The 72,089-nt window shown below is 39.5% G+C and overlaps 2 protein-coding genes, 3 non-coding genes and 1 pseudogene across 6 annotated transcripts; 3 read left to right on the plus strand and 3 right to left on the minus strand.

Annotated features, from left to right (window-relative positions):
* Positions 1–1,153: 1,153 nt before the first annotated feature.
* On the plus strand, positions 1,154–42,137 carry HAUS6 (HAUS augmin like complex subunit 6). Of its 2 annotated transcripts, XM_006094803.3 has the most exons (17): positions 1,155–1,554; positions 7,608–7,703; positions 10,707–10,785; positions 11,530–11,662; positions 12,844–12,991; positions 15,463–15,528; positions 16,410–16,458; positions 19,951–20,121; positions 23,419–23,612; positions 25,298–25,424; positions 30,561–30,663; positions 32,489–32,570; positions 35,197–35,263; positions 35,566–35,751; positions 38,313–38,448; positions 39,968–40,570; positions 42,037–42,137. In XM_006094803.3, exons 1-17 carry the CDS (start codon positions 1,427–1,429, stop codon positions 42,096–42,098), a joined length of 2,430 nt encoding a protein of 809 aa, XP_006094865.1. In that variant the 5' UTR covers positions 1,155–1,426; the 3' UTR covers positions 42,099–42,137. The 2 variants fall into 2 exon arrangements, with proteins under 2 accessions (XP_023614684.1, XP_006094865.1); XM_023758916.1 differs by lacking the exon at positions 35,566–35,751 and having other exon boundaries at positions 1,154–1,554.
* Positions 14,209–14,353, minus strand: LOC111827232 (annotated as a pseudogene).
* LOC111827231 lies at positions 22,973–23,101 on the plus strand. Its single transcript, XR_002830730.1, has one exon. It is a non-coding gene; the product is annotated as a small nucleolar RNA SNORA42/SNORA80 family (small nucleolar RNA).
* On the plus strand, positions 34,981–35,111 carry LOC111827230. Its single transcript, XR_002830729.1, has one exon.
* A 4,063-nt stretch (positions 42,138–46,200) lies between the features above and the next one.
* RRAGA (Ras related GTP binding A) lies at positions 46,201–47,832 on the minus strand. The gene has a single exon (XM_006094804.3). The coding sequence runs from the start codon at positions 47,593–47,595 to the stop codon at positions 46,654–46,656; it is 942 nt and encodes a 313-aa protein (XP_006094866.1). The 5' UTR covers positions 47,596–47,832; the 3' UTR covers positions 46,201–46,653.
* A 3,056-nt stretch (positions 47,833–50,888) lies between these two features.
* LOC111827229 lies at positions 50,889–50,995 on the minus strand. Its single transcript, XR_002830728.1, has one exon. It is a non-coding gene; the product is annotated as a U6 spliceosomal RNA (small nuclear RNA).
* Between the last annotated feature and the right edge of the window lie 21,094 nt (positions 50,996–72,089).

Here is a 72,089-nt window from a genome sequence, read left to right on the forward strand (position 1 = left end):
CCTTGGAAAGACAAAAAAAGCCAAGATGAATATAAAAAGGGCGAGACCAAATTATAGTGTGTAGGGAAGCACACTTGGACGGTAAAACTACAAGACAAGGAAAGTAAGTGATTCCTACAAAACTGACAACGGTGGTTGCTTTTTGGCAGAGGGACTGGCTGGAGTTTTACTTTGTCAACATAAGAAATGTCCAAACCTGGAGAGACTTTTTATGAGTTTGAGATACACTGATGACATTGCTGGAAAGCAAGATCTCAGATACTGAGGAGAATGACCGTGTTGCAGTTACTTTTATCTGGAATTAAGGAGGGAACCTAAAGAAGATTACATGAAGGTGGGGAAAAGTAAGGCAGGGAAATCACTATGACTGGATTACTGGATAGTTAAGATATGTGCTCTCCATGGGAATTGCATTTCTGAGGGCGTCGGAAAAAGTGGCATTTTAAAGGTGTGCTAACCTACCATAGACCTAGATTCAGAGGTTAGGTGACTTGTTCAGGGTCACACAGCCAGTGAGAATAGCTGAGGATGGAACCCAGCGCTTTTTCCACTACACGGAGCCACAGTCCAGCACCTACAGCTTTTATCTGAGGAACTAGGTCTATAGCAGCGGTTCTCAACCTGTGGGTCCCGATCCCTTTGGGGGTCGAATGACCCTTTCACAGGGGTCGCCTAAGACCATCGGACAACACATATTGAATATATAATTACACATTGTTTTTGTGATTAATCACTATGCTTTAATTATGTTCAATTTGCAACAATGAAAATACATCCTGCATGTCAGATATTTACATTACGATTCATAACAGTAGCAACATTACAGTTATGAAGTAGCAACGAAAATAACTTTATGGTTAGGGGTCACCACAACATGAGGAACTATATTAAAGGGTCGCGGCATTAGGAAGGTTGAGAACCACTGGTCTATAGGAACAAAAGGAGCCCAAAGCCTAGCATTCACAAAGCCCTAAGCGGCAAAGCCGCTTAAGCGACCTATTGCGATTGCGCAAGCGCAAAAAAGTTCGCTGGCCACGCAATGCCCTGTGGGTCTTGTAGTTTCTCCGCTGGGCCTCGCGGGAAGGGACCGAGGGAAGAGCGCATTGCATGGCGGGAGTTAGAGTCGGCGGAATTCCCTCCTCCCCCGGAAGCCAGGCAGCGCGCGCGGACCGCTCGGCTGGAAGCGCGGGAGTCTCGGTTTGCGGCGGCTTGGGCAGCTGTGCTGAGCTACAGTTAGAGAGCGTTCCGCTTCCCTGGGACTTCACGGCCCTGCGAGGCGAAATGGCCCCGGACTAGAGAGGCCCAGGCGGTGGTAATGCGGGGGCCGCCGCGACCCCAGGCTGCCTGCAGGGAAGGAGCCTGAGGGCGCTCGGAGTCGTGTGGGCCTTTGCTTTCTTCCTTGGTAGTGACAGTGCCGACTCCGAAGATGAGCTTCTCCCGCGGCCCCTCTTTCAAGAAGGAGCATCTTTGGATGTATCTGCAGACGCTCGGCTTCGAGCCAGGCCCAGCCGCCACGGCCTGCGGGAAGGTGGCATCACACGCGCACCTCGGAGTGTAAGGAGGCCGGCGGCGGGGCGGGGCGGGGCGGGCTGGGGGCCTGAGCCCGGCGGGCGGATGACCCGCCCTGGCGCGGACCCGCTGCCTGATGAGTCTAGGCTGGTAGTGTCCTGCCTTCCGGCACCGGCTCCACAGCCTCTGCCCCCGGTGGCTGCCCGCCTAGTGGCTGAGACCATCTGTCAGGCAGCCGTGCCGGGAGCTTCGTAGGGGAATAGACTCTGCGTCTGGGGCACGGCTGGAGGGGCACCTTCCTGCTGCTTTGGTGGTAAAGCTGCGCGGTCTGTGCGCTCGGAGTGGGTGTGTGTGTGTGTGTGTGTGTGTGTGCAAGCCGGTAGTGCAGGGACCTGTGAACAGTATATAACACGCCTGGAGCGCTCAAAGGAGCCTTTCGAGCGGGTTGCTGTTTAGTTTGTAATTTTTACGTTTGAATTAGCAAACAGGCATGCCACACTTAGCAAAAAAACAGAAGGGATTAAGATGAAAAGTAAAAGCCTCTTCCCTACTTTGCCACTAATGTTATGGTTATGATTATGCATCTAAATATTTTGTTTATATTTTTGTGTCTTAACTTATCAGTTTTGTTTTTTACTTTTTAAAATATGTTTTTATTAATTTCAGAGAGGAAGGGAGAGGGAAAGAGAGAGAGCGAAACAGAAATGATGAGAGAGAATCATGGATTCGCCGCTTCCTGCACGCCCTGCCCCCACGGGGATCGCTACCTGAGCATGTGCCCTTGACCAGAATCTAACAGGGACCCTTTAGTCCACAGGCGGATGCTCTGTCCACTGAGCCAAACTGGCGAGGGCTTAATTTACCAATTTTATTTTATTTTATTATTATTTTTTTTAAAAAATATATTTTATTGATTTTTTTACAGAGAGGAAGAGAGAGAGGGATAGAGAGTTAGAAACATCGATGAGAGAGAAACATCGACCAGCTGCCTCCTGCACATCTCCCACTGGGGGTGTGCCCGCAACCAACGTACATGCCCTTGACCGGAATCGAACCCGGGACCCTTCAGTCCGCAGGCCGACGCTCTATCCACTGAGCCAAACCGGTTTCGGCATAATTTACCAATTTTAGACAATATCTGATTTTCCCACTATCGGCCAAGAGAAATTTGGGGTACATTGGCCACCCCCTGTTCTCAAATCTTCCTGATTTAATTATGTTATTTCAGTTCTTCTAGTGGCAGTGTTTTAGCATGTGTTTAGACCTCTATTTCTTTTTTTAAAATAAATCTTTATTCAGATTATTACAGATGTTCCTCTCCCCCCCGCCATAGTTCTCCTCCACCTGGTTCCCACCCCACCCCATGCCCTTACCTCCTGCCACTGTCCTCATACTGCTATTTTTTGTCCAGTCTCTTCCCTCACCTCCCACACCCCCCTCTCCCCGCGAATTGTCAGTCCACTCCCTTTCTATGCCCCTACTTCTATTATATTCACCAGTTTATTCTGTTCATCAGATTTTTTATTCACTTAATTTTTAGATTCACTTGTTGATAGATATTTATTTGTTGTCACTTTGTTGTTCATAATTTTTATCTTTACCTTTTTTTTCTTCCTCTTCTTAAAGAATATCCTTCAGCATTTCATATAATCCTGGTTTGGTGGTGATGAACTCCTTTAGCTTTTTCTTATCTGTGAAGCTCTTTATCTGACCTTCAATTCTACATGATAGCTTTGCAGGGGAGAGTAATCTTGGTTGTAGGTTCTTGAATATTTCTTGCCACTCCCTTCTGGCCTGCAAAGTTCCTCTGCTCTTGTTGCTTCTGCATCTCCTACCCAGTCTCAATGCACTTTTTTCTTTTCTTCTAGTTGTAGAACTTCCACTCAACCAGCTTTCCTGTGGTTCTGGATGATAGTTGTTTTGTCTTTTAGTTGTAGTTTTAATGTGGTTGTGGGGGGCAGTACGTACAGGTTTATACCTTATGCCACCATCTTGGTTCTCTAGACCTCTGTTTCTTGATCTATCAATCTAAAAAATGTCTCTTGATTCTCCACTGTGTAATTTCACCAGGAAGGAAGCTATTATCCATAAGATAATTAGCTCACCTACACTTCCCTGCCCCGCTCTGCCTTCTCCCTTAAGGCTTAGAGATGTGATTAAGTTTTGTTTGGTAACTATTTGTTTAGAAGTTACTGCTATTTCCATGTAGAAGTGTTTTGTTTAGGAGTCTATTTTAAAAATTGATAGTAGTGGATAGCATTTATCAGGTTATGATTATGTATTAGAAAGTACTTCATTTATTTTGCATGATTTGATGCCCCACGGCACAGACTCATTTTCTCTGTACTGTCAAAGATGCTTAGAGCTTCTCCAGGCCTCCACTGAGAATGGTTCTCATTGCCACTACATCCTTCTCTCCAGTGTTTAGCAATCTTAGTTTTCTCTGCTCTGGTTTGTTCCATTGTAATCTGCTTTTGCCTTTGAAATTTAGTAAAATCTGTCAAGTCTGGTCCAGTGATGGCAGTTTTTCTTTCTTTTTCCAACACTGTCATTGATTCCTCCCCCTCCCCCAAGTCTTTAGAATAATTTCAGTGGGTTATTTGGAAATAGATGTCCCATTTGAAATGCTTTAAGCATGAATGTGGCATCAAATTATTTTGAAACATATTTTTATCTTTTTATATAAAAGGCTAATATGCTAAATATCTGTCTGACCGGTAGCTATGATGCGCACTGACCACCAGGGGGCAGACGCTCAACACAGGAGCTGCTGAGCCGCAGTAACTTGGCAGTGGTGGTTCTCGGGTGGCGCACCCCAAAACCAGAGAGGAGGGAGCCTGATTTTTCACGGGGTCAGGGGATTCCACCATCGGCTGTGGGTTATATTGTTGCTGGGGCGCTGTCTGCCCGAATCTGGTTTACTGCACACTCGTGTTTGCGTTCCACACCCTGTACGACAGCAACTTTACAGAGGGCCCTCTCCCACTCCGGGACCCCTTGGGGGATGTCTGAGAGCCGGTTTGGCCCGATCCCTGCAGGCCAGGCCGAGGGACCCCACCTGCCGGAGGGACCCCGCTCACTCCACAGACACCCTTCGAGCCACGGTGCCACCCTAGGTGGGCTCCAGGGCCTGTCTTGCCCAGGCCAGCCCCGCTGGCCACCTTCTAATTAATTTCCATTTCAATGTGCCCAAATCTGTGCACCGGGTCACTAGTTCATTTATATTCATATATGGTAAAATACATTTTTTTGGTGTGCAGTTTTGTCAGTTTCTAGTTTCTGTGAGTATGTAGTTGTGTAGCCACTTATAAAGTTAAAAATACGCTTAATATATAATACAGCCATTTCATTGCTATGTATTTGCCCAAAAGATTTGCATTTTGGAAAAATCATTCTGGTTGCATTACAGAGAATGGATTAAAGTGGGACTCAGGGCATTGGAGTTAGGTAGGCCTAAACCAAGGTAGCAGTGGGAATGGAAAGAAAAGGTGATTTATTCATTTGTTAATTCAACAAATACTACTTGAACACAGTATTGGAACTGGCTGAACAGAATACAGTAGTGAACAGAATAGACAAACTTACCTTGTAGAGTTTTAGTCTAGTGGGTGAACAAATGTCTTCAACAGATATTATTAAAAATTAAAATAAGTGTCAAAGAGAAGAAGCAGGATACTTTGTAAATAAAAATAAGTGTGAGATAATAAGGAGGTAAGATTTGTGCTGAGTACAAACATTTCAAGGACAAAGTTGTTTGACATGTAAGTATGGAAACTTAAAAAAATGTTTTCTCTTGATTTAAAAAATTAATTTACTTATAATTATAGTTGACATGTAGTATTATATTAGTTTTAGGTGTACAACATAGTGATTCAATATTAACATACCTTACAAAGAGATCAACACAATAAATCTAGTAACCATTTGTCACTGTACATGGTTATAGCATGGGAACTTTAACATTAACTCTATTTTTTAAAATCTCAAGATAATAGCTTTATGTATTCATAGAAGGAATACTCACATCTATTTGTCATTCATTCTAGTAACTCACAGCCCATTTTTTAATTGCCTAACTCCTAATCCAGTTTATTTTTAGAGTCTGAAAACAAGGAATTACCAAGTGAGATATTCCTTCAGGTCATTGTTGAAAATGTATTAAACATGAAAATATCTCGGGTTTCTATTCCAAATGTTAAAACTATTTTATAATAGCACATAGAATTCCCTTACATATATTTTATTATGTTCTAATGAGTTTCCTTCTTTATTATAATGGCTTCGGTTTCTTCTGAGACCTTTCCTTTATAGTTATTTGATTTTATTGCTTTTAACTTCTCTTGATACTGGAGTTGTATCCATGTAAATTACTTTTTTTGGGGGGGGGGGCAAATGACCTTTTCATAATAGGTTAATGGGGGAGCACTCGTAATTTTTTATCTGTAACTTCCACAGGTTCTTTCCTTCTTTGATGTAAGCATTAACTTCTATTAGGATATATGTTCCTTTTTTATCCCTTGCTTATCCAGAGATCTTAAAATGCTTTTGTTAATTTTCCATACTACTACCCACACTTCACTGGCAAGACTTTGAAAAGTGGTGGCTCTCCCTCCATGCCAATTTTGAGTTGTTTTGCCTTGGGAATTGTCAAAGTCAAGCTTAAAATCCTCCAGGCGGGCTATGCAGCAGAGCATGGTTTCCGAGGTGGGTCTTCTCTGCCCCAGAAGAAGTTCAGAAAACTCTTCCTCCTAGCCTGGGTAGTCCCCAAAGCCTGAATTTCCCACTCCTACCAGACACCTCCACAGCTGGGGTCCCCGGAGGGGTGTGAGGAGGGGACATGGACCATAGAGCAGTAGCTCATGACCCTGACCTAGAGGTTGCCTAATACCTGTGTGACATTTTTTTTTAATTGTTTTATTGCTTAAAGTATTATAAAGGGTATTACATATATCTCCTTTTTCCCCTGCCCTTGACATTCCCCGGGCCTCCCCTACCCCCCAGTGTCTTTTGTCCATTGGTTATGCTTATATGCATGCATGTAAGTCCTTCGGTTGATACTGTGTGACATTTCTTACAAGGCTTAGGTTTTGTTTTGTTTTTTACATACTGTATTTTTTTTTTTTAAGTTTTTGTCTTGATTAGTTAGGGAAATCAGTACAATAAAAACTCTTAAGGGGATTGCTAGAATTACATTATAAGGATGGTTCTAGGAATAAAATGTAATAGTAAAGACCCTAGACTCTGGGGTCAGGTAACATACTGCAAATCACTGCTTTTCCATTCCTGTCATGTAATTTTGGGCAAATTGTCTATTCTCTCTAAAGTTTACATTTCTTCATCTGTTTAATGGATATAATCCAACTACTTTTTACTATCATTAAGATTAAATAAAATAATCCATGTTAAAGCAATTGGCACAGTACTTAACCTCATATGATCGTGTTAAAAATTAGATAAGTTACTACCTATAAAAGGCTTAAGGTAATATTTGGAAATAATAAATTCAATAAATATTAGCTGTTTTTTTATTGTTATTCAGTAAATGTTGGTTGGTATCATTAGCTTCCTTGTATCATAGTCCATGCATGGTATTCTCCACCTAATTAGCCTTTCCTTTTTTTTTTTTGAGTGTTCTCACTCTAAGTTTTCTTTTATTTGATCTGTTCTTTCAGAATCAGAAATAAAACTTGTATTTTTTTTTGTTTTTTTAAAAATATATTTTATTGACTTTTTACAGAGAGGAAGGGAGAGGGATATAGAGTTAGAAACATCGATGAGAAACACTGATTAGCTGCCTCCTGCACACTCCCTACTGGGTATGTGCCAGCAACCAAGGTACATGCCCTTGACTGGAATCGAACCTGGGACCCTTGAGTCCGCAGGCCGACGCTCTATCCACTGAGCCAAACCAGTTAGGGCTGTTTTTCTTAACTTGTTGTAAAAATGTACATGAATGAGAAAAGTTAGTTTGCCTTGATCTCTTGAAGAGAATTAAAAATATTAATTGTGTCAAACTCTTATAAAGCTTTTGATGATATTTAGTTTTATTAACCATTTTTCTTTTTGTCCCCTGCTTTTATTTCTTTTTAAACAATTAGGAACATGTTCGACAAGCCAAACCGTGATGCCTTTCAAATAGTGTCTTATTTCTTGTTTCAAACGCTGGACCAGTCTCTGACCAAAGAAGTTTTCAAGTGAGTAAAACCTTAAAAAAAAAAAAAAAACTTTTTTTTTTTTTTTTTGGTAACTAGTCATTCTCAAATTTGAAAAGGGACTATGTCTTGATAAAAGCTAGGATTTCAACTTTGGCCTTTCAGTATTATTTTGAATTGATAAATCAGGTTTGAGTCGTATAAATTTGGTGCTTATCCTTTATAAACCTGAGTAATCTTTGTTTGGTACTAATCTTAAAAATCATATACTTCATAGGTAAGTTAGATTTTGTTTTATAAAATTGGTTCCTAACATTCTTTATAATCTTTTTTTTAAAAAATATATTTTTATTGACTTCAGAGAGGAAGAAAGAGGGAGAGAGAGAATCATGGATCAGCTGCCTCCCACAAGTCCCCCATTGGGGATTGAGCCCACAACCCAGGCATGTGCCCTTGACCGGAATTGAACCTGGGACTTTTCAGTTTGCAGGCTGACACTCTATCCACTGAATCAAACTGGCTAGGGCTTCATAATCTTAATTATTAGGCAAAACAATGAACTGGTACGAATTTATATACTCAGTTTTTTATTTTATTTTATTAAGTCTTTATTGTTCAGATTATTACATTGGTTCCTCTTTTTTCCCACCATACCTCCCCTCCACCCAGTTCCCACCCCACCCTCTGCCCTCACTCCCCACCCACTGTCCTAATCCATAGGTGCATGATTATTGTCCAATCTCTTCCCGCACCCCCCACACCCTTCCCCCCACCCCCAAGAATAGTCAGTCCATTCCCTTTCTATGTCCCTGATTCTATTATAATCACCAGTTCATACTGTTCATCAGATTATTTATTCACTTGATTTTTAGATTCACTTGTTGATAGATGTGTATTTGTTGTTCATAATTTTTATCTTTACCTTTTTCTTCTTCCTCTTCTTAAAGAATACCTTTCAGCATTTCATATAATACTGGTTTGGTGGTGATGAACTCCTTTAGCTTTTTCTTACCTGTGAAGCTCTTTATCTGACCTTCACTTCTGAATGATAGCTTTGCTGGATAAAGTAATCTTGGTTGTAGGTTCTTGCTATTCATCACTTTGAATATTTCTTGCCACTCTCTTCTGGCCTGCATAGTTTCTGTTGAGAAATCAGCTGACAGTCGTATGGGTACTCCCTTGTAGGTAACTGACTTTTTTTCTCTTGCTGCTTTTAAGATTCTCTCTTTGTCTTTTGCTCTTGGCATTTTAATTATGATGTGTCTTGGTGTGGTCCTCTTGGGATTCCTTTTGTTTGGGGTTCTCTGCGCTTCCTGGACTTGTAAGTCTATTTCTTTCACCAGGTAGGGGAAGTTTTCTGTCATTATTTCTTCAAATAGGTTTTCAATATCTTGCCCTCTCTATATACTCAGTTTTGCTTACTTTTTTCTTTTTGTTAATTACCCCCTGCCTTATTCCTTTTATTGTAGGCACTGTTATTTGCTTTGTCTATTTTTACTTTCCAGGTTTCTGTAAATCCTTATTATTTTTATTACTGATATATATATATATTAGAGTGTCAAGTGCTATAAGCAAAAATAATTTCTATTAAGTTTAGCCTATCTCTATATATAAAAGGCTAATATGCTAAGTGTTTGACCATTGAACTGGTAGCTATGATGCACACTGACCACCAGGGGCAGACGCTCAATGCACAGGCATGGAAACATGGAACATACTGATGAATCTCAGAAGGAAGGGTCTGGGGGGAGGGCGGGAAGAGATTAATCGAAGATCTTATATGCATACTAGAGGCCCCTTGGCCTGGTCTGTGCCCTTTTGCAATCCGGGACCCCTCAGGGAAACCACTGGTGCACAAATCCATGCACTGGGCCTCTACTTGTTATATAGTGTTGAATATTAAATAGTTTAGGAAGGAGATTAAAATGTGAATACCCACTAGCCTTGGTTCCAAGTTATTTTGCATGTGATTTAGGTTTCTTTTGTCAGAAAAAGTGTTCACGTTTGTTTCAGTGTTTATATTCTGTCATCATCCTCAACATGAAAAAGCAATAAGTAAGTATATTGTTTAGGGCATTGTTTCATTTTTGATAATTTTTTCTTAATATTTTGCCTTCAGTTAAGGTTATGAATGATCAGGAGAACAGATATATTTGAAACATTTTTTTGGAAATTTTTATCATTACGATATAGGGCTTCCTCTGTTCAAAACAGACTTTCTGATTCCTCCCTCCAATTATAAACAAAATAAAACTCATTTTAAACAATTCAGAAAATACAGAAAAATGTAATGAAGGATGTAGAAATTATTCCTAAACCCACCAACCAGAGAATACCTGTTGACATTTCAGCCTTCCAATCTTTTTTCTATGCATACTAATTTTTTCTATTAATATAGAACGTATGATATGCTATAGAAATTAAAAAAACAAACAAACATGGGGTCCTAAAATACCTCAGAATAAAAATTTAGATAAAATTGATTGTTAGGGGAAAGCAGTAGGTAAATTTAAGTCTGTTAGTTTTTAACTAAAACACTGGCAAAGCTTTTCTTTTTTTAATAATTTTATATCTTTTTTATCCACAAAACAGTAGTACCCACTGACTGTAATATAGATTATCTTTTGGAGTCAGAAACTCTCATGGCATTTCTTCTCATGTGGTCTTCACGTGTAACCATTGATATTTCTCTTTTGTTTCTAGGCTTAACATACTAACTTACTTATACCTTCTTTATGTGTTAGTCCAGTAATCCATTGAGAGTATTCTCATCTTTAGCTGATTTTTAGTAATAATAAGAGTGATTAATTCCTTCATTTAATATATATATATATTTATTGGTTATTCACACGAAACTGAACTCAACCCCATAGATATTTATAAAGAAAAAGACCCACTTTCTCACAGGTTGGTGTCTCTCCTTAGTTGAAATCTATGAATGCTAGCCTTGATTCGTTTAACATTATTGTTTTTAGTATGGGAGAGAAATTTTTGTTGAGTTGTCTTTTTGTTCGTAATTCTAATGATTTTATTTTTGTTTTTAAGAGTTTGTTGGCCTCCATTTGACCAAAAAAGTGATACTGAATTCCGGAAACTTTGCTGTGACTGGTTAAAAAAAATTTCTGTAAGTATTCTCTTTCTGGAAAATGAAAACTTTAAGAGGTTAAAAAATACATTAGTTTTTTTTCTGGCTTTCTTGAGGTATAATTGTATCTTTTTTAGAGGTGAAAAAAATATATTGTGTTTTCTTTTTTTAAAATTGATTTCAGAGAGAGGAAGGGAGAAGGAGATAGAGATAGAAATTTCAATGATGAAAAAAAAAAATAAATTGGCTGCCTCCTGCATGCCCCCTACTGGGGATGGAACTGGCAACCTAGGCATGTGACCTGTCTGGGAATCCAAACATGACCTCCTGGTTCATGGGTCGATGCTCAACCACTGAGCTACATCAGCAGGGCCTAGAGGTGAAATATTTTTAATGCTTTTATGCAAACGTATAAGCAAGATTAATTAGAATAATACTTTTTATGGTTTTTGAATGGGATTTCTGTATATTTCTAAAAAACCACTTTTGCTGGCTAGGTGCATTGGAAATAGGTTTTTGATTCCTTGGAGTCAGTTTTTATTTAAAGAAAATTTTTTTGATTATAGATTATTTTAACTTGTGTCCCCAAATAGTGTCAATAATTGTAGGGTTATATTGTAATTACCTTTTTGTGACAAGTCCACCAAAATTTTAGAATGATTCCAATATTAAACTTTGGATTCAAATGGAATAATCCTCATCAATTCTATTATGCTTCAAAAGTTTGATGTGAATATAAAGGTTATTGTTGATAAGTACTTCAAATTATTTATTTTTTCCTAGGTGGAATGTGGAAATAACTTTCCTCAAGTTGTTGGTTCACTATTTCTTTCTCCTGGTGGTCCTAAGTTTATTCACCTAATGTATCATTTTGCAAGATTTGTTGCAATAAAATATATAAAAACACATTCCAAAAGTAAGTTAAACTTATAGTAGGAATTCTTTTTGTTTTGTTTCTTACGTATTTATTCTTTGCAGTTTGCAAATCATCAATGATAAGATAAAAATATTAAGTAACCACAGAAGGCTAATAGTTAATGTTCTATTAGAATTATAGTTTGAAATAATGGATATAAGTAAAAATTCAAATTATTTTAGTATGTTCTAATACAGAGGTTGGGAAATATTTTCTATATAAGGCCAGATAGTAAATATTTTTGACTTTGTGGACCATACAGGGTCTCTGTCATATATACCTCTCTGTGTTTTATTTTTTAATTTTAATTTAATTTAAAAAATAGTTTTATTGATTTCAGAGAGGAAGGGAGAGGGAAACAGAAACATCAGTGATGAGAGAGAATCATTGATTGGCTGCCTTCTGCACGCCCCACACTGGGGATCTAGCCTGCAACCTGGACATGGGCCCCGACCGGGAATTGAGCCGTGACCTTCTGGTTCATAGGTCAGCGCTTAGTCACTGATCCACCGGGCCTACTTTTTAAAAAATTTTAATACAACCCTTTAAAAATGTGGAAAGTATTCCTTGCTTGTTGCTGACCTCAGAAAAACAGCCAGTGGACCAAATAAGACCTGCAAATTATAGCTTGCCTCTAATACACTGTATTAAATGTTGTGTTGAATGTGTGGGAGATTTATTTTGGCTACTGGTAATGTGTGGGAATTTTTTGTTACAAGTTGCAGTTTTAAAGGGATTTGATCTATTTGCAAATTCATAGAAACAAAATACATATTGGATTTTTAATCTGAGACTTAGAATGCTACTTGTAGCATATTAAATATACTCTGTTTATTTGGTTTATGCTAATAAAACATGGACAGGAAAATACAGAAAAGTTGATTCAGTAAACCGTACCCATCTTCCAATTTCTAGAGATTACCATTGTTGACGTTTTGGTTTATTTTCTTTTAGTTTTTTATTTGTAGTATACATATATATATTTCTGGGTTTTAATTATTTTGAATAGGTAATATTTGTGTATGTGGTATGCCAGCTTTTAAGGAGTTGTTATATGAGGCTGTTAATCTCTTTAAAAATAAAAAATAAATAATAAGTAAATTATAATTAATAAAAGCCAGCAGTTTTAATATTTATTAGCTTATAAGTCTAAGTTTTCTATGATCTTGTGTTCCATATAGATTCATTCAAACATGTTGCAGAGACATTTAATTTAAAGCCACAAGATTTGCACATGTGCATTGCCAGGTCCCATGTAGCACGTAACAGATTTTTACAGATTTTACAAAGACAAGATTTTGTTTTCCAGAAGTATCAAGAAAATGCACAGTAAGTAATACTTTGATAGTTAGAAATGGAAAATTCTTTTCTTTTTGTATAAATGTCATTAGTATGCCTTCAGTGGTAGTAATCCATGTTTACTTCAAAACTCTGTGCTGTTATCTTTCCATTTGAAAGCCAGATAACTTCTGAATAAAATGTTTTAAACTTTAGGTAAACTGTAAATGAAAGTTTAGAGAAAAGGAAAAGGTCACTTTAGTTTAAAATTTTAATTTCTTAGGAGTTTTTTCTTTTAACTTGGAGATATGTTTTTAAGATGTATACTGTTCATTCTATTTTGTATCCTTTTTTATCTTAATATTTCATTCTGTAAATTTTTCCATATTTCCATAGTTATTATTTTTAATGACCATTTAATAGTTTGCTGAGTATCTATTAAGTAGATATTCCTTTAAGTAGGTATTCCATAGTTTCTTTAACCATTTTATACTATTTTATGTTTAGGGTTATCTCTTCAGCAGATTTGTTTTTAGGTTTGTGTTAAACAAGATAGGCAAGGTTCTTAGTCTCAAAATAGTTTGTGTCTAAGTTTTACAATTATTAACAACTTCAGTAAGATACCTTTTTTCTTCTTCTGATAAGATACCTTTTAAAATGCTGTGTTATCATTAAAGCTACAAAATTATTATTTTTTTATTTTTATTTTTTCTGAACCCAGAAAAAGACAGATGCTCATATATTATTATTAGCTACAACTGTGCCAGGCTCCATTTTAAGTGCTTCTCATGTTTTATTTTTTTCCAACTTATATGCACTATTACTAAAACTCACTTTTTAGGCGAGAAACAGGCAGGTTAAATGCATCTAAGATCACACTGACAGTTAAATGGCAGAGACTCAGGATTTGAACATTCTGGCTCCTGAGAATACATGATTCACAGTAATTGCCCTCTGAAATAATTCCAATATTACCATACTAGATCCCCACCCAATTTTCTGAAAGCAAATAGTGACCCACTTATTATTCTCATAGCACCCAGTTTTATGTGCAGAATAACATATATCCACTAAAACTGTTAGGTGGCATGTTCACTCTTAATGGAGTTGTACTAGAACTACCTGCTTACTGTTAATCTACAGGTTACTAGAGCAATCACAGCTCCACAAACTTTAAAACTACACCCCTAAGCCTGTTAATATTAGTAATTTACTTATGAGACCAGTGTTTCTGATCTTTTCCCCTCCAAGACCTAGTAATTATCATTTTATGTGCCTCAGACTTGAAACAGCTCTAGCCACCGACAGAGGTATCAAGCTAGGATGAACTAAGGACTGTACATCTGCTTTGCCCCTGACTGATGTAAGAGCAACACCACCAATCAGGTGTCTCCTTGCCCATTGCCAGGGGCAAAATTATTTTTTTAAAATATATTTTTATTGACTTTCAGAGAGTAAGGGAGAAGGGGAGAGAGAGAAACATCAATCATGAAAGAGAATCATTGATTGGCTGCCTCCTGCACACCCCCTACTGGGGATCAAGCCTGCAACCTGGGCATGTGCCCTTGACCGGAATCAAATCTGGGATCCTTCAGTCCGCAGGCAGATGCTCTCCACTGAGCCAAATCAGTATACAAAATCTTTTGATACTATCTCAAAGCTGCAATATTGCTTGACTGTCTTAGATAATATTAAAATTTATCCCCTAGGAATGTGAGACAAGGATAAGAGGGCAGAGTAATTTTATTGACGTCCAACATTTTTACGTGAAGTCAGAGAGTACATGAGTCAAAAAGTCCTTGGTCCATCTCAATAGCAGCCTGTATGTTAAATCCTGGGACTCTAGAAGGGAGTGTAGAGTCTGTTAGCTGGTTGCGGGGTATATTTGGAAGAAGCCTTGAGCAAACATATGGAAGGGGGAAAATATTAAAGTAACTCTACTGTTTAATTATAATGGAATTATAGGTGGATCCTGACTTACAGTGGCTAGACTTAAGATATGGTGACTTTATGATGGTGTGAAAGTGATATGCACTCACTAGAAACTGTACTTGGAATTTTGAATTTTGATTGCTCCTGGGCTGATGGTATGTGGTATGATACTCTTTTGCGAGGGCAGTGGTAGCGAGCCACAGCTCTTACACAGGCACACATCACAGGGTAAATAACGGATACTCTGCACTTAACTCTGTTGCCAGCGTTTTTTGGATATTGTGTTTTAAGTTTTCACATCCCATCATGTCAACAAAATGCCCATTTGTGCCTCTTGTTTCTGGTAAGCAGAAGGGTAAGGCAATTACTCTTAAGATAAAACTCAAGAGAATTGCCCAAGTGTAGGCTAAGTAAGTGTTCTGAGCACATTTAAGGTAGACTATGCTAAGCTATAATGTTCAGTAGGTTAGGTGTATGAAATAGATTTTTGACTTACGATATTTTCAACTTGTGATGGGCTTATCAGGATGTAACCCCATCATAAGTTGAGGAGCATATGTAGAGTTGTCATTTTATACATTTTCTTACAGATTATTAGATGAAGAAGTACGAAATTTGAGATCAGAATATATAGGACTACAAAACCAAATGAAAAAGTAAGTGACTTGTAGAGCTGGAAGTTGCTTTATATATTAGTTTAGCTATTGCATTTTACAGGTGAGAAACTGAGAGTCTCAGAAACATAAATAATAGCAATAGTTAGATGATGATAGGTATAGAATATAATTCTGATTCCTAGTCCAGTTCTTCTAATAAATTATTGCTTTGAGCTAGAATTTTATTTTTGTTTTAAATGGAATGATTGTTAGTGGGTGGTTTTGCTGATCAGTTAACTCTTTGGATGGTAAATTAACGTGATTTTTTTTTTTTAAATCTTCATCTGAGGATATTTTTCCATTGATTTTTAGAGAGAGTGGAAGGGAGGGGGAGAGAGAGACAGAGAGAGAAAAATTGATATGAGAGAGATACATCAATTGGTTTTTCTCCCGCATGTACCCTGACGAGGGCTGGAGGCAGCCTGCAACTGAAGTACGTGCCCTTGACTGGTATCGAACCCAGGACCTGTTAGTCTGCAGGCTGATGCTCTATCCACTCAGCCAAACCAGCTAGGGCTACCATGTGATTTTTAAAATGACTAATGGGCCTGGAGATTGTTATGCTGAGTGAAATAAGCCAGTCAGAGAGACAAATACCATATGATCTCACTTACATGTGAAATTTACTGAACAAAATAGAAACAGAAGCATGGATACTGGAACAGACTGACAGCTGTCAGGGAAGCGGGGAGGGGAGGACTGGATGAAAGAAGCCAAAGAACATATATGCATAACCCATAGACACAGACAACAGTGTGATTGATGACCAGAGGGAAGGGGAAGCAGGGGAAAAATTACGGGGGAAATGGGGACATCTGTAATAGTGTCAACAATAAAAATAAAGTTTAAAAATATGACTAATGAGATTAATTTTTAACTAGCATGGAACCTTATGATGACCAAAGTGATATACAAGAAAAAATTCAAAAGGTGAGACAGCTTTTGAAGAGAGAAATGTAATCTTTCTTACTTTTGTGATAGTATTTTTTGTGATAGTATTTATTCTTATTATAAGTGTTATATATGTAAAGGTATCAACAAGGGTGCCTCTAAAATGTTTGAATATGTTGGGAAAAAACAGAAGCAGCTTTAAATATGGTTAAAGTCATGCCAGCAAGAAAAGTTTGGTTTGATTGTAACTTAATCAGTAGTAGTTATCAAAATAAAATATATTAACGGAAAGGAGATGTTAAGTATGGAAGAAAAATGAGAAGCAAAATTGAAGCTGGTTGGTAATAGAGAGTAATCTGGCAGACATAAATGGTCGAAGGCTTTAGAGCAAGCATGTCAAGCTCATGGCCCTCGGGTTGCATGCGTCCCACAATGAATATTTTTGCCGTCCAGCCAATATAACGGTATGTAAGAAACATTTTAATAAAAATTTTGTAACTTAATTTTTACAATATCTTGTTATACATAATTATTATTATTTTTTTTAAAATATATTTTATTGATTTTTTACAGAGAGGAAGGGAGAGAGATAGAGAGTCAGAAACATCGATGAGAGAGAAACATCAGCTGCCTCCTGCACACCCCCCACTGGGGATGTGCCCGCAACCCAGGTACATGCCCTTGACCGGAATCGAACCCGGGACCCTTCAGTCCGCAGGCCGACGCTCTATCCACTGAGCCAAACCGGCTTCGGCTATACATAATTATTAATAACGAATGACAATATTCGCTGATGACTGATTACTATAATCGTGTTGCATTCCTTTCCCTTATGCGCCCTACATTCGGGCTCACCATTTCTCTCCACTAATACTAGCAGCAAATATTTTAGCAGCCGATTGCCTCGTCATTACTCTTTTTTTTAAAATATATATATATATATTTTAAAATATATTTTATTGATTTTTTACAGAGAGGAAGGGAGAGGGATAGAGAGTTAGAAACATTGATCAGCTGCCTCCTGCACACTCCCCACTGGGTATGTGCCTGCAACCAAGTTACATGCCCTTGATCAGAATCGAACCCGGGACCCTTGACTCCGCAGGCCGACGCTCTATCCACTGAGCCAAACCGGTCAGGGCTCGTCATTACTCTTGTACTGACTTGTTTGGTGTAAGCAACAGGAAATATTTTGCTTTCAGAGAACAAGAAAAATAGGTTTATTTGCGTTACGCTTATTTGTGCAGTTGTTCAGTGTCTGGTAAGTTAATGTTCAAGAAAAAATTATTAATTTTTATTAAAATGTTCTATTTTATGTTAACGATTACTCATTTATTTCAGCCCTTTGTATTCAGCATGTCTCTATTGAAATAAACCTACGTTTTTATGAAAATTGGAGCTTTTGTTTTTTTGCGGCCCACATAAACTTAAACCTTGTTTATTTGGCCCGTGTTAGCCTTTGAGTTTGACGTGCTTGCTTTAGAGGTTGACTTTGATGTGGGGTAGGAGTGTTTTCTTAGGCTTCTGTGTTCAGATGACATCTGTCTTCAAGATCGTTGTTCTGATTCTGTGGCCATCATGCTTCTTTGGGTATTAATTTGGCTGCTCAGGCACTTTGTCCCTGGAAAAGGTGAGTGCCATCCTCAGGAAATAATTGTTCATTTAGTGAGTAATTGATCATCTGCCATTTGCTATGCTTTCTTCTAGATATTACAGCTGCTATAGGAATGACAAAAACAGGCAAAGTCACTTTTCTCATGGAGCTTCCAGTTTAGTGCATGTGAATATTCTTATTGAACGCAGCATCTTTTTAAAAAACACACACATATATTTTTTATTGATTTCAGAGAGGAAGGGAGAGGGAGAGAAATAGAAACATCAATGATGAGAGATAGTCATTGATTGGCTGCCTCCTGCATGCCCCCTACTGGGGATCAAGCCAGCAACCTGGGCATGTGCCCTTAACTGGAATCGAACCTGGGACCCTTGAGTCCGCAGGCCTATGCTCTATCCACTGAGCCAAAGCGGTCAGGGCAATGTGTAGTATTCTTGTTTTTAAAGAAGCATGGTTGCTCTAGCCAATTTGGCTCAGAGGATAGAGCGTCTGGCTGCGGACTGAAGGGTCCCAGGTTCGATTTTGGTCAAGGGCACATGCTCGGGTTGCGGGTTCGATCCCCAGTGCGGGGCGTGCAGGAGGCAGCCGATCAATGATTCTCTCATCATTGATGTTTCTACCTGTCTTTCCCTCTCCGTTCCTCTCTGAAAATCAATAAAAATATATTTTAAAAAAAGCATGGTTTTCAAACCTTTTAACTTTTTGAAACTTGAATGACTTATGATTAATGTGTAGTATTCTTTTTTTTTTTAAAATATTTTATTGATTTTTTACAGAGAGGAAGGGAGAGGGATAGAGAGTCAGACCGATGAGAGAGAAACATCAATCAGCTGCCTCCCGCACATCTCCTACTGGGGATGTGCCTGCAACCAAGGTACATGCCCTTGACCGGAATCGAACCTGGGACCCTTGAGTCCGCAGGCCTATGCTCTATCCACTGAGCCAAAGCGGTCAGGGCAATGTGTAGTATTCTTGTTTTTGTTTTCTCATGAAAATATTTTATTATTTCTTCCTGAAAAATCTTCCTTAGATTGCTAGCATGTCAGAGTACAGGAAATACTACTTGCATCTTGGTAGTATAAGGCTTCTTAGATTTGTTTTGAAAATCATAGTGGGCTAGATTCTCCTGAGAAATTCTTTAGTTTTAAAGCCCTGCTGGAGATTATTATTATTATTAAACTTTATTAGTTTGCCAAAATACTTGAATTTACCTCAAGAAAAGATACCAGCTACATGCTGTATTGCATGCATCTTGGGATTTTAGGATTGTAATAAAACAAGTAAACCATTAAAACAGCTTCAGAGATATTTAGAGTGTTTATTGACAACCCTTTGAGAATGTTAAAAAGAATAAATAGAAGAAACTAATTTAATTAGGGGATCAGATTTTTAAATAATTTTATTAATTTTACTTTGTTGAATTTTTGGGGCATTTTGCCTGAAATATGTCCATGTTGAATTCCCTCTTCCTCTTCTTTGAGATGCTTGGCGATAATGGTTAGTAAACATTTTCTGGTTTACAATTTATAAGAGTCTTAAACCTCTTGTTCTTGAAAAACGATGACAATTTAAGGGTCAGCATAAAAAAATACAACTCCAAGATATCTAAATATATATTCATTACAAAATGCAATCTTTTCTAAAAGCTGTGTGCACATAACTTATTAAAGTTCTATAAGTATTTTCCTATGTAAATAAAAAAATCCCCATTGGAAATACTACCAGTGATTTTAGACTATTAAAAATACAGTTTTTTTAAAAAAGTAAAATATAGTTAGCTAATTTCCTCACCAGAAGCCATTCCAGGAATACTTCATTTGTTCTTAGGAGTAAGCGTAAAGTTGTGTTTTACATTTCTTTCATGTATGTACAGATTACATGTAGACTTTATATGTTTTGTTTGTCTGTTTTCAAAGGTTCGGTCTTTGTGGGCTTCAGTGAATGAAACTCTCCTGTTTTTGGAAGAAGAGAGAGAAATTGTTAGTTCAGTCCTCAGTCTCGCTGACCAGTATACTTTAGATGGAACTAACGTTGCTATTGATGTTCCAAGGCTCTTACTTGACAAAATTGAGAAACAAATGTGTCAGGTAAGCATTTGATATTAAAGAAGCTTTTGAGATGACTCCCTTCATGCAGTTATTTTATATAGTACATGTTTTCCTTACAGTGTTTTCCAAATTTATTTTTGAGTATATCTAGTAAAACTTTTATACACAGGGGTTCTGATAAAGCTGTGTATCTTTTTATTGATTATTTTTTATTTTATTTATTTTTTGTTAATCCTCACTTGAGGATATTTTTCCATTGATTTTTTAGGGAGTGGAAGAAAGGGGGAGAGACAGAGAGAAACATTGATGTGAGAGACACATTGATTGGTTGCTCCCCACCTGCACTCTGACCAGGGCCAAGGATTGAGCCTGTAACCTAAGTATGTGCTCTTGACCTGAATTGAACCTGGGACCCTGCAATCCACAGGCCAACACTCTATCCACTGAGCCAAACCAATTAAGGCAAGGCTGTGTGTCTTTATATCCATCAACTTTTATTAATTGTCCCTACCTTGTATGGTGTTATATCATATATAGTGTAGAGAGTAGGAAGTTATTTAGGAAGATGATATGGTACTTTTAGTTCTTCATAAATTCTCTAATAGAACAACAATGATCTCCTGATTGCTAAATTAAAAAGGCTCTATCTTAAAAAGTCTTCTTAAAAAGGCTCTATCCTCTCTGCTTTCTCTTTCATCTTGATGCTATTAATATTTCAGAGTGTTTTCTTCCTTTAGCTTTTGTGACTTCAATTTCTCTGCTCTCCTCTGATTTTTCAGTTTGCTGTTCTCAGTATTTTCACTGATTCCTTTTTCTCTGCTTGACTTTTACATGAAAGTGCTCCCATGGTTCCTTTAATGTCCTTCTTTCTTTCCCACATTATAAATTCATGTATATTTTCTTAACCAATTCTATGGCTTTATCAGCTTCCTATATATTAATACTAGTGGCCTGGTGCATAAAATTCTTGCATGGGGGTGTGTGTCCCTTAGCCTGGCCTCCATCTCCAATCTGGGACTCCTCAGGGGATGTCCAACTGCCGGCAGTTGGACATTCCTCTCGCAATCCAGGACCGCTGGCTCCTAACCACTCACCTACCTGCCTGCCTGATCACCCCTAACCACTCTGCCTGCCGGCCTGATCAACTCCAACTGCCCCCCTCCCCTTCTGGCCTGAGCACCCCTAGCTGCCCACCCCTGCTGGACTGATTGCCCCCAACTGCCCTCCCCTGCTGGCCTGATTGCCTCTAATCGCCTCTGACTCGGCCCTGCCACCATGGCTTTGTCTGGAAGGACGTCCAGAAGATTTCCAGAACGTCTCCCAGTCTAATTAGCATATTATTCTTTTATAGAGGCCTGGTGCATGGGTGGGGGCTGGCTGGTCTGCCCTGAAGGGGGTCCTGGATCAGGTTGGGGTCCCCTTGGGGTGTGGGGCCAGCCTGGGCGAGGGGCCTGGGGTGGTTTGCAGGCCAGCCACGCCCCCATCGGGGTGAGGATCCCTGCTGGGGGGCATGGCTGGCCTGGATGAGGGGCTGAGGGCTGTTTGGGGGCAGTTTGCAGGCTGGCCAAGCCCCAGGCTTTGTCCGGAAGGATGTCCGGAAGGTCTCCAGCAGGTCTGGTCTAATTAGCATATTACTCTTTTATTAGTATAGATTCTCAAATTGGTATTTCCAGCCTCTCTCCTTTAACCCAGGCTACATCAAATTATTTCCACTTGCTCTTTGGCTGAGTGGCTCGGTTGGAGCATAGTCCATCCCGTACACCAAAAGGTGGCAGATTCAATTTATGGTCAGGCTGCATATCTAGGTTGTGGGTTTGATCCCTGGTGGGTGGGTACAGGAGGCAACCAATTGATGTTTCCCCCCTTCTCCTCTCTCTCAAATCAATGAACATAATCCTTGGGTGAGGATTTAAAAAAGTTAAAAGAAATTATTTCCACTTGCTTATGAGACACTTCCATCTACTTTAAAAAAAATTAAACTTACAATTTATAATAATTTACTATATGCCAGGTATTGATTATAGTACAGGGGATACAAAGATAAAATATTGTGACCCTGAAGAGCTTTCATAGGTAACATGACAGGCACTTCACATTCAGAGCACATAAAAATGAGGATCTGAGAGTCCTAGAGGGACTAGGCAGGTAATGTGTATAAATGAAGTACACTAATTGTGTGTAATAGGATAAAGTGGGAAGTGATGAGGTCTTTGGAGAAGTAATTTTTATAAATCTTGTTAAATATATTTTTTATTGTTGATAGTATTACAGTATTTCCCACCCCCATCCCCACCCCTTAACCTCCTCCTCCCAGCCAGTACCCCCCCCCAACCCCCCCGTAGGTCTTCACTACCCTATTGCCCATGTCCATGGGCTATGTATATAAGTTTTTTGGTTTCTCTCTTCTCATCCCCCCAACCCTACATTGAGAATGTCAGTCTGTTCTATGCCTCCGTGCTTTGGGTAGAGAAATAGTAATTTTTATGTGAAATCTATGATTAAAAATATTGGCAACTAATTAAAATGATTTTTTTCTTGTTAATTCTCCCCCAAGGATATTTTTCCATTGATTTTTAGGGAGAGTGGAAAAGAGAGGGAATGACAGAGAGAAACATGGAAGTGAGAGAAACACATCGATTGGTTGCCTCTTGCACAAGCCCTGAACAGAGCCAGGGAGAAAGGAGCCTGCAACCAAGGTACATGCCCTTGACTGAAATAAAACCTGGGACCCTTTGGCCCGCAGGCCGATGCTCTATCCACTGAGCCATACAGGCTAGGGCCAAATGATTTTAAAACACTGGAACTATGTAGGTCAAAAATCATGTCTAAGTTTGGATTTAGCCTGTAGGTACCATCAATTTGCAGCTTTTGTTAAAACATGATTTATCATACATGGGTTTGGATTTATGGCAGGCCCATCCCCTTGGGTCTTTCATAGTGCCCCATGCCAGAGCAAACTGGCTTGAACCATTGCCTGGCCTCAGCCGATAGGCTGCAGGAACAAAACAAGACATGAATTCATAATCTTTCTCCAATTCTGCTCTTTTTTCCTTAATCTTTATTTTGCTTTCATTTATTTGCATTTCTTTTATTCCAGTTTTCAACTTTTTACATAACAAAACTGTAGTATGGCATGTTAATTGTTCCACAACAGTTTTCTTTGGACCAAAATTATTTACATAGTGTTATTTTGGGGTAGACATTTAACTTTTTTTTTTTTATTCTTTAAGGTAACCTTTTATTATAATAGTAAAACATATAAGTATGTTTATATAGTAGTTTATTATGTTAAGAACTTATAGTTTACTACTTTTTTCCCCCCCTTTGAACCCTTAGTTGCACATAGGAAATGTTTATGAGGCTGGGAAATTGAACCTGTTGACAGTTATTCAGTTATTAAATGAAGTCTTGAAAATAATGAAATATGAATGTTGTCAGGCTGACCAAGCAAAACTGACAATAGACCTTCGCTTCCTTGAAAAAGAGGCCAAATTACAGAGAGAAAGATTATTGGATCTGCAGCATATGAGGTACACTAGTAAGATTCTCTGTTATTTTATTGGGTGAGGAGTAGAATGGTTTTAATAAATTCTCAGCACAACTCATGTAGTTTAACAACTCTTTAGCTTTGGCAAACAAGTGTGAACATTTTACTACTACTCAAAAACCTGTCATTAGCTTTCAGAGAGACACATGAAGTAGAAAGGAAAATTAATGTAATTTTTTTTATGTCTGGAATATATTATTTGCTGTGAGTGATAATTCTTTATGAAATAATTTTAACTTTTCTATTGCTTTTCTTTTGTGGGATCTACTAATAAAACTAGGCTTCAGGCCCTAGCTGGTTTGGCTCAGTGGATAGGCCTGCGGACTGAAGGGTCCCAGGTTCGATTCCAGTCCAGGGCACATGCCCAGGTTGCGGGCTCGATCCCCAGTAAGGTGTGTGTAGGAGGCAGCCAGTCGGTGATTCTCTCTCATCATTGATGTTTCTATCTCTCCGTCTCCCTTCCTTCCTGAAATCAATTTTTTAAAAAAAGGATCTAGAGAAATTAAATTAAAAAACAAAACAAAACTAGGGCTCAGAAAAGTTTTTTATTTGAGCAGAGTGACTGAGAGGTATGGGCTGTCTTTAGGCATGGACAGGACAGATAAGGGGAGTAGAATTTTGATTTGAGTTCAGAACCAGGAAATAAATTGTATTTTATTTTTTTATTGATATGTTTTTGCCTGGCCATTGTGGCTCAATGGTTGAGTGCTGACCTATGAACCAGGAGGTCATCTTTCAATTCCTGGTCAGGGCACATGCCCAGATTGCGGGTTCAATCCCTAGTAGGGGGTGTGTGGGAGACAGCTGATCAATGATTCTCTCTCTTCATTGATGTTTCTCTCTCCTCTCTTTCTCTCTCTCTGAAATGAAGGGAGAAGGAGAGGGAGAGGGAGAGAGAGAGAGAAACATGGGTGTGAGAGAGAAACATCGATCAGTTGCCTTCTGTACACACCCAGACTGGGGATTGATCCCACAACCTCTGCATGTGTCCTGACCAGGAATGGAACCAGTGACCTTTCAGTGCATGGGACTATGCTCAACCAACTGAGCCACACTACCCAAGGCTGAAAAAAATTGTATTTTAAAGATAAATGGAGTAATAGGTGTATTATTGCTTTCTTTTTTATTTATTTGTTTTGTTTTTATTTTATTTTTTAAAATCTTTATTTTTGAAAGTATTACATAGGTCCTCCTCCCCTGCCCCTTCAATAACTTCTTTTGGCCTGCTCCTGCCCTCCTCCCATCCCAGGCCCTCACCACCCCATTGTCTGTGTCCATATTTATTTTTAGATAGAGAGGGAGAGGAAAAGAGAGATAGAAACATTGATGAGAGATAGAAACATCGATCGGCTGCCCCTAACAGTTACTCAGTTATTAAATGGAGTCTTCAATGGATCCTACAACCCAGGCATGTGCCCTGACTGGAAATCGAACTCAGAACCTCTTCGTCCATGGGATGATGCTCTATCCACTGAGCCACTCCAGTTGTTTTCTAGTCTTAAAAGGAATAAAGGTATTTTAGGTTCTGAGAGTTTATTATGAGAGTTTATTCAACTTATATGTGCTGTATTGACTTTATTTCTTTCCTTTTTCTACAAACTTCTTAAATTTTACTCAATAATTTTATTATATATTCGTGTTTTGAATAATTATTTTATGCTATTATAGGCATAAATTAGAAGAAGATCTTACAACTATAACACATTCTATTGTTGAAAAACAAGGAAAATGGCATAAAAAGTGGAAAGAATTTCTTGGATTGTCTCCTTTTAATCTAATTAAAGGTTGGACTCCAGTAAGTAATATTGACTTGCCTTTTGCCTTTTTCAGTTTTTTTTGTTTTTTTGTTTTTGTTTTCTTTTTTTTTTTTATTCTTTTTAAAAAAATATTATAATAAGTATTACAAAGGGTATTACATATGTGTCCTTCCCCCACCCCCCGCCCTTGACAATCCCCTGCCCTCCCTTACCCCCCAGTGTCTTATGTCCATTAGTTATGCTTATATGCATGCATACAAGTCCTTCGGTTGATCTCTTACTCCCCTCCCTTCTGCCCCCCAACCCTCTCTGGCCTTCCCACTGCAGTTTGACAATCAGTTTGAGGCAGCTCTGCCTCTGTATCTATTATTGTTCAAAAGTTTGTGATGGTCTTTATTATCCATGAATGAGTGAGATCATGTGGTATTATTCCTTCATTGACTGGCTTATTTCACTTAGCATAATGCTCTCCAGTTCCATCCATGCTGTTGCAAATGGTAAGAGTTCCTTCTTTTTTACAGCAGCATAGTATTCCATCGTGTAGATGTACCACAGTTTTCTAATCCATTCATCTACTGATGGGCACTTAGGCTGTTTCCAGATCTTAGCTATGGTGAATTGTGCTGCTATGAACATATGGGTGCACATATCCTTTCTGATTGGTGTTTCTGGTTTCTTGGGATATATTCCTAGAAGTGGGATCACAGGGTCAAATGGGAGTTCCATTTCCAGCTTTTTGAGGAAACTCCATACTGTCTTCCATAGTGGCTGCACCAGTCTGCATTCCCACCAGCAGTGCACAAGTGTTCCTTTTTCTCCACATCCTCTCCAGCACTTGTCGTTTGTTGATTTGTTGATGATAGCCATTCTGACAGGTGTGAGATGGTACCTCATTGTTGTTTGGATTTGCATCTCTCGGATGATTAGCGACTTTGAGCATGTTTTCATATGTCTCTTGGCTTTCTGAATGTCCTCTTTTGAAAGGTGTCTATTTAGATCCTTTGCCCATTTTTTGATTGGATTGTTTATCTTCTTTTTGTTAAGTTGTATGAGTTCCCTATAAATTTTGGAGATTAGGCCCTTATCAGATATGACGTTGGTAAATATGTTTTCCCACGCAGTGGGTTTTCTTGTTGTTTTGTTGATGGTTTCTTTTGCTGTGCAGAAGCTTTTTATTTTGATGTAGTCCCATTTGTTCATTTTCTCTTTAGTTTCAACTGCCCTAGGAGCTGTATCAGTGAAGAAATTGCTTTGGCATATGTCTGAGATTTTGTTGCCTTTGTATTCTTCTAGAATTTTTATGGTTTCCTGTCGTACATTTAAGTCCTTTATCCATTTTGAGTTTATTCTTGTGTATGGTGTAAGTTGGTGGTCTAGTTTCATTTTCTTGCATATATCTGTCCAATTTTCCCAACACCATTTATTGAAGAGACTATCTTGGCTCCATTGTATGTTCTTGCCTCCTTTGTCAAATATTAATTGAGCATATTGGTTCGGGCTAATTTCTGGACTCTCTATTCTATTCCACTGATCTATATGTCTGTTCTTGTGCCAGTACCAGGCAGTTTTGAGAACAGTGGCTTTGTAATACAGCTTGATATCTGGCATTGAGATCCCACCTACTTTGTTCTTTCTCAGGATCGCTGCAGCTATTCGGGGTCTTTTTTTATTCCAGATGAATTTTTGGAGAGTTCGTTCTAGATCTTTGAAGTAGGCCATTGGTATTTTAATGGGACGTGCGTTGAATTTATAGATTGCTTTGGGTAGTATGGACATTTTGATGATGCTGATTCTACCAATCCAAGAACATGGTATGTTCTTCCATCTCTTTATGTCTTCCTCTATCTCTTTTTTCAACGTCCTGTAGTTTTCTGAGTAGAGGTCTTTTACCTCTTTAGTTAAGTTTATTCCTAGGTATATTAATTTTTTTGGTGCGATGGTAAATGGGATTGTTTTTATAATCAGTTTTTGTTATTTGTTTGTTTGTTTTCTTTATTGATTAAGGTATTACATATGTGTCCTTACCCCCTTATTGCCCCCCCACCCATCCCACTCATGCCCTCACCCCCCTGGTGTCTGTGTCCATTGGTTAGGCTTATATGCATGCATACAAGTCCTTTGGTTGATCTCTCCCCCTTCCTCCCACCCTCCCCTACCTTCCATCTGAGGTTTGATGGTCTGATAGATGCTTCTCTATCTCTGGATCTGTTTTTGTTCATCAGTTTATGTTGTTCATTATATTCCACAAATGAATGAGATCATGTGATATTTATCTTTCTCTGACTGGCTTATTTCGCTTAGCATAATGCTCTCCAGTTCCATCCATGCTGTTGTAAATGGTAAGAATTCCTTCTCTTTTATAGCGGCGTAGTACTCCATTGTGTAGATGTACCACCGTTTTTTAATCGACTCATCTGTTGATGGGCACTTAGGCTGTTTCCTAATCTTAGCTGTGGTAAATTGTGCTGCTATGAACATAGGGGTGCATATATTCTTTCTGATTGGTGTTTCTAGTTTCTTGGGATATATTCCTAGAAGTGGGATCACTGGGTCAAATGGGAGTTCCATTTTTAGTTTTTTGAGGAAACTCCGTACTGTTCTCCACAGTGACTGCACCAGTCTGCATTCCCACCAGCAGTGCATGAGGGTCCCTTTTTCTCTGCATCCTTGCCAGCACTTGTTGTTTGTTGATTTGTTGATGATAGCCATTCTGACAGGTGTGAGATGGTACTGCATTGTTGTTTTGATTTGCATCTCTTGGATGGTTACTGACTTTGAGCATGTTTTCATATGTCTCTTGGCCTTCCTTATGTCCTCTTTCGAAAAGTATCTAAGTCCATTGCCCATTTTTTGATTGGGTTGTTTATCTTCCTTTTGTTAAGTTGTATGAGTTCCCTGTAAATGTTGGAGATTAAACTCTTATTAGTGATAACATTGGCAAATATGTTCTTCCATGCATTGGGCTTTCTTGTTGTTTTGTTGATGTTTTCTTTTGCTGTGTTTTGTTTTGTTTTTAATTTTTCTGTTATAGTTGGCATACAGTATATTAGTTTCAGGTATACACATAGTGTTTATACATTTATATGACCTATGAGGTGATCACCTTGATAAATCTCGTACCTATCTGACACTGCACATAGTTATTATAATATTATTGACTGTATTCTCTATGATGTCTTTTATATCCCCATGACAATTTTGTAACTACCAATTTGTAATTCTTAATTTCTTCCCCTTTTTCACCCATCCCTCCAACTCCCCCTCCCATCTGGTTACCATCAAACTGTTCTCTGTATCTATGAGTTTGTTTCTGTTTTGTTTGTTCATTTGGTTTTTAGATACCACATGTAAGTGAAATCATATGGCATTTATCTTTTTCTATCTGACTTACTTCACTTAGCACAGTACCCTTTAGGTCCATCCATGTTGTTACAGATGTCAAGATTTCATTCTTTTTTATGGCTGAGTCATATATGCACTACTTTTTTTTTTAAATTGATTTCAGAAAGGAAGGGAGAGGGAGAGAGATAGATAGAAACATCAATGATGAGAATCATTGATCAGCATCATCCTGCACGCCCCCTATTGGGGATTTAGCCCACAACCAGGGCATGTGCCCTTGACCAGAATCGAACCTGGGACTTTTCAGTCTACAAGCTGGCGCTCTATCCACTAAGCCAGCGGTTCTCAACCTGTGGGTCGCGACCCCTTTGGCGGTCGAACGACCCTTTCACAGGGGTCGCCTAAGACCATCCTGCATATCAGATATTTACATTACGATTCATAACAGTAGCAACATTACAGTTATGAAGTAGCAACGAAAATAATTTTATGGTTGGGTCACAACCTGAGGAACTGTATTTAAAGGGCCAGAAGGTTGAGAACCACTGCACTAAGCCAAACTGGCTAGTGCTGCTCTACTTTCCATTCACCTATTGATGGACACTTAAGTTGCTTCCGTATCTTGGCTATTGTAAGTAAAGCTGCAGTGAACATATGGATACATCTGTCTTTTTGAATTAGTGTTTTGGGCTTCTTTGGACAAATACCCAGATGTGTTTTGTTATGGACTTTCTTTTATTTTTTATTTATTTATTTTTTAAATATATTTTTATTAGTTTCAGAGAGGAAGGAAGAGGGAGAGAGAGAGAGAGAAACATCAGGGATGAGAGAGTCATTGATTGGCTGCCTCCTGCATGCCCCCCACTGGGGATCAAGCCCGCAACCTGGGCATGTGCCCTTGAGCGGAATCGAATCTGGGACCCTTTAGTCCGCAGGTCGACGCTCTATCCACTGAGCAAAACCGGCTAGGGCTATAGCCTTTGTTTTAAAGTCTATTTTGTCTTGTATAAGTATTGATACCTCAGCTGTTTTGTTTTTGTTTTTATTTTCATGAAGTATCTTTTCCATCCCTTTACTTTCAGTCTGTGTGTGTCTTTCTATCTGAAGTGAGTCTCTTGTAGGCAGCATAGGTAAGGGTCTTTTTTTTCTTATCCATTCAACTGCCCTATGTCTTTTGATTGGAGTATTTAACCCATTTACGTTTAAAGTACTTATTGATAGATATGTAGTTATTGTCATTTTATTATTCATAGTCTTTTTTTTTTCTCTCAAAAAAAACTCTTAAACATTTCTTGTAATACTGGTTTGGAAGTGATGAACTCCTTTATCCTTTTCTTGTCTGGGATTGACTTGCCTTTTGGAGAGTAGTTTAATATAAGGCAATCTCTTGATTTATCATGTTACAGAATGACTTAGAAATGCTGTGTGTGTTTATGTTTGTCATTTTGCATTTGCTCCTAAAGATCAAATGTTTTGTTTTTGTAATTCTTCTAAATACATATTAGAGTATTAATAAAGTGGCTTTTGTGATTTATAGTTACTATTTTTAGAATTAGAGAATTGTATTAAAAAATGAGATGTTCCTCTTGATGTTACAAGTACTATTACATTTGAGATATAGCTGAAGGCAAAGTAGTGTCCTTGTTCCTAATATAGTACTCCTTGTTTTTTTATTTTTTTAGTACTCCTTGTTTTAAAAATAATTATAGGATAATTTATATGCATAGTAATTCTGTCTTTGTTGGAATCAACCAGTCATAGATTAACTTAATATTGTTGTGTGGTAGTGAGTAAAATGTGTATATTTCAAATTATGAATTCTCTGTTTTAAGGCTGTGGATCTTTTACCACCTATGTCTCCTCTTTCATTTGATCCTGCCTCAGAAGAAGTATATGCAAGAAGTATTCTTTTGCAGTATCCTGCTTCGCTTCCAGGTTGGTTATTTTTTCTCTTTTAAATTTCCCTCTCAATATTTCTCACTATGATAACTGTTCCAAGCTGAAGTGACAACACAATGCCTATAATTGTGTTCTAACTACTCAGCCTCCAGTGTTCTATCTATTCCATATTACAAATGGCTCTCAGTGGTCTTTCTGTGGTGTAAATATGATCCTTTTCATCTCCTGGTGTAATACACATCAGTAGCTTCCTATCATCCATCACCTTTAGGAAAAAAATAAAGAACAAAGTTCCAGATGCTTTTTATAAAAAAAAAATATTTTTATTGATTTCAGAGAGGAAGGGAGAGGGAGAGAGAGATAGAAACATCAATGATGAGAGAGAATCAGTGATCGTTGCCTCCTGCATTCCCTCTACTGGGAATTGAGCGTGCAACCAGGGCATGTGCCCTTGACTGGAAATGAACCTGGGACCCTTCAGTCTGCAGGCCAATGCTCTATCCACTGAGCCAAACCAGCTAGGGCAAGCATGTCAAACTCAAAGGCTAACACGGGCCAAATAAATGAGGCATGTGGCCCATGGGCCACAAGTTTGACATGCTTGGGCTAGGGCTCTAGATGCTTTTTTACTTAGCAACTTTTACCTTACAAACTTTGTTATATACCACAACAAATGTATTTCAACAGTGTCTACCTCCATCAGATGTTGTTTATAGTTGTGCATAATCATTTTAGTTTATGGTTGTCTGGTAAGTTTGTGGTATATTTGTATTTGTGCTCATTTTTGGAATAATATATAAATCTCAGTAATTTCATTATAATTAGCTGCAAAAGCATAGAGATTGAAAGTGTTATAAGTTGGTATACTATTATGATGAATTAAAAGGAAAACTTTACATAGTGTACATTGGTTTCTTATATAGTAACTAGAAGCCTGGTGCATGAAATTCGTGCACTGGGGGGGGGGGGGGGGCGCGCTCTCAGCCCAGTCTGCACCCTGTCTAATCTGGAACCCCTCGAGGGATCGGGTTTAAACAGGCAGTCAGACATCCCTCTCACAATCCAGGACTGCTGGCTCCCAACTGCTTGCATGGCTGATTGCCCCTAACCGCTTCTGCCTGCCAGCCTGATTACCCCTAACCACTCCCCTACCGTCCCAGTCGCCCCCAACTGCCCTCCCCTACTGGTTCAGTTGCCCCCAACAGCCCTCCCCTGCTGGCCTGGTCACCCACAACTGCCTTCCCCTACTGGCCTGATCGCCCACAACTGCCCTCCCCTGCAGGCCATCTTGTGGCCACATGGGGGCGGCCATCTTGTGTGTTGGAGTGATGGTCAATTTGCATATTACCTCTTTATTATATACTAGAAGCCCGTTGCACGAAGATTCGCACAATAGGCCTTCCTTCCCCTGGCTGCTGGCACCGGTTTTCCTCCGGCACCTGGGACCCAGGCCTTTGGTCTGGCCGCAGCGAGGCTTGGCTTCTCCACTGTGGTTACAGTGGAGAAGCCAAGCCTCTTCAGTCTTCAGTCTTCAGTCTTTGGTCTTCACTCCAGCCAAAGCCTTCAGTCTTCGCTCCGCGCCTGCGTATGCAAATTAACTACCATCTTTGTTGGGTTAATTTGCATAGTCACTCTGATTGGCTGGCGGGCGTAGTGGAGTGACACCAATTTGCATGTTTCTCTTATTAGTGTACATGATACTTGGGATACGTGTATAATAGTCTTTCAGAATCTAACGTGTTGAAAGAAGAGGAGCCCCTGGAATATCATCCTCTGTCATCTAGCAATGGCTTTCCTTAAAATTTAAAAACATATTAGAATGGAAAAATCTAAAGAGTAATTAATTTTTCTGTTCTTTTAGATACACCTAAACAGCATAACCGGGAAAATGATTGTAGAAGAGCTAGTGATGTACTGGGAACTGTATATGATCTAACCAACAGGTAAAACAAAATTGATTTTCATATTGATTTTCTTCCCCCTTTGTTAATAATAGTCCCATCTTTAGCCAGTTTCCAAGCTTTTTTAATGTGGGAGAGTCCATAATTTTCTTCTCTTAGACAGTATTTTTCCACTGCGAGTCTATATTTTCAGGAAAGATTCAACATTTCTGATACATGGGCATATTTTTTTCTTTTTTATAAAAATGTTGGGATTCATGGGAATCTTCTCATTTTTTATGAAAAACACATATATGGAGATAATCTAATGCAAGTTTGGGAATTTGAATTCTTGTTGTTTCTGTCTGTGAACTTCTTTGAAATCACCATAGCTTTTGACTAAACCCAAGAGTTTAGGAACCTTTGAGATCATCCACTTTGTAGTTTTCAGCCTGTATTCTGCAGCATCCTCTGGTTCTGTGAATTGAATCTAATTCAGCCTCTTGGCAGTCCCACCTTTCCCACTTAAACCTGAGCAGTTTGCTCTTTTATCTCTATTATATGTTGGGGTTTTTATATGCCATTTGATAAAAAGTTCATTCTTTTAAACAAAGAAAGGCTTCTGGTTCATTTAAATCCCATAATTTAATATATGAAAAACTGAACCTACTTAATTTGTTGTAATTTAAGGCGTATTCTTATATTTTTATTGCCTGTTTTTTTCTGTTACCCCTTTTTGGCCCATAAAACTGATGCCAGATTATATGAGAAAAGAATTTTTTTTTTTTTAAATCCTCACCTGAGGATATTTTTCCATTATTTTTAGAGAGAGTGAAAGGGATGGGGAGAGACAGAGAGAGATACATTGATTGGTTGCCCCCTGCACGTGTCCCAACCAGGGCCAGGGATTGAGCCTGCAACTGAGGTACGTGCCCTTGACCTGAATTGAACCCAGAACCCTTCAATCCACAGGCCACCTCTCTATCTACTGAGCCAAACCAGCTAGGGTTATAAGCAAAATCTTTAAACTAAATGTATGTAATATACTTGGGGAATATATTTGTTTTTTTATTAAAATTAAGCATTATTAAGTAGCAATCAAATACTCCCTTGGGAATAGCCTTTGGAAAGAAATAGTCTTTTTCTTCAAGGAGCTCACCATCTTGTGATGGCATCTTAGTGGCCTTGGTGCATAGATTATTGGCTCTCCATCAGAGCTTTTGGTCATTTTAATGTTGAGTTTTTGGAATAATTAAGATAAAATTGCAGTAGATAGTTAATTTTTTGCCTTTGATATGTAGATTATATTCGGTTTAGGAGAAGCTGAAATGAACAATTTCAGTGATTTTGAATTGTTTGGAAGGAGCATATTTGCTATTTTATAAAATATTGGCAAAGTGTTAATTTTATATTTTTGGCTCTGAACAGAAAGTAAAGCACTGACATTTAAAAAATATATATGTGTGTGTGTATTGATTTCAGAGAGGAAGGGAGAGGAGGAGAGAGAGAGAGAAACATCAATGATAGAGAATCATTGTTTGGCTACCTTCTGCATGCCCCACACTGGGGATCGAGCCTGCAACCTGAGCATATGCCCTGACTGGGAATTGAACCCTGACCTCCTGGTTTATAGGTCTCTGCTCAACCATTGAGCCATGCCAGCCGGGTGCACTGACATGGTTGATGTTGAAAAGTGGTCTCTGGTAATCCTGCCTTTCATATAACCTAGAATAGAAAAGCTTTTGGCCACAAGAAGACCCAGTACATGATTGAATTTGAAAGTTCTTTCAAGATGAAGATAAAGTTGTCAATGCTTAATTAAAGGCTTTAGAAATTTAATAATTTATTTTATAATTATAATGAAAATGTATATAAGGTTTTTAAAAAAAATATGTTTATTGATTTTTTTTTTTAAAGAGAGAGGGAGGGAAAGAGATAGAGAGATAGAAACATCAACAAGAGAGCAACATCATCTATCAGCTCCCTCCTATGCGCCCTACCAGGGATTGAGCCCGCAACCTGGGCTTATGCCCTGACTGGGAATTGAACCAGCGACCTTTTCATGGGTCAACATTCAATCACTGAGCCACACTGGCTGGGCAAGATACATAAGGTTTTTATGTTTATTCAAAGGAGCAAGGGAATGTAAGAGATTAAGGAATACTATGTGTAGAATGCAACAAACAAAGTGAATAACCTTAGGACTATTGTTAGTATAACATATTTCTATAGAGCAAAATTCAGCATAAGAGATATTGATTTTGGTCATGAAATATCAAAAGAATCTGAAAGTCTCTGTTACAATGAAATTCTGTGATCTAAAGATTTAGGATGTTGTAATAATGCCAGTCTAATTAATTGAATTTCTTCTTACCCTTTATTCAAGCTTTTGAGTGTTCATCAAATCATTTAACCCTTGTAAAAAATGCTGATGACTTAAAATATATAGCAGGTAAGGCAAATATTTATAATTTGGGAGGCAGATACACAAATTGAGCTGCAGTACTGCTCTAATTGTCACCATACCTCCGTAGAATAAACTGCCTTTTGATGACCGGGACGAATTGAGAGAAATCGTAACGGACAGATACGGGGCAGACAGTTTTTTAAGAATATTCAGATATATAAAGTGTATGGGATTCTTTCCTCCTCATAACTTGGATTTGTTTTGTTTTATTTTTCCTTTTAGCCCTGCTTCTTCCCTGTTTCAGCCAGTTTCATCATCAGATGGAAATAGTGTTACAATATTTGAAAAGGTACATTTTAAAACAATTTTTAATTCTGATTATATTTAGTATAAAATATTTATTTTTGTTGATACCCCAATTAAATTAAAATTTTATTTTCACATTTCCCAGTATTTGCACATTATGTACCATTTCGATTTACAATTCCCTGTTGCTTCTACAGGGGAATATTGGAATTATTTAATTGTGCCAGTGAACATATAATTTTACAATAATGTTAATAAACTTTTATAGGTTCATGATAACTCAAGAACCTCTAATGGAAATCAGGCACAATTATTAAGATTTTAACTTATGTCTGTCATCTTCAGGACATGAAGTTTGGAACATCTAGAGAAGAAACTGAAACAATTTCTAAGAAAACACCAGAGTATGAAGGGGAAGACTTTCCATCATCATATATTGCAAAGAATACAAAGAGTAGTGCATTAGGAGGCCCTCTGCCAGTTAAAAAAATTGATCCATTCCAGAAAGAGCAAGATCACCTGGCAGAAGAGGTTAGAAAAAGATTGTAAAAAGTATACTGAAATATCTGTTATTTTCTCTATAGTGTTGTGATTGAAAATGAAGTACAGTTAATTATTGATTTACTGGGGGAAATTTGGGGAAGGAGGTCACAGATAATATATAAAAGTCATGGTTAAAGCAAAATTGCTCCTCCCCAAAGTAGAAATAGATTTCATATAAACTTAGTTAAGATTATTTCCATGCTTTAGAACTCATGTCCCATCCTATAAATATCCAAAAGTATAAAAATAATAACATGTATGCTATTTTTTGGAGTTAACCATTACATATCAGTTGTTGGGTAAATATACCCAATGGTTATGCTCTATTAAAATACGTCATGAATGATGTCTGTTGCTTAGCTGAGCTTCCTCTCTTTTTGAATATTAGAACAAAATATTATCACTGAGCAAAGTTTTTGTCCTGCTTTCTAAGTATTTCAAAATAATTAGGTGCATCATTGTTCATGATCTAGGTTTTCCTAACTTAATGCTGTTCTACTTTTTATTGACAAGTGTCTACAATATTACTATTGCTCAGTAGTATTACAGAACTCAGTTTACACAAATGCTCAAGCATTTCTAATGTTATTTTTATTACAGTTTCCCACAACATCCCTTAGCATTGTTTGAATTTAGATAAGCATTCAGAGAATAAATCAGCTCCTGAGAGACTAAAAGAAAAATTTGGCTTAGTACTCTTTAAAAAAAATAATAATAAATATATATATATATATATAGTTTATTTTTCCATTGATTTTTAGAGAGAGTGGAAGGGAAGGGGAGAGACAGAGAGAGAGAAACATCGATGTGAGAGAAACACATCAATTGGTTGCCTCCTGCATCACCCCCCCCTCCTCCCCCTCCTAGGGCTAGGGAACCTGCAACCCAGGTACATGCCTTTGGCCAGAATCGAACCCGGGGCCCTTCAGTCCATGGCCAATGCTCCATCCACTGAGCCAAACCAGCTAGGGCTAGTTTAGTACCTATTGATTTAGGTATTGGAGTTCTCTCTTTTATCTCAATTTTGATATAAGTAAATGAATATTGTCCAAATAAGAGAGCTGGATGTCAGGCATTTTTCTTGTTTGTAACATGAGGAGGTTGGGCCAGTTTTATGGTCTCTAAATATTGTTCTTAAAAATATTTTTATTGATTTTTAGAGAGAGAGGAAGGGAAAGGGAGAGAGAGAAGCATCAATTTGAGAATGATTTGGGGTGCTTCCTGCATGCACCCTACTGGGTAATCCAGCTGAAACCTGGGTTTGTGCCCCAAACTGGGAATCGAACTGTGGCCACATGTTGGTGCACGGGACAATGCCCACCCACCTGACCCATAGCAGCTAGGGCTCTAAGTATTTTTAAATTTCTAAAGTCCTATTGTTTTCTTTGTTAGGTGATTACACTAAAGAAAAGATGGTCAGTCTTTTTTCTTTCCCGATGGAAGGAAAGGCACATTCTCTGGTTAAAAGTATTTATAGTAGCAGTGGAATGGATGTGATGGAAAAGGAGAGCCCTCAAAACCTCAAAAAGCTCTGAAAATAAAGTGAAATGAATCTTATTTAATAGTGTTGGTGACAGGAATATTTAGTATTTGAATTCTAAAAAGCCCTGTTTTCACAAGGGAGGGTAAGTGCAGGCCAATTTGATTATGGTTGTTGGAAATTTATTCTTTATGGATTTCAAGGGTCAGGTGTTTTTTTTGGATTTATTCACTTTTAATTAATACAGAGTGCTATTTTCATTTTGTATACTTTTTTTTATTTTAGAAAGTATCTATGCCTTGTTCACTAATTTATATTTGATAATGAGATTTCTGGCAAAGAAATATGTTGTCAGAATGTATTCTATTTATTAATAGAAGTGTTACTGTGCAAATGGTTTATAATTAAGAATCTGCTTGCTTTAAAACTATCATTTTAGCAGATATAGAGTTGTCAAGCTCAATGATGTAGCAGATGGTAGTTTAGTTTTAGGTCACTGTGTAGTCAGAACTACCTCCAAATCTTCCTAAGTATAAAGAGTCTTATCTGTTCTCTCCTTTATAATGGGACATCCATTTAAAATAAGGGAGGAAACTGTTTTGTGTTACCTTATAGCAGCAATTTTCAACCGGTGCCGCAAGAATTTTTAAAGCATGCAATACCTGACTATTTAGTCAGGGCCACTGACCTCTTTTCTCTTAGATTGTCAATAAAAAAATGACAACAGCTAGTACAATAATAGCCATCTGGTGTGAACTAATAAAAATTATATTTATTATTTTTGTCATATCGGCATAAAATATATTTTTTGATGTGCGCAGAATTTTAGTAATTAGTTTATGTGTGCCATTAAATGAAAAAGATTGAAAATGGCTGCCTTGTAGGATTGTGCCTAGATAGTCTGTAGGGAGTATCTGGGAGCTACACTGTTGAGTATACTTTTATGCCATCTGCAGTGGAAGGGCTGCTGACTAAAGTGCTTTCTGTTATTATCAGGGCTTTTTTTGCATTCTATCAATGGGCTTAATTTGGAGGTAATTTTTGCTTTACCTTTTCTTTTCTGTTTTAGGTTGTGAGGACAGTATTATCTGATTCACCACAGCTCTCTACGGGAAAAGAAGTAAAATTAGAGGAACTGATTGACTCTCTAGTTTCTAACCCATTCTTAACTAGGAAACAAATTCCCCGAACTCCAGAAAACTTGAGTAAGTTAATAATGTTTTCTCTATCACTTATTTTCTTTTTTATACATTACCATTATTAGAACTATGGTCTGACAAATCTTTTGGAAGCTCACTTTAAAACTCTTTTACTGCCCTAGCTGGTTTGGCTCAGTGGATAGAGCATTGGCCTTCGGACTGAAGGGTCCCGTGTTCAATTCCAGTCAAGGGCACATGCCCAGGTTGTGGACTCAATCCCAGTAGGGGGTGTGCAGGAGGCAGCCGATTAATGATTCTCTCTCATCATTGATGTTTCTGTCTCCTTCTCCCTTCCTCTCTGAAATCAACAAAAATATATTAAAAAACAAAAACTCTTTTACTTAAGTTTAGTGGCAATGGGTTTTTGTTTTGACGTAAGGGATTTTTATCGAAGTATTACATGTGGGCACTCTCACTTATATGGCAGTCCTCTTTAGTAAAATTATTTTGCCCTGATACTGTACAATTTTGTTTTTTGTTTTACTTGACTTTTTCCTGGAAAATATTTTAGTTGATCACTTAAAAAAAATCCTCTGCCTTCACATCTGATCTGTGATCAATATTTATAGAGTATAGAGGTTTGATCTCCCAGGCAGTAACCAGCAGCATCAGCCAAAAACTGTGTGCTCAGAGATCTTTCCTACCTCTCCTAAGCCAGCCAGAATGCCCAATACATTTTTTAAAAATATGTTTTTATTTATGTCAGAGAGGAAGGGAGAGGGAGAGAGATATAGAAACATCAATGATGAGAGAGAATCATTGATCGGCTGCCTCCTGCACACCCTCCAGTGGGGATCGAGCCCACAACCCAGGCATGTACGCTTGACTGGAATTGAACCTGGGACCCTTCAGTCCGCAGGCCAACACTCTATCCACTGAGCCAAACCGGCTAGGGGCCAATAAATTTTTTTAAATAACTTATAATTTGTGTAGATAAAGTTCTGATACTGTCCTTATGTAGGCACATCATCCTGGTTGAGTGGTTAAATATTTCCATTTTGCTGCTAGAAATAATATATTCAAATTTAAATTGATCACTTCAGGTTGAATTGAATCACAAAGCCTAACGCACTGTTTTTGCAAAGTTATATTGAACACACCCTTGCTCATTTGTCAACATATTGTTTATGGATGCTTTCATGCTACAGTGGCAGAGTTAAATAGTTGACATAGACCAGATGGCCTGCAAAGCCTAAAATATTACTTACTCTCTGGCCTTTTACAGAAAAGGTTTGCTGAACTCTGTCCAAAATAGCTTTTTGATACATACAATTTGTATGTGCTGTACAAAAGTATATGTACATTTCAGGAATAGGTTTTGTTATTTGTGTGTGATTAGTTGGAGATAAGTTCTTTGATCTTGTTGGGCTTTGGTATATTGTGGAGCCTTATCATTCAACTAGCATATCTGTGGAACATATACTCAGTAGCTTTATCTTGAGCACTAGAAATGAAATGTTTATTTGCATGCTGTGTTTGGGAATATTGGTAAATTGTGTTTGTTTTTTTCTCCCCCTTTAATTAGTCAGTGATATTAGGAGCTCATGGAGAAAAGCTATTAAAATAGAAGATAACAGAAGTACAGAATCAATTCAAATGGATACTGAACTTAGAGAAGGTTTTAAGGATATTGATTTTGGCATATTACATGAAACTCTTCCAGAAGATGTTGGTCATTTAAGTCTTAATAGCTCCAATAGTACAGAGGCCAATTTTAAACTGGAACCAAATAGTCCTATGAACAGTAGCATTTTTCCAGAAGATGTTGTGGGAGAAAGACAGACTACTCCAAAATCAGACTCCCATGTACAGGCTATTTACAGTAGATATGAGGCTCTGAAAAAATCTCTTATCAAGAAAAAGGAAGAAACTTACCTCTTTAATTCTGAAATACCTAAAAGACACAAACAAGAATTGAGCCCTGCTCCTCAAGCCATGCAAACAGATGATATGCTTAACCTGCTGGACACTCAAGATTTGCATACTGACTATACAAAACCATCTTTACGAATGCCCCTTGGTGAAAGAAAACGGTCTCTTTCACCACTAATCAAGTTTTCTCCAGTGGAACAAAGATTGGGGACCACGAGGCCATGTAGTCTTGGAGAACTTTCACCTTATTTAAAAGGTAAGATTAAATAAACCTGTGCATGTTAACGTGCTAAAGTTTTCTCTCAACTTCTCATAAAAATAGTACACAATGAATGCTACATGATCTTTGTTAATGTGACAAAATATGCTCATTCTTTTGGCTAGGATGAGAAAAGTGTACCCATCACTATTATGGGTACTTTCAGAATCTCTAGTGATGTGTATGTAGTTTACAATTAGTCTGGGATGGTTTGAAAACAAACCAAAAACTTGAAACCTATTGCTTTTGTAATACAAACTAATAAAGGTAAATTTCATCAAAATCTTCTTGGCTACTGGAAGATGGTTCTAAAAAAGTTGAGAAACACTGTTATGTGGGACGCGGTTACGGTGTTTTGGCCAGGTTTAAGCCTCGGACTAATGAAAGGACAGGGTCCTCTCATTGCCACGTGCAAGTCCCAGCTGGAGGGCAGGGCCCTCCCAGCACAATCATAGCCAACGGCTGTGGTTGTAAGCTTGAACCTATGGTCCAAACACGTAGCCCCACGTGGCTTGTGATAAGAGTTCGGGTGCATGTAGTTGAGTGAGGTTGAAACTCACGAGAATGCTGTAAACAACTCTGTTAAATATCATTTTTGTAATATAATATCTGTGATTTGCTTTAAAATAAATTTGGTGTGGGTGGGATGATAAAACAAGGTCAGTGTATTAGTTTTCTAGGTCTGCCAAAGCAAAATGAGTGGCTTAAATTGAAATTTATTGTCTCTGCAGACAATAAGTTTTGGAGGCTAGAAACCAGCCTCAAGGTGTTGGCAAGAACCATGTTCCTTGAAGCCACCAGACTAGAGGAAGATCCTTCTTGCCTCTTCTGGTAGCCTCAGGTGTTCTTTGGCTTGTGGCAACAAAACTCTATACTTGCTCTGCCTTCCTCTTCACATGGCGTTCTCCCCCATGTGTCTCTGCACTTTCTTATAAGGGCCCGTCCTACTCTACAATGACCTCATCTTAACTGATCATATCTGCAATGACCTTATTGGAAACTTCAACATATCTGTGTGGGGGACACAATTTAACTCATTAATAGTTAGTATTAAATAATTATTGAATTATTGAAGCAAACTATGTTAGGTTAATCATAATTCTTTTATATATGTTTGAAAATTTTAAACATAGAGTTAAAAAAACTGCTCTTAAAGCATGTTAGAACAGATATGGGTCTGGTGATAATTCATTATATGTCACTCTGATTTGCCCATGATAATTAAAAATTGGTATATTGAAAAGTATTCTAAGAGGGTTAAAAAAATATTCTAAGAGGGATATATTGATATTCTCTGGAGAATACCTCAGTGAGAATGATGGTAATTTAATCATAGTTAAATATCTATATGTGAACGTTATCCTTAAGAAGACTGAAATTTGCTACTACTTGGAGTCTGTGCTATTTGATTTTTTTGGTAATGTTTGCGTATCCTTTTCTCTTTTTTAAAATCAATTTTGCAGAAGCAGAAATCTTGAATAAGAGCCTTGATGCAAAAGAATCGCCGTCTGAATTGAAGAGATAATTTACTTACGTTGCACACTTCAGTTGAAGCAAGTTGATTAAAAAATAGACTTATAGCCCTAGCTGATGTGGCTCAGTAGGTTGAGCATCCTCCCATGAAATGAGAAGTCACCGGTTCGATTCCTGGTCAGGGCACATGCCCCGGTTGCTGGCTTGTAGGAATTGTGCAGGAGGCAGCTGGTTGATGTTTCACACATTGGTGTTTCTCTCCCTCTCCTTTTCTCTCGCTAAAATAAATAAAAACAACACAAAAACAAACAAAAACACCCCAGACTTATAGGGGTGGGTGGAGGTGGAGGAGTTATAGGGGGGATAAATGGTGATGAAAAAAAAACAAAGCCAAAAAAATTTAAAAGCCCCCCAAAACTGATATTTTTCAAGGTCTAAAAAGTCTTAAATAATTCCCTTTAGCCTCTTCTAATGTTTTTAGGTAAGTGGAGTTGAAATGTGAAGTATTTGGAAAGCAAACATCAAGTTATGTGAAGCCATTTTGATTTCTTGAATAATCTTATAAGCATTAAGAAAATGGCAAAGTAGTAGTTAAATTTACTATAATTTCAGTTAACTAACATAAGGATGAGTAGTTTTTGATATTACATGGTTAAGATAATAGCCATTGAATACATTGATCTTTCATTTTAGGGAAATATAGAACTTTTATTATTTCTTAATGAAACATTCTGGTACTAACAAAAAATAAAAGAGAAAAATAGTGCTTTGAGCTGTGTAGTCAAAAGGACAAAGTTTGGAAAGCTCTAAATAGGTTTCATGATTGATTATTCAAGTAGGTTGATGCTGAAAAATGATATTTTATGGAATAAAGTGCATGTGGTATGTGAAGACTGGAGCAGAATGAATTTAGTAAAAAAGGAAAAAGATGGAAGAAGATGACACTTTTAAGGAATCCTATCAAACTGAATCCATTCATTGGGTTGTATAGCAGATTTATATTTAGTCTAATTTAGACTATGAAAATTTAACTTAACCCTACTTTTATATTTTAACAGAAAAAAATGCAAATTAAAAAATGTCTGTGTGTTTTCTTTTATTGGGGAGGGGGGACGGTGAGGGCACTGTTTTGTGGGAAAGGAGCTAATTTTGATTATATTGCTTTCTTCCTCAGTTCCCCAAAGCCTACAGAACAGTCTCAAAATAACTTGAGAAAACTGAATTTGGGGTTAAATAACTTGCTCAGTGTCACACAGCTAAGTCAGTGGTAAAGCTAGGATTTGACCCTATTTTCTTTCCTTAATAAACCACAAGTAACTAAAGGCCAGGACAGTAGGATATGGCTCAGAAATGGGAGTCAGATGTAAGGCCTCTTGTACAAAACCCTGCCCCACTCAGTCATGGTCTCTGGCCAAGAAAAGGGCTTGTCTCTAGAATCAAGTGAGTACATCCCATAGCTCTCCATGGATCAGGAGGAATGAATACACACTGGAAGGCATAGCACCAACAGTACCCCTCTATCTTGTCCCAACTCTTAACCATTAAAATCATGTCCACTTGCCAAGAAACTGACAGGGAGAGGAGAAAAGGGGAAGGGAGAGTTCTGGAAGTAGGTGGGCTTAATTATCTTTCACTCATTTTGGGCTTCTCTAAGTTGTTTGTTCAATCCCAGTTTGAGGCCAGTGAGAAAGACAGAAAAAAGCACATATTTTCAGTGGAAAAAAAAAAAAGCTCCTAAGGTGCTATATTCCTTTATTAGTTAATACAACAAATAAGGGACTTTATAGGTATACTGGGAAACTAAGTTCTCTATCTTAAGAAAACTCAGTATCTGTAAATCCAAAATTTAATGTTAGGAAGGATAGGGCATCATCTAAGTACCAGAGCCATTACTAGTCAATATATATGATTTCATCTAATTCTTATACTGTTAAGATAGTGATTATTATACCTGTTTTGCAGATGGGCTGAAGCCAGGGAGCTTACATGACTTGTCTTAACCTCTAGAGTGCCGGGGAGCGTGATCGCGCTCCTGTCTTTCCCCAAAAGTGCCGCTCCTCTTGCAGTGTCACTATTAGATGCTAGTAGTTCACTCTTTGTTGACAGATGGCACCTAAGTGCAGATTACTTATGATGCCGAATGTTTGTAGTTCTAAAATTAACCACTGGCATTTATCTGCCTTATTTTCATAATTTTTTCCCTAAACTGCTGTAAAATCAGCAAAAATGCCTTGGCAATTTTGGCATAGTTCCTAGGATATTGGTTGGCACTCAAAGGGTTAAATGGACTCAGGGAATCATCTGCAATACATAGATTCTATAGGTCTAAAATGGGGATTAGGAATCTGCATTTTAAATATGCTTCCTTGGTAATTATCAGACTAAAAAGCTTAAGAGCTAACCCTAGCCAAGTTAGCTCAGTTGGTTAGAGCATCATCCTGATATGCTAAAGTTGAGGGCTCAATCCCCAGTCTAACCAACAGAGCCACCCCACCAGGGCAAAGTCAATTTTATCTAAAGGAAAAACAGGAATTCTTGAGACCTGTATAAAAGGAAACCCTATTTTTTCCTACTCTGAATAAACTAAAATATGTTTAAGGACATTTTCCTCAATGCAAGGAAAGTGTATGCTAAAGTAAAATTCTCTTTTACATGTTACATATGCATAGTTCTCCCTAGTGAATGCCAAGTCTACATCCTAAATTTAAAATATTTGTGGGTCCCCTATGAGACTTTGTAAATATGTTCTACATGCTCTAGTTCACTTGGCTATGAAACTTGCTAGATATAAAAAAGAACCATGCCCTTCAAACCACAAAATGATCACATATAGTTAACCAGTAACTTGATCAACAAAAATTTGTGAGATTCAGATACAAGCATTTTGTTACTGCCATTTTAATTTTTAGAGTCACTAATGTGGTACTTTAAAAAGTACATTTATACCTTCAGAGTTTTTTTCATCTGGAGCCTTTATAGTAACTTATTGCCAAAGGCTCCAAGTAGATGAGTGTAATTACTTGCATCTGGTTAGCTTCTTGCTCTTCACAGGTAGGGGACCTTGTCATTCACATACAGCTGTAAAGTTGTATTGCTTATATTTAATCTGTATACAGAGCTAATTCTCATTTGTAAAAAGAGAGGTGAGAGGAGTTGATCAGAGGTTTCTTGGCTCTAAAATATGTAGATTGCTTTAATCTTTAAGGTAGCTGGAAAGGGACATTTTAGATCTGTTTTCTGATTTCACCACACCCCATTGCCAGTCCAAATTAGGAATCTTATCCGTCCCTCAAAGTAGTTAATCTAAGAATCTGATTCAGTATTATCCAATTTCCAGACAAATGCAGATGGGAAAGTGATCTTGCCCAAAAGTGACCTAACCACTATTGAAATTATTTAACTTACTGGACTTCAGTTTCCTCCATCTATAAAGGGAATTATATGAAGTAATGTACACTTCAAAAGCTAGGATTTTTATGATTAACCACTTATCAGTGGGATAGTAGTGGGATGTAATAGGAAAGGGGGAGGATCTGTAATCTTATTGCCTAGGTTCAGCTCTATTAGGCCATACCAGTTTTCTCATTTATTAAAGTAGAGATAAAAGTAATTTACTTCATAGGTTGTGAGGAGTAATAAGAAAATGCACATCAAGTGTTTAAGAATACCTGGCATTTAGTAAGGGTTCAATATGTTGCTAGGCTTCATGTCCAGTAATTTTGGAGTATGTGTGTGGGGTTGGGGCAAAAAGAATGGCTTAGTAGGTGGTATTGCTAGCTGACACAGTACTGAGTATGTGCCAAGCACCATTCTAAATGCATTCTAGGTTTTAATTTAATCCTTTTAACAATCCTATTTTGTAGTGCTATTCTTACCCACATTTTATAAATGAGAAAACCCAACAGCAAAATTAAATACCTTGCCCAGTTTACAGAGCTAGTAAGTGAAGGCACTAGAAAGAATACTAACTCAGCTCAGGTGGTCTAGCTCCAGATTCAATGTTCAATCACTGTTACAGTTGCTATGAAACATCCCTCAGGTGATGGGGAGCTAAGATCACAAAATCAAATTTACCAGTAAAGCAATGCTTGTGGGCAGGCAGAAGCTTTAGATTTACATATTAACCCCTTCAAATTATTTCAAATAAGACCATATTTTAAATTGCTAACAGCAAATGTTTATTTATGACTGAAGCCAAGAAGAATTTATAAATGCATTTTAATATCTTGCTGATAAAATAGTAACATTCCACCTTTGCAATCTTGCAAGGAATACAGGAAGATATTGTAAAGGCTTTGATGTGTATATCTATTACAACCAGGTAATCGGAACACACACACACACACCAACACCACACACACCACCTACTTTAGTGTTACACCATACCAACTTTTCAGAAAGGCCATCTTAAAGCTCTACTGGATAGCTGAGGAAAGAGCGTCCGAGATTTAAAGAATGGGGAGCAGGGAAGAGATGGAAGTAGTAAGCAGCACACAATTCAAAGCCCACTTTGAAGCACACGACATTATGAATACTAAAAGGATGCGGGGGAGGGAGGGAGGGAGGGAAGGCAATTCAGCATCTTCAGAGAGAGCATTTGCCAACATTCAACGCATGAGGAGGCTGTGCTTGGGCCCATCCACTCTCTCCAGCTTCTCAAAGTGTTTCCTGGCATTGCGAATGTTGATCAGCGTGGCTGCAGACGGGATCGACGGATCCGACATCACCACCATCACGTACGTGTTTGAGGTGAAGATGTCGATGAAAGCGGCGAAGTTGGAATTTCTAACTTCCATGCTCTGGAAAGAAGCGGCCAATTTACTGCAGCTCAGCTTGAACTGCTTAATGATGTTGCTGATCTTCTCAAACCGGTGCACGTCGCGCTGCTCTTTGCACTGGTAATGGGAAATGACCAGGAACGTCGCTCTCTCGAACAGCAGAACTTCGTCGGCCTCGATAATTTGGGCAAAATTCCTCAGGTTCATCTCCAGCTGCTGGACGTTGGGAATCAGCTGATAGACAATGCTGGACCAGGCTTTGTAGAGCGTCTCGTCCCAGATGGAGGTTCGGAAACAAGCGCACTCCAGGGGGCGAGACAAGCGCCTGAGGTCTTCCTCTCGCTCCTTGAAAATCAGGTCACGCTGATCCTCCTGAACCAGATCCATTTTGTGCACCAGGCAGAAGATTTTGGCATCAGGGGAGTTCTGGAGGATGGCCTCCAGACACGACTGGTAGTAATGCATGTCCTTCTCCAGTTCGCGGCTCTCCACGTCGAACACGTAAATCAGCACCTCGACGTTACGGAAGATGTTGTCTCGCTGGCTGGTGAAGTAGTTTTCCATGAAGGTGTCCTGCCCGCCACAGTCCCACAGGTTCAGCACCAGGTTGCCCAGAAACCGGACGTGGGAGTGCTCCACATCGATGGTGGCACCCAGGCGCCGGGTGTCGCGAGCAATGTAATTTGCAAAGATAATCGACCTCATGCTGGTCTTTCCCGACCCGCTCTTCCCCATCAACAGCACCTTTTTCTTCATGGCTGTATTGGGCATCACCCGCCGGGAGCCGCCGCGGACTGGGCCTCAGGGCGCGGCCTAACTGCAGCGCGGAGGGAGGGAGCGGCCGGGCGTCGCGGGGGCTCCGCAGGCTGGGCCGCGCGGCTGGGCAGGCGGGGAGGCCGGGAGAGCGAGCTGGGGGCGGCGAGGCCCGGCGGGGTGAGCTCTGCGCGGGAGAGAGGAGCAAACGGCTGCAACAGCTCCGGCGACCGCTCGCCTTCCGGTGAGGAAAGCCGCTGCGTCTCCGCGGCCGCCCACTTCCGGCGGCGATCTCGCGAGAACTGCCGCGCTCGGCCGTCCGGGCCTCAGGAGCTTTGATCAACTGCTCTTTTAATGAAACCGAGCAGAGGCCCCGGAGCGAGAAAATGGAAGGGGAGCCCGGGATTCTAGTGTTCGGTTCCTCTATTTCAGCTGGGTTTAGGGTGTGCAAAGGTGTGCGCGTGCGGTCCTTTGGGAGAGTGCTGCCACCTCGCGGCCAGCCCACCCTGAGCCGTGACGCGGGGCTGGAAGAGGGCGGTATTCTGGGTGGTTTAGGCCGGGGAGCGAGGCCGGTGACGCCGCGGGGGGCGGAGCTCTCGGCCCGGTCAGGCCTCCCCGGAGTCCCCGGTTTACTGAGGACCGGGGCGGGGCTAGCGACCACTGCACCGAAGAGGAAAGTGAGCCTTCGAGAAGTTCAGTGACGGCCCAGGGCTCCCCCGCCGCACCGGGCGACATCCCGACTCCCCCTTAGTGCCTTTTCCACTCGGAAGTTCCTTCCTCACACCTGTCTGTCGGGTCAGCTCAGACTTTAGCATTTACCGTCAGCCTCCCAGAGCTCGAGGAACTAATATGGAACCTGTGCATTAGCCCAAGCCTCACAATGACCCTGTGAATAAATAACCCGATTTCCAGTGAGTAAATCCAAGCTTGGAGGGGGGTTAAGTAACATTGGCAAGTTATACACCTATTAAGTGGTGAAATGCAATTTTACTTAACAAATATATCTTTAAGGTGCACAACATGATTTGATAATATACAGCGAAATGATTACGACAGTCAAGCTAATGAACATACCTTTGTGGTGAGAGTATCTGAAATCCACTCGTAGAAAATTTACAGTATGCAATACAGTATTAACCACAGTCATCATGCTTTCGGTTAGCTCTCCATCCTACATCGTGCAACCCCCATTCTCCCCACCTCCCTTCCCCCGTTAACCAGTCTACTCTCTGCTACTATATATATAAGATTCTGCCTTAAGTGAGGCCATGCAAGCTTCTTTTTCTTGCTGTGTCTGGTTTATTTCACTGAGCATAATGGCCTCCAGTTTCATCCATATTGTTGCAAATGGCAGGATCTCCTTTATTTATTTAATTTTTTTTTATTGATTAATTGATTAAGGTATTACATGTGTGTCCTTATCCCCCCACTGACCCCCCACCCCCCTGGTGTCTGTGTCCATTGGTTAGGCTTATGTGCATGCATACAAGTCCTTCGGTTGATCTCTCCTCCTTACCCCCACCCTCCCCTACCTTCCCTTAAAGGCTGAATAATATTAATATTACATTTATTCATATAAAGCGTCATTTCTCTTTTAATGTAAAAAGCTTACTTTCTGTTTAAAAGTTAATACACTTGTAGTCTAAGTCACCTAGAATATTCTTTAACACCATATTCTAAAAATAGATCAGATATTAACAGATTTTAGCTAAAATATATCAATAGCAGAATTCCTGCTGTCCCATGGATAGGTTGAACATTTTTTATTTTTAGCATTTGAGCTATTTAAATTCTCTAGTATTTATGTTGGATTATAGTGATGTTTCCCCCCAGTTTTATTGAGATACAGTTGACATTTAACATTGCATTTATTTTAGGTGTACAACATAATGATTTTATATATAGCCAAATAACTACTACAATAAGTTTAGTTAACACCCCTGACCTCAACATATTTAAAATTTTTCTTATGATGAGAATTTTTTAGGTCTACTCTTAGCAAATTTCAAATGTACAATGCAGTATTGTTAACTATAACCACCAAGTAGTACATTACATTCTTAGAACTTATCTTTAAGTGGAAGTTCATACCTTTTCTTTTAATATTATTATTATTTTTTAATTCTCACCCAAGTATATTTTTCCATTGATTTTTAGAGAGAGTGGGAGAGAGAGGGAAAGACAGAGAGAAACACTGATATGAGAGAAACACATGGATTGGTTGCCTCCTGCACATGGCCTGGCAGGGCCCAGGCTGTGGAGGAGCCTGCAACCGAGGTACGTGCCCTTGACCGGAATTGAATTCAAGACCCTTTGGTCTGCAGGCCGACACTACCCACTGAGTCAAACTGGCCAGGGTGGAAGTTTGTACCTTTTGACCATCTCCACTCATTTTACTCACTCCCCAACCTCTACCTCTGGCAATCACCAATCTTTTTTCTGTGCTAATGAGTTTTTTATTTTATTTCTTAGGTTCCACTATTAGTGAGATCATACAGTATTTGTCTTTCTCTGTCTGACTTATTTCCTTAGCATAATGCCTTCTAGATTCGTCCCTATTGTTACTAATGGCAGGATTTCTTTCCTTTTTATGACTGAAAAATTATCTGGCACATTTTCTTCTCCATTCATCTATGAACATTTGCATTGTTTCCATATCTTGACTGTCTCTCTATATAAAAGCCTAATATGCAAAGTGTCTCCTCGGGAGTTCAACCAGCCAGGAGTTCGATCGCTCGCTATGACGTGCACTGACCACCAGGGGGAGGCGCAGAATGAAGAAAGGCCCTGGCAGCCAGGGAAGGGAGGCCCCGGCCAGCAGTCAGCAGCTGCTAGGGACCCTACCCATGCACGAATTTTGTGCACTGGGCCTCTAGTTATAAATAATCCTGCAGTGATGCAGTGATTATGGGGGGGCGGGGAGGGTGTTACACATATCTTTTTAAGATAGTGATTTTGTTTTCTTTGAATATATGCCCAGAAGTGGGATTGCTGAGTCATATGGTAGTTCTATTTTGAATTTTTTAAAAAAGTTGTTTTTATTGTCGAAAGTATTTCAGATGTCCTGTTTTATTCCCCATTGACTCTCTTCACCCCACACTAGACCCTTCACCCCCAGACCTTCACTGCACTATATTTTTAATTTTTTAAGGAAACACCATATTGTTTGTCACAGAGGCTGCACCAGTTTACATTCCTACCAACAGTGCACAAGGATTAGCTTTTATCCACATCCTCACCAACATGTTTTCTCTTGTCTTTTTGATGATAGGCATTCTAACAGGTGATATATCATTGTAGTTTTTTTTTCTATAAATATGGAACGCTTCACGAATTTGCATGTCATCCTTCTGCAGGAGCCATGCTAATCTTCTCTGTGTCATTCTAATTTTAGTATATGTGTTGCTGAAGTGAGCACTATCATTGTAGTTTTGATTTGCCTTTCCCTGATAGTGATGTTGAACATCTTTTCATGTATCTGTTGGCCATTTGTGTGTCTCCATTGTAAAAATGTCTATTCAGTTTCTCTGCCCATATTTTAATCTGATTTTTTCTAGTGAGTTATGTATTTTGGATATTAGTCCTTATCACATAAATGACTTGCAAACATTTTCCCCCATTCAGTAGGTTGCTTTTTCATTTTGTTGATGGTTTCCTTTGCTGTGAGAAGCTTTTTAGGTTGATGTAGTCCCACTTGTTTATTTTTCATTTTGTACTTTTAGTGTCATATCCAGAAAACATTTCCCAATATTGAGGAGCTTTATTTCTTATGCTTTCTTCCAGAAGTTTTATGGTTTTAGGTCTTATGTTCAAGTCTTTAATTCTTCTTGAGTTGATTTTGTGTATAGTGTAATGCAGAGGTTCAATTTCATTCTTTTGCATGTGGCTGTCCAGTTTTCTCAACATTATTTATTAAAGAGACTACTCTTTCTCCATTGTGTATTCTTGGCCTCTGTTGAAAATTAGTTGATCATATACACTTGGTTTTATTTTTGGACTGTCTATACTGTCCCATATGTCTGTTTTTATGCCAGTACCATACTTTTTTGATTACTATAGCTTTGCAGTATAATTTGAGATAAGAAACTATGATGCCTTCGACTCTGTTCTTAAGATTGCTTTGGCTATTCAGGGACTTTTGAGGTCCCATACAGATTTTAGAGTTTTTTTTTTCTATTTCTGTGAAAAATGTCATTAGCATTATGATAGGGATTGCATTTAATTGGTAAATGGTTTTGGGTAATATGGACATTTAGACAATATTAATTCTTCTAATCCGTGAACATAGGATATCTTTCCATTCATTTGTTTTGTCTTCAGTTTCTTTCATCATTAATTTATAGCTTTCAGTGTACAGATCTTTCACCTCCTTGCTTAAATTTATTCCTAAGTATTTTATTCTTTTTTATAAGATCGTGAATGGGATTGTGTTCTTGAGTTCCTTTTCAGATAGATTGTTGTTGGCACATAGAAGCACACTGATTTTTGTAGGTTGATTTTTTGTATCCTGAAATATTACTGATTTTGTTTTTTAATTCTAACAGTATTATTTTAGGGGGATGGCTTAAAGTTTTCTACATATAGGAGCATGTAATCTGTAAACAGTGATAATTTTACTTTTCCTTTCTAATTAGGATGCTTTTTATTCTTTTTGTCTCATTGCTTTTGCTAGTACTTCCAGTACTATGTTGAATAGGAGTGACAAGAATGGGCAACCTTCATTCTACTGGATCTTAGAGCAAAAGCTTTCAGTTTTTACCCATTGATGTTAGCTGTGGTTTTTCATAAATGGCTTATATTGTTTTGAGGAAATTTTCTTTTATACCTATTTTGCTGAGAGTTTTATCATGAGTGGATATTAACTTTGTCAAATGTTTTTTTCTGTATCTATTGAGATGATCCTGTGGTTTTTATTTTTCAGTCTGTTAATGTGGTAAATCACATTGATTTGAATACATTAAAACAACATTGCACTCTAGGGATAAATTGCAGTTGGTCGTGGTGTATAATCTTTTTGGTGTGTTGTTAAGTTTGGTTTGTTACTATTTTATTATGGACTTTTGTATCTGTTACTTTCCTTTTTTCTTTTCTTTTTGTGGTACCTATCTGGCTTTGCTATCAAGGTGATGCTGGCCTCATAAAATCAGTTTGAAACAATCCTTCAAACAATCTTTATGCCACTGATGTTGCCAATTCATAAATATTCTGGAGGTTCTGTAGCAAAAATAATGCTTCTTTCTGGCTTTCCTACTGCTGGCTCAGGATTCAGCTTTCTTATGTCAGCTAAGTGAATAGCATTCTTTCTTGTGCTCTTCTGCTTCCCCAAATTTGATGTTATTATCTCATATCCTGACTTTGTCCTTACACTCTCATCCCATTACTCTCATTTTAATGGAATTTTGGAGAAAGATAAATTCATGTGTTCAATCTACCACCTTTTTTGGAAATGAGAGAAATCTTGACTTAAATTATTCCAAACTAAATGATATTTTGATAATGATACCGAGGGGTACTATTTGCAAGGAATTTTAACTTAAAAATGTTTTATTGAGGCATAATTTGCACACTATAAAATCCATCTATGTATATAAGTGTATATTCCATTACTACAGCTCAGTTTTACACTATTTCTGCCACCCCCAAAAGTTCCTGCCCTAGCTGGTTTGGCTCAGTGGATAGAGCATTGGCCTGCAAACTGAAGGGTCCCAGCTTCAATGCTGGTCAGGGGCACATACCTGGGTTGCCGGCTGGATTCCCAGTATGGGGCATGTAGGCAGCCGATCACTGATTCTGTTTCCTATCTCTCTGTCCCTCTCCCTTCCTGTCTGAAATCAATAAAAATATATTAAAAAATAAAAAAAGTTCCCTTGTCTTTGTTTGCCACCAGTCTCTGCTCCCACTCTGAGACCTAGGCAGTCACTGTTCTACTTTCTGTCTCTATCAATTGCCTTCTTTAGAAATTTCATGTAAGTGGAATCATACAATATATAGTTAAAAAAATTTTGCTTCTTTCTCTTAGCATAAAGTTTTTGAGGTTCATCCATATTGTAGCATGTATTAAAATTCCAATTATTTTTGCTGAATAGTATTCCATACACTACTGTATTTCGTTTGTTCATTCACCAGCTAATGGAAATTGGGATTATTTCCAGTTTTTATGCTCTTAGGACTAATGCTTCTATGAATGTTCATGTTAAAGTTTTTGTGTGGACATATGTTTCATATCTTTTGGGTAAATACCTATGAGTGGAATTGCTGGGTAATCTGGTAAGTATATGTTTAACTTTTTAAGAAATTGTCAAACTATTTTCTAAAGCAGCTGTACCAATTTACACTCTTATCAGGAATGTATGAGAGTTCCACTTTATTCACATCCTTGGCAACAATGTTGACTGATAGCATTCTAATGAATATGAAGGGGAGTCTCATTATGGTTGTGATTTACAGATCCTTTAATGATTATTAATGTCATGCATTTTGTTGGGGGTCCTGAAGACCACCCCCAGGCTCAATGATTTTTTAGGAGGATTCAGAGGACTCAGTATGTTGTCATACTAATGGCTTTGATTTATTACAGTGAAAGGACTCATAGCAAAAGCAGCAAAGGGAAAAGGCAAATGGGGTGAAGTCTGGAGGAAATCAGGCACAGGTTTCCAAAAGTTCTTTCCCAGTGAAATCACACAGGATGTGCTTAATTCTTCCAAGCAATGAGTTGTGACAACACGTGTGAAATGTCTACAAGGAAATCTCATTAGGGACTCATGACCCAGGGTTTTTATTGGGGGCTGGCCATACCAGCACCATTTACCTAGCATGCACCAGAATTCCAGGTTCCCAGAAGGAAAGTAGGTGGTCAGTATAAACCACATTGCTTGTGAACAGTTTAGGCACAGTGAGCCATTATTATCAGGGAATGGCGAGAACTCTCCCCAAATCCAAGTTCTTAGCCAAGGGCAATCCTTGCAAGCAGGACTTTCCAAGGATAGCAGTTTCAGGCTTGCTATGTTAACTCTTTTCTGCACAAGCATCTTTTCATGTGCTTATTGGCATTCATATATTTTCTTTGGTGAAATCTCTTAAAACCTCTTTCTCTTTTTTAATTGGATTGTGTTATTACGAGCTGTAAGAGTTCTTTGTATATTCTGGATACAAGTTCTTTATCAGGTAAGTGATTTGCAAGTATTTCTCCCAGTCTGTACTTATCTTTTCATTCTCTTAACAGGGTCTTTTGAAGAGTAAATTATTATTAGTTTTATGGATTATGTCTAATTGAAGGTCACAAAGATTTAGTTATTTGCTTTTATCTAAATATTTTATAATTTTAGGTTTTATACTTAAGTGTGTGAAACATTTAAAAAATGTTTTTGCTTCTTTCAGAGAGAGAGATAAAAACATCAATGATGAGAATCATTGATCATCTGCCTCCTGCATATCCCTTACTGGGGATTGAACTCTCAACCTGGGCACATGCCCTGACTAGGAATGGAACTGTGAAATCCTGGTTCATAGGTTGATGCTCAACCACTGAGCCACACCCACTGGGCAGTGTGTGATGAATTTTTTAGTTAATTTTTGTCTGAAGTGATGTCATGGTGTAAGTTTTCTTTTTTTCCTGTATATGGATGTCTAATCATCTCAGCATCATCGAAAGAACATCCTTTCCTCATTGAATGGCCTTGTCACCTTTTTTTGAAATTAATAGACCATAACTGTAAGAATTTAATTATGAACTCTCCATTCTGTTCCTTGATTTATATGTCTTTCCTTAGTCAATATCATACCATCTTGATTAACTTAGTTATAATTTTGATAATGTGCAGAAATTGGGGGGTTTAAGTCCTCTTTGTTCTTTTTCAGAATTATCTGGCTATTCTAGGTCCTTTGACTTTCTATATAAAATTTTAGAATAAGCATGCCAATTTCTATTTAAAACGTTTGCTGGGATTTTGATAGGTATCACATTGAATCTAAAAATCAATTTGGGGAGAATCACCTTCTTAACAATATTGCATATTTTGATCTATGCACATGATATCTCTCTCAATTCACTTAGATCTGAATTTACCTCAACAATGGTTTGTAGCTTTCACAATAAAAGTCTTGTACTTATAGGGTTAAATTTATTTCCACATGTTTTAGTCATTTTGATGCTATTATGAATCAAATTGTTTTATTAATTTAACTTTTGGATTGTTTATTGCTAGTATATAGAAATTCCATTGATCTTTTGTAATTGATCTTATCTCCTGCAGCCTTGCTTAACTTGTTTCTTGTAGTTTTTTTAAAATAGAATTTTTAGGATTTTCTACATATAAGATCATGTCATCTGCAAATACAGTTTAGTATTTTCTACATAGAGGGTTATGTTATCTGTAAATGCAGTTTTATTTTTTCTTTTTCAATCTGGATGACTTTAATTTTTGTTTTTTTACTCCACTGGTGATAATCTCCAGTAGGGTGCTGAATAGAAGTGGTGAGAACAGACATCTGGTCTAGTTAATTACATCAGGGGAGAAGCCTTCAGTCTTATTACTAAGCATGATGGCAATTGTAGTTTTTTTGTAAATGCCTTTTTCAGGTTGAGGAAATTCCCTTCTTTTATTAATTTCTTGAGGATTTTTATCAAGAATGAGCACTGGATAGTGTCAAATGCCTTTTCTATATCTATTGAGAAGATGAAATATCTGTTGTCCTTTATTCTTCATTGATTTTCCAATGTCAAAACAACCTTGTATTCCTGGGATAAACTTCTCTTGGTCATGGCATATAATCCTTCTTATATGTTACTGGTTTCAGTTTGCTAGTATTTAAAAAGGATTTTTATATTTATATTCATGAGAGATATTGATCTGTAGTTTTTGTGTGACAATTTTGTCTGGTTTTGGAATTTATTCTGGCCTCATAGGATGAACTGAGAAGTTTTCCTTCTCTATTTTCTAAAAGAGTATGCATAGGATTGGTGTTATTTATTCCTCAAATATTTGATAGGATTCACTTATTCCTTATTTTTCCTTCTTGATACAATAGTTTATAATGATACACTTTGGCAATATTTTGGTCATCTGCTTCTCTCTCTAGATTAAGTTGCATGAGGGTACTGTCCTTGTCTCCATCCTTCAGTACCCTGGCTCATCTGAGGGTAAGTGTTTGTGGAATAAATGAATGGTCAAATGGTAGAGGTCCAGTTTGTGTATTATGATGGGCTAGTCTTAGGTTGGTGCCAATGAAGGTTGGCAATCTAAAATAGTTAAGGATGCTAAAAAGACAGTGTTTTGCTAAAGTGCTTTATGCTGAGAGGAGTAACTATAGATTTTCAACAATTTTCTACAAAGAGTAGATTTTCAGATAGTATATAGCAATGAGTTTGGGGTTGGGTAGGTTATAAGGCCACAGAATAAAATTTGTGTAGTTTCACAGAGTATAAATATTATGAAAAGACTTTGGGGAAAATATTAAATAATATAGAGAAGTAAATGTAAAATTTTAAGATCAAATACCATTTGTAGTGGTCTCTAAGATCTCCAGCTTACCTTATTCATTCTTTCTCTTTTTCTTGGGTGGAACAGTTTGAAAAGAAAGACCTGGGAAAGTCTGAATCCCAGCTTTCATACTTAATAGCTATATCATCTTTTTTTCTGTTTTGCTTTTTTAATTCTCATCCAAGAATATTTTTTCCCATTGATTTTTTAAGAGACAGTGGAAAGGAGTGTGTGTGTGTGTGGGGGGGGGGGGAGGGCAGAAAGAGAGAGAAAGAAACATTGATGTGAGAGAGACACATCAATTGGTTGCCTCCTGCACAAGCCCCAACTGGGGCTGGGGATCGAACCTGAAACTCAGGTATGTGCCCTTGACTGGGAATTGAACCCAAGACCTTCGGTGCATGGGCCAACACTCTAACCCACTCTAACCACTGAGAACACTGGGCAGGGCTAGATATGTCATCTTGAGTGAGTTTACCTCCTAGGTTCAGTGTTCTTATTTGTAATATGGGTCTGATAGATTTATGTTAATTTTAAGAGAGCTTATGGGAAAGTAGCAGAGTATATAATACATAGCAATGACAGTAAATTTTTTATAGGGAAGGATATTTTGGAACAGAGAGAGGTGCTTAAATGAGTTAGAGTTGGCTGGAACTAAAAAAAACATGGGCAGTAAGTGTAACAAGGGTGGCAGGGGAAGTTGTCCTGCCTAGCACCAGCTCTCCAGAAATGCCCATGGTAAATTAGTGTTGAGGCTTATTTGTCCGCACCACCTTTGTCTTTCAAAATCTCCACCCTCTGTGAGGGCAGGGATGGGAGAAATTGGGAGTGCCATGGGTTGTTGACAAGGCTGCTATCCACAAGAGCAGTTTGCTTGGGGGTGGTTCTCATCAAAGTCCAGGGGCATGAATAGGACATCCTTCTGGAAGATTCCTGGAGAATGTTTAGTCAGCTGCCAAGAGAAGGCTGGTGTTCAGTGCTGTAGTTCCTCTGTAAGAGCCATGTGATTGATGTTCCCTGTCAGTGGTAGGGATTGCATTCATGCTTTGCCTTGCCGTCCACTAGCTCCCACCTCGCCATCTTGTCCACCAGGTTTCCATCCTCCCCTTTAGGACCCTGACCTCCTACCAGGAAGGCAAGGAGCAGCTTCACTCTCCACTGTTCTTCTTTTCTTTTTTTAAAATCCTCATCCGAGGATATTTTTTCATTGATTTTTAGAGAGAGTGGGAGAGGGAAGACAGAGAGAAATATCGATGTGAGAGAAACACATTGATTGGTTGCCTCCTGTGCCTGCCCCAACCAGGGCCTGCAGGGGAGGATCCTGCAACTGAGGTACGTGCCCTTCACTGGAATCGAACCTGGGACCTTTCAGTCCGCAGGCCGACACTGAGCCAAACCGGCCAGGGCCCCTCCACTGTTCTTAAGAACAATCAGCTCGCTCCCCCTCTGATCCACTTTTTTTACTTTCTACAGTTGGGGTTGGTAAACGTTCTCTGTAAAAAGTCATATAGTAAACATTTTAGCTTTTGAGGGCCAGGAAGCAAATTCAGGAATACTTTCACAAATTCTTGACAAAATTCTATTTATGGGTACTGAAATTTGAATTTTATTATTTCATTTGTCATGTTATATTCTTTTAATGCTTTCCAACCACTAAAAAACATAAAAACCATTATTAGCTTGCTGGCCAAACAAAAAACAGGTGGCCAGCTGAATTTGGCCGGCAGGCAATAGTTTGCTGACCTCTGTTCTGCAGCCTACCATGGCAGACTCCCCCCCACCCCCCCAAATAACCTCTGAATATTAAGTATCCTCAAGTCTAATAATCCTCTGACTGACTGACACACCTTTTCACTAAACGAAGGGGGAGAGTTAGGAAGTGTGGGAAAGAAAAATAAGCATGCGGATGATCAATACTTTAAGCTCCCATTTCCTATAACCAGGAAGTCAATGTTTAATTCCACACAACCTACCAGAGCCATGTAAACTAGGGTCCCAGACTAGAGATCTGGGCAGGATCTGTGGTGGTTCTCAGGACCAGGTAAGCTGACATACTATACCAGGGGAAGGCTCCTTAGAGAAGGCAAAAGAATCTTGAAAGCGGTGTTTCTAAAAGTGTGGTTTTCCACGCGGCAGCATCAATAGCCCTTGTTAGCTTGTTAGATACAAAATTCTCCTCCCACCCCAGACCTACTGAATCAGAGGCTCTGGGGTGAGCCCTGGCAATCTTATTTGTATCAAGCCAGCTGATTCTAATGCACAAAACTTAACGACGGTCCCTCTGCCCCAGCATTGTTAGCACCTGGAGAAGTGATTGAACATCCTACCCAAGGAGCAAAGGCCAGGTGCCCTGAGACGCTTTGTTCTCAAGCGTGCGAGGTCTACGGGTGGAGCCAAAGGGATTGATTTCCGCAAGAAAGACCTGGAAACGGTATTTAAGGCCAGCCTTCCGGAAGTCAAGAGATGCCTTTCTATCAGAAAGGGCGCTATGGTCCTTAGAGCTAGAAAATGCCACCCGATGTGGTGACAGCCCTTTTGCACAAGTGACCACGGCATTTGCTGACCTGCTCACCCACGAGCTTTCCAAAGTCGGCTCGCCTTTCATTTCAGGTTTCTCCAAGTTCCAATGAGCCTTTGTCCTGGGCCTGCCAGGTGAGGCGCCGGGAGCTTTCTGACCTCACAGACGGCCCCTGTGACATCATGGCCACCAGAGGCGAGCCTCCTGGCCCCGGTGACGTCACAGAGGCCCCGCGGGTCCGGTGCTGCGGCTTCCAGGGCCGGGCCAGCTGCTCCGGGCGCAGTTGGGCCTGCAGAGGCCGGCGGCTAGGTGCATGCACGGAGCTCGCGGGGCTGGCGCTGCCCACGCTCCCTGCTTCTCTCGCGTGAGGCCAGCTCAGGAAGGGGAACAGACAACCGGATTTTGCAAAAAGGCCATTTAAGTTGTCTTTGGCGTAAATATTCAGAACAGTTGCCAAGGCCCTCGAGACCTTGTGCACCCTCCGTCGAGGCGGTTGGGGTCTCCGAGGCGGCGACGGCGGGGCATGCCTCCCGATGGCCCCGATGAAGAGGAAGTGCATCTGCGACCTGTGCTCCTGCGGGTAAGGGGACCGCGTCCCTCCGGGCCAAGCACCCTGGAGCCTGGGTTTTCTGACACCGAAGCCAGGCTGAGCTCTAACCCTGTGCCGCTGCACCAGGCAGCATCGCGGTGGATTCATCCACTTGTCAACCTTTTCTAGGCTGCGGTGCTGTCAGCCAGCGTTCTGCACCGCGTTCAGCAGGCTGGTGAAGGTGCAGTCAGGCCTTGCCCACTCTTCCTCTCTCCAGAGCTGTGCGCAGATTGCAAATGGTCCCAGCCCCTTCCCGCAGCCCAGGAAGTAGCGGAGGAGGCTAGGAACCCCCTGGCCAGCGGGGGATGAGTCTTGCTACTTTTGTTGGGCTTTTGGAAGGGGATGGGATGGGGAAGAGGACTCCTTGACTGCAACAGAGTTTCTTACTCAGAAATGATTGCCCCGTTGTCAGAGAGGTGTAAGGTGTTTGTAAAACTTGTTACCACAGTGGCGCAGCGTGGAAGGAGAGTAAGGAAAAGAAATTATTTTTGCACTTCCTTGTCCTGGCCCTGCTAGGTGTGTCTCCTGGTCAGCTGTCCTTGAGGACCATGCCTGGCTGAAGCTGGGCAAAGGCAGGTGGTCCCAGGGACAAGGCCTCGGTTTTGTCACTGTTCTGTAGCTGGCTCCCCACCTGTAGCTCAGTGTCTGAGATGCCCCCCCACCTGCTTTTCAGGACATCTGGGAGCTGCTGGTCTGGGAACAGATCAGAGAGTGGGCGCTGGGGTCAGCTCCCCTGGCTGTTACCAACTGTGGGGTTTTGGGCAGGCAACTGAACTTCTCCAGGATTCTCTAGGCATTAAATGAGTTAACGTATGTGGGACTCCTGCTAATGGATTGTGTTTAATATATGCCAGCATCTTGAAATCTGCAAACATTGCTTGTTAACTGTAGTGTGTTACATGAACATAAAAATTCGCACCAGCCATTAGGAGAACGAAAGGGCACTCAATACTGGGCTAGAAACCTCGCCCATTTCTGGAAGGTTCTCAACCCTGGCTGCTCATGAGAGTCACCTGGGGGCTTTAAATTGCTCCCTGTTGCCCAGGTGGTTAAATCATCCTCTCTGAGGGTGGGGCCAAGCACCAGTCTTTAGCTGATTCTGACCGCTTCCCAGGACTGGGACCCACTGAACCAGCTCACATTACAAACACGGGTCTTGCTTTTAAGTTTTGTGAGGTGGGACCAGTGTTTTTAGTCTAATTTTCCAAATTAGCAAAACCTCGAAGGCTCACCCTCCTCTGGGGCCCCTTGCATCATCTCCTGCCTCCTTGAGGTATTCAGACTGGGTTTACCTTGCACTGTTGTAGGCATTGAGATGGAAGTACATGGCATCGTCTCCATTTCTGCACAGCTGACAATCTAGTGAGGAAGGCAGCGACGCGTGTTTAAGGGGTGCAGGCATATGCAGTGAGGCGACGCCCTCCCGCCCCTTAGAAAGGTGTACTTCTCTGGATGTTCCCCCCAACTCTGCCCCTCTTTCCTCCCTGGAAAGGGGCTGTTTGCCATCAGAGGCAGAGCCTGTCCTCAGGCCTCTTCTCCTTTCCTACCTCCTCCTCCTGTGTCTACCCCTCTGCTCCGTGGTTTCAGTCAACAGTTGGGTTTGACTCTCACATCCACCAGCCTCTCTTTTTATTTTTCACTCTCATTTCACTTCTGAAAGTGCTTGTTGATCCATCTGATTATCTCATTAACCTCAACACCAACAACCTTCATTCACCTGTCCCACTCCCCCAGTTATCTGCCTCTTCATTGGTGCCAACAATCTTCCACTTACCCAGGGTTTAAAGATTCGAGTCATCTCTTATCTTTTCCCATCTCCAGCATTTACTCTTTTCCAAAGTCTGGTCCCCTCCTCCTTTGAAATCTTTCAATTGGTCCCTTCCCCCCCCTCCACTCCCCATCTCCATTGGTCCCTTCTTGGGTCTCTCAGTTTTATGTTCGGAAACTGGTTCTAACGTGCCTTTCTGACTTTCCCGTGAGTCCCTTACATACAACTACCCCTCAAGTCAGACTGGGCTTCCCGGGATCCCCTGAGCAAACCTTATGACCTCCCAGCTCTGTTCCTTGTCCTTGCTGCCCTTTCTCTAAAATGGCCGTGTTCCTTCCTTCTGCTGCTTCATGTCCTTTTAAGGCCCCATTTCAGTCACAAATCTCCCACTGGCCCAGCCCTGTAGCTCCCCATCAGAGGGCTCCCCACTCCCTGTGTTCTTGGCTCTAGTTCCATGTCTACGTGCTCTCTCGCCCCCATTTGATTGTACACTACTGGAAAGCAGAGGCTGTGTTTTCTGCTTTTGTGTGTGTGCTGCAGAATACACACCGGTCTCCATATAGTAGTCAAAACGCATCTCTTTGAATGAATAGGTTTTTGTTTGTGAAGGTGATAATATCAGGATGGATTAGGGAGGCAAGATCTGTAACTGTTCTGTCCCGTAGGGTAGCCACTAGTCTCAGGTGGTAAATTTATCTAAATTAATTAAAATTAAAAAAATTGAAATGCTACTTCCTTGGTCACACTGGCCACGTTTCAAGTGTTCAGTGTGTGTGGTGGTTACTCTACTGGACAGTACAGACAGGGAACATTTCCATCATTGCAGAAAGTCACACTCATGGAGAGTCTCATTATTTGGAAGTCTTCGTTGTCCTCACCCCCCAATCAGATCTGCTCTGAGGTGGGTTGGGATGGAATGAAAGGAATTTTATTGGTGTTTTCTAAGTTCCAGAAGTCGATGATTTTTGACGTTTTCAGCCTGAGGGAAAGCATGTGAAGGAAGTCTGCTTGTCAGAAGAGAGAGCCCTGCAGTGGGAGAGGGGAGACTTGGGGTTTCTGAGTGAGTCTGTTGATCTCTGGGCTTCAGTTCCTGCAATGAACTGAAAACTAATGGAGGCTCCTGGGCTGTCAGGGAGAGAGGGAGGGAGGGAGAGAGGGAGGAAGGGAGAGAGGGAGGGAGGGAGGGAGGGAAGGAAGGAAGGAAGCAGGGAAGCCCACATCTCTTTCTCTTATCATCCACTTTATCTTTCTCCTAAAGCAGGGGTGGGCAACCCCTGGCAACGTCAGTAACTTTTGCTGGCACGCGAAACCCTCTCTTATAATCTTCCATTTACAATTTTTTTCTTAATGTCGACTTTTTTATTTTTCAGATAAAGTCAGTGTAGGTGCATCTTAGATAAATAAATAATTTTACATAACAAGTTATCTTAAAGACCATAGACATGGATTGACGAGAGAGGGGAAGAGCAATTTCTATGCCTCTGCCTTAACTCTCCCTGCCTTCCTAGATCTGACCAGTGCTTTGGTTTCATCCACATATGCTTGTGAATCTTTGTTCTCAGTGATGAATTTTGTTAAGTCTCATAATAGGAGTAGCCTGACAGATGAAAGTAGTAGCTCGTGCATATCTCTGAAGGTTACAAAATATAAACCTGATGTAAAATCTCTGTCATCAGTGATGCAGCAGCAAAAAGTCCCACTGATAATATCAAACGGAGTCATAAAGTTTTCTGTCGGACTATCAGTGTACATGTATACATTAAAAAATAAATGTATTTTCATCATCATATACTGTGTTTTTGTCGCTCGAATGAATTTTATTTCTTCAAGGTTCTTCACATAAGTACACCTTAAGAGATATCAAGTAGGCGTAACATGTTCTTAAAAATTTAGGGTTGGCACGCAGAAGAATTTTGAGTCAGATTTTGCTGGTTTTGGCACGTACTCACAAAAAGGTTGCCCACCCCGTCCTAAAGCTTTGTTTGAGCAAAGAGTTCTTTAATGTCTTTTCAACTTTAATTTTGAAGACTTTGTTGTTAGTGGGGACGCTGGGGATGCACAGAGAGCTTGGATAGGAAGGCTTCCTTCTTTCTGTAGGAGCAGTTGTCACTCTGGGAACCCTTAGTGCTCCTGGGGCAAGTTTTTACTTTTGGCCACAAGATGGCAGCCTTTCCCCAACCAATTCTCTTAAACCCGCCCAGCCTAAAATGGAAAAAACAACACAAAACACCCTTGGAGTTCTGTATTTTCCTTTAGTTTAATCCTTTATAGATTTACCTTATTAAGTTTTCGAAAATGAGCAATTAGTCAGTATTTAAGGCCCAGAAGAACTCAGGAAGTGGTATACCTTGAGGAGTAGATCACAGATTACAAAGTGAAGGTGTTTCAAGTATCTGAACCTAAAGATTCCAACCACTCATAAAACTTTTTAATGAGCTTTGCTGGCTTTAAAAAACCAGACATTTTTTACTGTATCAAGTTCAAGGCTCTCCCTCCACAACAACACTCCACTTGACAATCAAAATCTGGCACTTGAAATTATTACCAAAAATGTTATCTCCTTTTCAATACAATCGGTGCCAATGAGCAAAAATATTCATGAGTTGTAGAAATAGGGTAAAATGAGCAGTTTAAAAAAAAAATCAAACTCTACCACTTAGTTATCTTGACAGAAGAGCTACGTTGGTGGTTTGGAGTGACCCTACTTTTGTATGAGAGGATAATATTTCCAATTATATCTGAATACCCCCAGCATTTCCTATTACTGAAAAATGCCACCCATCACAGTGTTCAGTATTATACCACTGTACATTTCTGTAGTGTCTTGAAAAATTTAAAAGCACTTTCTCACATATTATTATCTTACTGGGGGGTCCCTCAACATGGGAAGCATTACTTAGTTTGGAAATTTGATTCCTTAATCTTAGCCTCCATTTTTCCCTGGGGATGTTTTCTGTTTACTGAGCTGTTCTTGTCCCAAATTACTAAATTGGAAATGAGGAGAGGTTTTTGGGGGAGCTGTAGATAAGTGAAATGTTAATCAGCTTTTAAAGCTGAAAGGGATCTTAGTGGCCTTTAGTGCTTTTATTTTACAGATAAGGAAATTAAAGTATTGAGATTCATTTTAATGTACAGGAACACATTTTGTTAAGATTCAGGCACGATCTAGGTCAATCAATTAAATTTCATTTTTCTCCTGTGTATCAGACACTGGGCTGGATCTTACAATTTATAGTCAGTGGTCTGTTTTCTAGTCACACGGGGCCATTTTTGACTACAGATTACAATATGAAGGCTCTCGTCCAATCGATCAATAGTATCTGATGTAAAAAAAAAGTATGACTCTAAAAGCCTTTTAATAAGGTAATATAAGTGGCAAATCTCTCTCCTGAGATTAAAATGTAGCAACAACCCCCCCCCTCTTTTTGAAATTCTTGTGGAAAAAAAAAAGCAGTTAATCAAGGGATTGATATAGCTTACTTTTATATCTGATTATTTTACGGCTAGCAGTGCACTATTTTAAAGACTTTGTGCAATCTTGCAGGAAATTCCAGGACTGGCTAATGTATCATGAAATATTTATGTAGCGTTGGTAGTATGCACAGCATTTCATAAAAAGGTAGTCCCATAGAGGACTTGCAAATTGCTGAAAAGGATGTGGATTTGGCCCCTTCACCGTGCTTGGGGAGGAAGGTGATCTCAGGGGCAGCCATGTATCTGCAACTTAAATCAGTTATGTTAACCAGGGAGGAACTTGTTATTTTAATTTTGGAAAATATTTTCTTCACATTGATGGAAATTTCCTTAACCTTCGATTTTATTTTCTTAGAGTCTCTGTTACAAATTAAGAGGAAGGAAAAAAAATCGAGGAATTGGTTTGATATTACATGTTTCAAGAAGAATTCTTGTTTTTAATTTAAATAAAATTGACTTCATAAATTCTGATTAAGAAAAAAAAAAAGCACAGCTTTTAATAGATGCTTGCTGGTGACTTTTTATCTTTAGCAGATTCCAGAGAGAGAAGCCAAGGGAAAGAAAGAATCCCTTTCACTTTAACATTGAATATAGTTGTAGAATTTGTGCACTTTTTGTGTTGTTACATCTCCTTAAAAATGATTGCATTTTTGTGATATACGAATCAATGTTCAATTGTTCATATATGCCTTTCATCTAATAAAATGAGTATGGTAGTGTGTATAATTAAATTTCGGATATTATAAAACTACAGAGAACTTAGCAGTGATTGAAATTACTGTAGTTAAAATGATCTACCAAATCTTATAGTCTGCAAATTGATCAGTTTAGAGTACCCCCGCTCTAATTGTATCTTGCTTGGGAAGGTTCAACATCATTCCCTCCACTGGTACTAAAATATTTTCGACGGGCCTTCAGGTGATTTATTTTACTTGGATAGGGGACATGTCTCATGGGGGAAAGGTACTAAGCTTCAAATGAATGAGACCAATAAAATAAGTGATGTTGGATTTCAGAGGTGGAAGAGATCACTGTGGGAGTGGGGAGCAGGGAGAACTGTAGGAGGGGACATGGCATGCTTGGGGTGATCAGGAAAGTGAGGGCTAGAGTCAGACTGCCCCGTTTCAGATCCTGGCTCGGCCACATTTTAACTGTGTGAACTTGTGCAAGTCATTGAGTCTTTCTGTGAAACAGATAGTAACAGTACCTTGTTCTTAGGGTAGGCGTGAGGATTAGGTGGGAGAGGAGCAGAGACCTGGCATTTTACGTGAACTCCGAAGGGAAAGCTTATGCTGGGGGCAGGGTTGTCAATACCTGCTGCAGGGGCCCATACCAGCTGCCAGTGGTCTTAGAGACATGGAGACAGCACATCCACATGAGTGCTTGAGCCAGAAGCCCCATGGAGGCACATTGCATGGGGACCCTTAAATATCTCCGAATGTGAACTCTGAATTTGAGCAGGCAAATAAGATAATAAAACAGACTTCTTCCCAAAAGAAGTAGCATTTCTCTTTTTTTCTGTTAAAATAAATATACAATATCCGAATTAGGCCAACTTAAGTCTGTTAGTCAATTAGAACTTCTGAATGGATGTGTAGTTTGTTAATGTTTCCTTAAAAGTATCTCATTTTTATTCCATTCTTAACATTTTTCTTTTTAAAAAAATATACTTTAAAAAATATGTTTTATTGATTTCAGAGAGGAAGAAAGAGGGAGAGAGAGAAAAACATCAGTGATGAGAGAGAATCATTGATCAGCTGCCTCCTGCACGCCCCCTACTGGGGATCGAGCCCACAACCCAGGCATGTGTCCTTGCCCAGAATCAAACCTGTGTGCCTCAGTGTACTTATCTGTAAAATGGAGATAATAGAGCCCAGCTCACAGGGTTGTTGTGAGGATTGAGTCAGTATTAAGTAAACCAATAGAACAGTCCGTGGTAAGGCTAGGTAAGTGTTACTGAATAAGTAAAATACAAAGATGCCAGTCTGTTCTAGGCAGTGAGGCCTTAAAAGGGCTGAACAAGATCTCTGCTCTCATGAGGAGCTTGCAGTGTTGGCGAGAGTCCTAATTTAGTTTACTAGCTGGCAGATAATCATAAATGCTCTGCAGATAATTAAAACAGGGTGACATGAATAAGTGCTTGGGGACTTAGTTAAGTGGAGGATAGGGATGACCCCTAAAGACTTACTCTGCTCTTCACACAGCTGGGAGGCCCTCGGCTCTCCCAGAGCCTCTACACTTGAGTCCAGCAATGATTATACTTCTCAAGTTCAGACGGACACAAACAAACATGAGGTTATGTTTCTGTTCAGTTTAGAGCAGTGGTTCTCAACCTTCCTAATGCCGTGGCCCTTTAATACAGTTCCTCATGTTGTGGTGACCCCCAACCATAAAATTATTTTCGTTGCTACTTCATAACTGTAATTTTGCTACTGTTATGAATCGTAATGTAAATATCTGATACGCAGGATGTATTTTCATTGTTACAAATTGAACATAATTAAAGCATAGTGATTAATCACAAAAACAATATGTAATTATATATGTGTTTTCCGATGGTCTTAGGCGACCCCTGTGAAAGGGTCGTTTGACCCCCAAAGGGGTCGTGATCCACAGGTTGAGAACCACTGGTTTAGAGCTTTCCAAGTCTTAATGACCTGGGATTAAAGGCATTCTTACTACCTAGCATACTCTACCATCTGTTCAATTGTCAAATTTACTGGCTCATTCAAAGTAACCATGAAGCACCTATGATTGTTTCTCTAAAAGGAAAGGGCAGTTTCTAAATAGCTGTCAAATTAACCACTTAGCCAAATATGTCCATATATTTTGGATATTGAGAATATATAAAAGTTTCTCATTTCTAATGTTAACAAACTGAGTTTATAATGTCGGGGATAAGTTAATTTCTGCCTGTGCTGGTCAGTTACTTACTTTTAGGAACACTATCCTTTATGTGATGATTATTTTGAAAAGTCAAAACTTTTCCCCTTAACTGGTCATTTTCTCTTTCAAGTATGATGTATTTCAACTCTGTTCTCCAAATAAAAGAGTACATAATATCTGTGAACATGAGCTCAAAATGAAAAGCAAAGAATTAGTTGAATACCTTGTTCTTCTGTCCTGCTTCAAATGGGGATACCAGGGAAAGAGCATGGGGCAGTGAGTTAGTGTGTTTGAATTGAGTCCTGGTTTTGATTCATTATAAGCTTTGTGAACTTGTACAGGTTCTTTAACATCTCTAAACTTAAAAAAACCAGTAATCATGACCCATCTATTTTTTGTTTTGTTTTTTGATAATAGCCATCCTGACAGGTATGAGGTGGTATCTCATTATGGTGGTGTTTTGTGTTTCCCTGATGATTAGTGACATTGAATATTTTTTCACTTACCTGTGTCTGTTCAAGTCCTTGGCCCATTTAAAAAATCGTTTTTTTAAAAAATATTTATTATTGATTTCAGAGAGGAAGGGAGAGGGAGATAGAAACATTCATTATGGGAGAGAATCATTGATTGGCTACCTCTTGCACACCCCCTATTGGGGATTGAGCCTGCAACCTGGGCATATGCCCTGACCGGGAGTTGAACTCTTACTTCCGGATTCATGGGTCAACACTCAACCACTGAGCTACACTGGTCAGGTTAAAATCAGGTCATTCTTTTTGCTATGGAGCTATAGGAGTTCCTTATATATTTTGGAGAGTAACCCCTTATCAGATATATGATTTGGAAATATTTCCTCCCAATCTGTAGGTTGCCTTTTTACACACACACTCACACACACACACATATACTAGAGGCGCGGTGAACAAAAATTTGTGCGCTGGCGGGGGAGGGGAGGTTGGGGGGGTGTCCCTCAGCCCCACTTGTGCCCTCTCACAGTCTGGGACCCCTTGGGAGATAACCACCTGTTGGCTTAGGCCTGCTCCCTGGGTGGCAGATGGCAGGCCCGATCCCTCGGTGCCTGCCCTGCCTTCCTGGGTCGCGCACACGGCAGGGCCGATCAGGGGTTGGGGTGCCACCCCGGGTCGGGTCGCACATGGGATGCCCCGGGCGGGTCGCACACGGGAGGCCCGGGTGGGCTGGCCGATCGCTGCTGCCCTGCCTGGCTTCCCCGGGTCGGGTCGCACATGGACACCCGCTGCCCCGGGTCGCAGATAGCAGGCCCAGATGGCGGCGGGGCAGGCAGGATGGCGCTGTCCCACCCTGCCTGCAGTATGCAAATTAGCTGCCATCTTTGTTGGTGGGTAATTTGCATATCATGCTGATTAGCCAATATAGGCGTAGCAAAGGGGTACGGTCAATTACCATCTTTGTCTATTATTAGATAGGATATATATATATATATATATATATATATATATATATGTATATAAATTTCAGAGAGGAAGGGAGAGGGGGAGAGATAGAAATATCAATGATGAGAGAGAATCACCGATCGGTGCCTGCCCTTCCCCCCCTCCTGCTTTTAGTGGGAATGCAAAATGATTCAGTCACTGTGGAAAACAGTATGGTGGTTCCTCAAAAAATTAAAAATAGAACTACCATATGATCCAACAACCCCAGTTCTGAGTATTTATAAGAAGAATTGATGTCAGAATCTTAGACATATTAGCATTCCCATGTTTACTGTAGCATTATTCACAATAGCCAACATGTAGAAACAGCCTAAATGTCTATTAATGGATGAACAGGTAAAGGAAATGTGGTATATGCATACAATGGAATACTGTCTTAAAAGAAGGAATTTCTGCAACATGTGACAACTTGGATGAACCTTAAGTAAAATAAGCTAGTCACAGAAACAAATACTGCATGATTCTATTCAGCTGAGTTACTTAAAATAGTCCAATCCATAGAATCAGAGAGTGGAATGGTGGTCTGTTGGAGGCTGAAGGCAGGAGGAATGGGGAGTTACTGATCAATAAGCATCAAGTTTCAGTTGTACAAGATGAATAATCTCTAGAGATCTGTAGTACAATGTTGCACCTACAGTCAGTAATACTGTATTGTTCATTGAAACTTTTAAGAGGGTAGCTCTCACGTTGTATTCTTACAACAATGAAATAAAAAGAAATTAATGATCATCAGACAATGAGGTTGCCCCTGAACTCTATAATGGTGTTTTCCTAGGCCCAAAAAGTTTCCACCTTAGGGTTCTGACAGTGTCTGCAGAGTTCTTCTGGAGCCTCTGCTGGTGGCCTCAGAAGTGAGGGAGAAGTGGAGAAGTGGAGAAGTGTCCCAGAGCTGAATTTTCTAAAAATTATTGAATGGCCACTTGGAATGAATGGATGTCCTTTTTGGGCCCCATGGATTCTTGGGGGCGTGCCTGATCCAGTTTCCTCTCAGCACTCTGACTTCCTCTGCACATTGGCCGTGTATGGCTGCCCAGCCCTAGCTTTACACCACTTCTCGTTTCAGGTAACCAAGGAGATTAATTAGAGTTAAGTCACCATTTCCACACTTCAAGGAGAAGAGGGTCTGGTTGGGACGGCTTATTATGTGATTCCTAAGGCTTCCAGGGTTCTGTCCTATGATCCAATCAACCAAGTTCGGGGGCCGTGGGGTTACACAAACTGGGCATCTGGGGGAGGGGGCTGCTTTATGTAATAGGGGTACAGGTAGGAAAAAATGACTAGAAGAGGAAATGATTGGCCTCTTCAGGACTCTTGCCAAAACATCCTTGTAGATAGAGTTGGTGAAAGATGGATTAGATGATAGTATAATTAGGTAGTACCCAGCTCATTGAACAAGCAGGCCCATAAAGTGTCATTTGATGGCTTTTTGCCTGCTTGGAAAAATATCACGAGCACTAGGCCATAGGACTCCATCGTTAGCCTTGTCTTGTTCAAGATTTTTATCAAAACTTGGATAAGGATGTAGAAGTCACCCTTATTAATGTACTGAAAACACAAAATGGGAAGAATATAGCAAGAATGATAGATGATAGTATCAAGATTCAAAATTATCTTGACAGGCTGGAATGCTGGGCCCCAAACCAAGCAGAAACGTAGGAGTAAACATGAAGTTCTACATTTGGGATGAAAAATCAATTATCCATATTCATAATGGGAGAAGTTTGTCTTGGCCATAGTCTGTGAAAAGGTCTTTGGGTTTTATTTAACCACAGTTTAATATGATCTGATGCTATGACGTGGCTGCTAAGAATCATTAACTTTGTTTCAGGCTGAAGGGAAGGAGGGTGTCCAGGTCAGAGATGTAATTACTTCATTGGATTTTGGTTTGGTTAGACCACAACTGAAGGATGCTTTCCCATTTGGAAATGTCATTTTTCAGGGATACCAGCCAGTGACCAGGAGGGCCAGGTTAAGGGGAATGTATTCTGGAGGTGAGAAAACTTGAACTTGATAGGATCAGGGGACAGATAGTCCACCAGTATTGGAAAGGCTGGATTCTGCAGAGGAGGGCCTGCGCTTGTTCCGGGTTATTTAGAGGGTAGAATTAAGACCACTGAAGGTCACTTCATGAAAATGGACTTTGAGTCAATACAAATAAAGAAGAATTTTGTAGCAGAGCCGTAGGTTGTGTGCCTGCCAGGATGCTGTGGAAAGGATCCCTGCATCGGACAGGAGGTTTGACAAAATGATCTCTAGGGTCCCTTTCAACACTGAAAACCCAGATTTCTGGAAAAGGGGAAGAGCATTTATTTTCCTATGATGATTG

This window comes from Myotis lucifugus, unplaced genomic scaffold (genome assembly GCF_000147115.1).
Source record: "Myotis lucifugus unplaced genomic scaffold, Myoluc2.0 scaffold_144, whole genome shotgun sequence".
Taxonomy (NCBI): Eukaryota; Metazoa; Chordata; class Mammalia; order Chiroptera; family Vespertilionidae; genus Myotis; species Myotis lucifugus.

What these genes read in the sequence shown, in the direction of transcription:
- RRAGA (XM_006094804.3), bottom strand. Translation starts at nt 47,595, where the DNA reads ATGCCCAATACAGCCATGAAGAAAAAGGTGCTGTTGATGGGGAAGAGC.
- HAUS6 (XM_006094803.3), top strand. Translation starts at nt 1,427, where the DNA reads ATGAGCTTCTCCCGCGGCCCCTCTTTCAAGAAGGAGCATCTTTGGATG. An exon ending in AAGTATCAAGAAAATGCACA is followed by an intron (nt 12,992 to 15,462) that starts GTAAGTAATACT and finishes ATTTTCTTACAG; the next exon opens with ATTATTAGATGAAGAAGTAC. An exon ending in GTGTTACAATATTTGAAAAG is followed by an intron (nt 35,264 to 35,565) that starts GTACATTTTAAA and finishes TGTCATCTTCAG; the next exon opens with GACATGAAGTTTGGAACATC.